This window comes from Helianthus annuus, chromosome 17 (genome assembly GCF_002127325.2).
Source record: "Helianthus annuus cultivar XRQ/B chromosome 17, HanXRQr2.0-SUNRISE, whole genome shotgun sequence".
Classification (NCBI taxonomy): Eukaryota; Viridiplantae; Streptophyta; class Magnoliopsida; order Asterales; family Asteraceae; genus Helianthus; species Helianthus annuus.
In genome coordinates this window covers 177,137,883-177,209,971 of record NC_035449.2, presented here as the reverse complement: position 1 = coordinate 177,209,971, position 72,089 = coordinate 177,137,883, and the positions used below count along the sequence as shown (strand labels likewise).

At 37.7% G+C, this 72,089-nt stretch overlaps 2 protein-coding genes, 3 long non-coding RNA genes, 1 other non-coding gene and 1 pseudogene across 6 annotated transcripts in view; 4 read left to right on the top strand and 3 right to left on the bottom strand.

The window, feature by feature from the left end:
- Positions 1-1,231, bottom strand: part of LOC110920643 — a 2,086-nt gene extending 855 nt beyond the window's left edge. Inside the window, exons 1-2 of the long non-coding RNA XR_002581812.2 lie at positions 1,100-1,231; positions 519-585 (exon numbers count right to left, since the gene is read on the bottom strand). This is a non-coding gene — a long non-coding RNA (uncharacterized LOC110920643). The remainder of the gene's footprint in view (positions 1-518; positions 586-1,099) is intronic.
- A 1,114-nt stretch (positions 1,232-2,345) lies between these two features.
- Positions 2,346-5,066, top strand: LOC110926065. The gene is made up of 3 exons (XR_002584959.1): positions 2,346-2,417; positions 3,423-3,511; positions 4,890-5,066. It is a non-coding gene; the product is annotated as an uncharacterized LOC110926065 (long non-coding RNA).
- Positions 5,067-37,518: 32,452 nt separating this feature from the next.
- On the top strand, positions 37,519-38,742 carry LOC110923211. Its single transcript, XR_002583838.1, has 2 exons — positions 37,519-37,603; positions 38,448-38,742. It is a non-coding gene; the product is annotated as an uncharacterized LOC110923211 (long non-coding RNA).
- LOC118489596 lies at positions 37,655-37,742 on the top strand. Its single transcript, XR_004887614.1, has one exon. It is a non-coding gene; the product is annotated as a small nucleolar RNA Z159/U59 (small nucleolar RNA).
- LOC118489595 lies at positions 37,799-37,888 on the top strand (annotated as a pseudogene).
- Positions 38,743-41,933: 3,191 nt separating the features above from the next.
- LOC110925272 (anthranilate N-benzoyltransferase protein 1) lies at positions 41,934-48,775 on the bottom strand. The gene is made up of 2 exons (XM_022169232.1): positions 48,353-48,775; positions 41,934-42,413 (listed from the first exon to the last, which is right to left on the bottom strand). The coding sequence occupies exons 1-2, from the start codon at positions 48,773-48,775 to the stop codon at positions 41,934-41,936; spliced, it is 903 nt and encodes a 300-aa protein (XP_022024924.1).
- A 2,451-nt stretch (positions 48,776-51,226) lies between these two features.
- Positions 51,227-67,435, bottom strand: LOC110925271 (proline-rich receptor-like protein kinase PERK8). Its single transcript, XM_022169231.1, has 2 exons — positions 67,331-67,435; positions 51,227-51,652 (listed from the first exon to the last, which is right to left on the bottom strand). The coding sequence occupies exons 1-2, from the start codon at positions 67,433-67,435 to the stop codon at positions 51,227-51,229; spliced, it is 531 nt and encodes a 176-aa protein (XP_022024923.1).
- Positions 67,436-72,089: the final 4,654 nt, after the last annotated feature.

The window sequence follows — 72,089 nt, the reverse complement described above, 5'->3', positions numbered from 1 at the left end:
AATGTAACCGGTCAAGTTACATACCTTCGTAATTCGTCGATATTGCTTTCTAACCATAATTACCCCATCCCGGGCTTGCCAATTTTAGCGTATCCCTTCTAATCCATTGTTTCTGCTTTTATAACTCAATCTAACGAGTGGCGTTCGAGTCACTCCAACGCTACCATTTTGACCATTAGTTTAACCCGTTCTTTGTCTAGTGAATTACATCACTTTACTTACATCCCATTATGACTATTAAACAATATTTTTGATAAACATATCTAACCAACTATTTACTTTGACCCGCTTGGTTTGTCGAGTGATTTCCATCACTTCTTAGATTTACCAAAGGATTACGATTTCACTTTCTCAACATCATACCTATTTCAACTATTTCTTTTGACCCGTTTGGTTTGTCGAGTGAGTTCCATCACTTCATAGACTCACCAAATGCAACCATTTACGCTATAACAACATTAAACATATTTACAACTAAGCTTATCTACATAAATGTAACGAGACGACAAGTCGCGTACCTTCAAAGCTTTCCTTTCAAGCGCGTATCACCCCCGGCTTGTCCGCTTGAAGACTCGGTTTCTTTGCCTATAGAGTTCAACCACAACCGTTTAGAACTCTTTTTTTATCATACGCAACGCATATTTTTCCATATCAATCAAACATGCGTTTTTGTCCGAAATTTCAACATTTTGCTTTCTCTTAGGCATTTTATCAAACACCTAATAAGCACGATTTTTATCAAATTAGAAAATCTAGTTTCATGACTAGTTATTTTACCAAGTTTAACATCCTTTTTCCAAATTTGATGTCTAATTAACACTTCAATATCAAAACTAACTTCATAGAATTCTAATAGCATTAGTTTGCTACTCATGATTCTAATGTTCATCATGTTTCTACAAAACCCATTAAACACACAAAATGGATGATCATGAATTTCATAGTTTAAGCATTAATTCAACAAACCAATGACTAGGGTTTACTCCTAGACATGATTTCATTACAATTTCATCCAAACTACAATCATGCAAGCTCAATTTCGAATCTCATATGTTCATCTAGAATTCAAGATGGAATCAAATCATGAAATTTTACATACCTTATGATCCCTTTACTGAGGTGATCACTATTTTATGTTTGGATTTCGATTTGGAACAGATTAAAGCCCTCAATTTGATCAAATGGTTGAAACTAGGGTTTGAGGGTGAGTTGGTCGCCCCCTGTGTTCTTGATCGTTCCAGACACACTCAAATGTGTGTTTGGATTTTTTTTTTGTTTTTATTAAAACTAGTTCATCTTTAACATCTTTGGCCCCTCATCTATTAGTTCTTCTCTATTTTAGATGTTTTTATTCAAACTCCATGTTACTACAAGATAGTTAACTAACTAGGTTATTTTTTATTCCTAGTTAGTTTATTTCGTTTATTGCCATTTTAAAATATAAAATCATAATTTTATATTTTCGGGGTGTTACAATGTGTTATTCATTGAATCCATCTATTTTTATAGATAATTATACAGTTAAATTTAATATAAATTTAAACAATTCATAGGAGATAATATATATAATATTTTAAAATAGAGTAAATTGCAAAAATCATCCTTTATTTATGTCACTTATTGCAAATTGTGTCCTTTGTCTTCAATAATTACAGAAAACATACTCGATGTTTGCAAACCCTTGCAAGTTGTGTCCTTTAGCCCTAACTCGGTTAATTTAAATGATTTATTTATTTTATTAAACTAAAATAGTTAAGGGTAGAACTTATTTCAAAAATATTTAAAAGGTGTTTACTGGTTTTATACTTATATTTTCATGTTCAATTCTCAACTCAAATACGGTAATCACTATGTTTACGTGACATTTATAAGAATAATCACCGCAATAACCCAATCCATCGTATATCGAGTATATCCGTTATTTGTTTTTAAGATATAATTTTTTATTAGATTTATTCAACCCGTGTAATAAACGAGGGTTTTTAAAGATATAACATTTTTATTTTTTACTATACAAAATTACATTTATGCAACTCGTGTAGTACTCGGGTGTAACACCCCAAAAGTCGAATAATGAAATTCGTTAGCAGGTTACCATGTGTAATTAAATAAAATACAACAAGTAAGTAAATAAACCTAGTTAAATGCCTAATAATAGGTTAGGGAATGAATCTTGTGGCAACTAAGAAAGTATGGTAAACTTGAGGGGCTAAGATGGCCAAAAAGGAAACTTAATATATTAAAACAAAAATCACACACACACAAGGTTGTGTGTGTGCGTACGGTCGCACAAGAGAAAAGGGGAAGAAGGGGTATGAACCCTAACCACAAGAAAATCCAGCAACTGAAGGTGTTATGGAGCAAGAATCGAACGCATGAACTCGTTTTCTTGATGATCTAGCCCTAGCAAACATGTGGTAAGTTGTATTTTATGATTTGATGATCTTGCTATGAAGTGGGTTATGGACAATCCATGAAATTGTATGAAATTGATCATGTAGATGTGTTAGAATCACAATATAGAACATGAACTATGCAAGATTCTAAGTAATTTGATGATTTTGGATGAAACCCACTTGTAGTAGTGAAGATGATGATATGGATAATCATGCATGTTCATTAGTTGTGTAAGATTGATGTATGATGTTGTATCTAACGAGTAATTGTCAGTTAATATGGGTATAGTATGAAAATTACATGATTCTAGTGGAATTTGATGATCTTGATATCAGTTAGTAAGAATATGCAAAGAATGCTTGTACATAATGCTTTGTTAGCAATACACCCGCCAAGTGTTCGATAAAATGCCTAAGAGAGCAAAATTGTGAAATTTTATAAAGGTTATGGGTAATTATGTATAGAAGGTGCTTATGGTGTAGCCGTTAGCAAAATAATAAGTTAAGTACGCTTAAGGTGGAGTCCATATGAGAATTCGGATTTGAATGTATGGTTTGGTAAAAATTATGCATTGGGAACTTGTACCTTATGCTCCAATGATGTGATGCTCGCCATGTAATTGATGCGCTTGATTTATGGTGATTAAGAGTGAATGTGTACGAATGTGAAATGCGTAGTTTATTGATAAGTGATAATGTTGGAGTTATGTCGTGTACTTATGTAAGATGATAATTTTGAGTGTGTGAATGTTGAACAATGCGATTGTCGAATGTAGAGTTATGAAAGCATAAGTATGTGTAAATTGGTTGTGTATATTGTGTATGTGACTAGGTGATCATGTAGTTGTATGTGTTATACAACATTATGTATGAAATTAATATGATGTCGTTAATATGGTCTAAGTGGTTGACAAATCATGTCGTATGCGTGCTAGTGAAAGTCAATGTAGATAAGAGTTGGAAAAACGAATATTAGTATGAATGAGCAAATATGCTAATCATAATGTGATTGTGATGACATGAAAGGATAGGAATCACATTAGCATGGACTCAAGAACGGAAGGTTAACGGGTCAAGCGGAGGCGAGGAATCAAGCATGAACACTAACGCTTAAGGTAAGTGACTTCTGACTCACTTCTTAGTATACATAAGGACTTTCTGGTCTATAAATGAAGGGAAGCTATGTATGGTATGAAATGATTGAAAGTATTAAGAGAAGTATTGATATAGATAGTCAAAGGTAGTTTGTGGACCAAACGGGTCGAATAAATAAGAATAAGTAAGGTAACGGTAATAAAACTAGTAATGATTAAGGACCCGGGATGAGGATTCTTAGTCTAATACGTAAGGACTTGTTTTACGGATGTTTAGGAACAGGTTTCAAGTGAAACGGATGCAAAACGAACGAGTTATGCGAGTTTTAGTATTTAAAATGGGGGCTGAACTGGGCATCACCGTAGCTTATGGTGCCCACCGTAAGCTACGGTGGGTGCTGGGAATTCTGTTTCTGTCGTAAGGCAGTTTGAAGCTACCGTAGGCTATTGGGGGCCACCGTAAGCTACGGTAGCCACCGTAGCTTACGGTGGAGGTCAGAAACATATGTAAAGTTTGTAAATTTCTTTGTTTTTCCTTCGAATTCGGACCCCGTGGACCCATTCTAAGCCTTGTTAAGTCTTCATAATGTTCCTCAACCCTACCGAAAGGCTTGGTAAGTCACTGATGAGTTTGGAACTCATTCTTAAGATCCGAATCATACCCGAAGGGCATTTAAAAAGTGTTTATGATGTGTGGGTAAGACCGGGTTATGGGAGCGAGTATGCGAGGTAATGAACTAAGTATGTGGGTATGTATGTATTGATTTAACTTCTTCCAAATACGCTTAAGCTAATAAGTAATCATGAATACGAGTCAGTATGTATGTACGAATGTGTTATTGTAATTATGTAAATACATGTACGTGTGATTGAAGGTATGCACGTGTGTAATTATGATCTGTTTTATGAAGGTATGTTTGTATGTAGTCATGTATGCATGTATGTATGTATGTGAGATGGTATGTTTGTATGTAGTCATCTATGTATGTATGTGAGAAGGTATGTTTGTATGTAGTTAAGTATGTATGTATGTATGTGAGTATGTATGTTGTGGGTAGTTATGTGTGTACGTATGTATGTGAGAAGGTATGTTTATATGTAGTTATGTATGTAAGTTTTTATGTGAGTAGGGATGTATGTACACAATTATGTATGTAATGCATACGTGGTTTCAATACACTTAAGTATTGATGTTATTAACAATATGCCTCGAGAATGAATGTAGTGCAGGTGCTATATTGAAGTTCGTCAAAGATTAGACACTCGGATGGAATGAATAGTTCTAGAAGGATGATGTGATGGAAAGTAGATGTGGATAGAACGTTACGAGGTTACATGATTAAGAATCTTGCTCGTATATAACGTATACTAACGTTGTGAATATATGTGGTGGGTGCAGGTTGTACAAATCGCAGATTATCACCATGAGGCGTAGCGATTAAAGACCGAGTCACGAGATAGATTGTACGGGAATGTTGATTATGTAAAATGATAGTTATAAGTTATGCTTTTATTATGTAAATGAGTACAAAAGATGCATATAATGTAAGAAAGTGTTTCATAATGAACTTGCTAGTAGGTCAAAACGCTTTTAATGAAAGAAAATTTTATGCTACGAATTTCCGCTGCGTCTTTTCAGTTAAAGCGTGTTAGGGTGTTTCAAGTTGGTATCAGAGCCCTGGTTTCAGAGAATCAAGTAGAAGGAGGTAACTACTTGAACTCAAACCAGTGTGCTCTCGTGACCAAGGACCCGTATAATCCGAGACTCGATCAAGATCTAAGGGTAGGTGCCAAGGTAAGTATGTGCTTAAGTATGTATGTGAAGATAACTAACAGTATGTTATGTGTAAGGTCGGCATGATTGCTTGGAAAGGATGATCTGTAAATGCGGTCTAACGCTGGCACCAAGGTATGTAATATGACATATTGACCGAGGTACGTAGATTTAGCTTATTGGTGCATGAAATGGTATGATTAAGCAGGTAAAAGAAAATTTTAAATGAAATATAATGACAGAGTAAGGAAGTTTTGAAAATGTTACACGTGCCGAAACTTAATTCTGCGGACATAAGGTGGTGATTACGCGAAGGCACGAAACTAGTATGTGGATTGTGTACCTGGCCAGTACACAAGAAACGTATGACATTCGTGAGACCGTGATAATTGTTACAGATATGTCCGTTAGAATTAGGTAGTAGGTGGACATGGGGGTGAAAAGAAATGTAAGACTTTCAGGAACGAAAGTATGAATGATATGTTGGAATCCGCGAGACGGATTCGATGCATGAAAGGAATGAAGTATGAATGATCTGTTGAATCCGTGAGACGGATTCAACACGTGTAAGGAATGAAAGATATGAATGGAATGTTTGAGTCCGCGAGACGGATTCAAGGAATGAAAGGCTCGAAGGGAATGTATGAATCCGCAAGACGGATTCAAGGAATGAAATGCATAAATGATATACTTGAATCTGCGAGACGGATTCAAATCGTAGAAGGAAGAAAATGTATGAATGGTAGGTTAGAAACCGCTAGAGGGATTCAAAATATAGAAGTAGTAAAAGGTATGGATGTTACATTTGAATCCGCAAGATGGGTTTAAAACATATAAAATATAAAATTTACCCACATCAGAATTGTGTCAATAATTGACCGCAGTTATGTCAAACGAGTTCTATGAGTAAATGCAAAGTAAATGAACAAGAGAATGATCGTAATGGACACACACAAACCTAAGTTTTAAAATGAAAGAAAGAAGTTTTACAACCTGTTATGTGTAAATGTGTTAGTAATCGATCCGTAGGAGTCATAATGTAAGGCGGGCTACTACCCGGACAATGATTTAAGTATGAATGAGAAGGGTAAGCTTGGTCATGAGTACCAAAATAACGTAATGAATGATTTTGCAAGTAAGCATGAATGGAAAGAAGTACGAACGTATATCTCTATCCATATACGATAAATAAGAAATGTTAGTTGGCCTTGAAAGATCAAATTATGAAGGTTGGCGAACTAAGTAACTAGAATGAAAAAGTTTCGTGTGAGAAATGAAAAGTACTAACTGTTAAATTTCTTGATGATAATGTTAGAATCTTTGATGTAATGAAACCAACAGAATTGGTGGAAGGATGCGTTCGAGTGGAGGCACATTACATGGATGAATGGAATCTAGCCTGGTATGGCTAGTACTCGTGAAGAATGTGGACAGATCTGATTTACGGATCGTTGTAGTATGGAATGAAATCGAGGTAAGTAAAGTGTTTTAATTTATGACGGATAAGTATGAATTAGTAAATTGAAATCGCCCTGCAAATTGAGTGGTGAAAGGAGTATGGTATAGTATGGAATGGTTAATTCCTTATAAATAACATAAGGAGAGAACCATGTCATTAAGAATTACGTTTTATAAGTTATGAGCGAAACCTTCGGGTATGGGTTAGACTCTCGTATGAAGAACCTGTATGATGCGCTTGTTTAGGCAACTTTAATGAATAATCATGAATTGAGAATGGATAGTTATTTAGCACTACGACGTATCTATCAAAATTAAACGTAGATGTGCATGTATAAATTACGAATTTAGATCGTATAGTCAACGAAGATAATATGAGATTTGAAATAAACAGGAAGGAATGCTATTATTAGGAAGTTGGAATCGTTTCGAGCAAACAATTGGTATATTGCACAGGATATACAAATAATAGAATGATGAATGAACCATAAGCTAAGAAATGTGTTGGAAGCTATCGCTATTAGTGAAAGCGACACTAATAAAAACTCCGAGATGGGTTCTTGAAAATAGAAGGTTGTTACTAAGATGGGCCAGTGGTCGTGTTGATAGGGTAAGGGAAAGGATATTAGTGTCTAATGGAAATGAGAAAGGTTTCGGGGACGAAACCTTCTTTAAGGGGGGTAGATTTGTAACACCCCAAAAGTCGAATAATGAAATTCGTTAGCAGGTTACCATGTGTAATTAAATAAAATACAACAAGTAAGTAAATAAACCTAGTTAAATGCCTAATAATAGGTTAGGGAATGAATCTTGTGGCAACTAAGAAAGTATGGTAAACTTGAGGGGCTAAGATGGCCAAAAAGGAAACTTAATATATTAAAACAAAAATCACACACACACAAGGTTGTGTGTATGCGTACGGTCGCACAAGAGAAAAGGGGAAGAAGGGGTATGAACCCTAACCACAAGAAAATCCAGCAACTGAAGGTGTTATGGAGCAAGAATCGAACGCATGAACTCGTTTTCTTGATGATCTAGCCCTAGCAAACATGTGGTAAGTTGTATTTTATGATTTGATGATCTTGCTATGAAGTGGGTTATGGACAATCCATGAAATTGTATGAAATTGATTATGTAGATGTGTTAGAATCACAATATAGAACATGAACTATGCAAGATTCTAAGTAATTTGATGATTTTGGATGAAACCCACTTGTAGTAGTGAAGATGATGATATGGATAATCATGCATGTTCATTAGTTATGTAAGATTGATGTATGATGTTGTATGTAACGAGTAATTGTCAGTTAATATGGGTATAGTATGAAAATTACATGATCCTAGTGGAATTTGATGATCTTGATGTGAGTTAGTAAGAATATGCAAAGAATGCTTGTACATAATGCTTTGTTAGCAATACACCCGCCAAGTGTTCGATAAAATGCCTAAGAGAGCAAAATTGTGAAATTTTATGAAGGTTGTGGGCAATTATGTATAGAAGGTGCTTATGGTGTAGCCGTTAGCAAAATAATAAGTTAAGTACACTTAAGGTGGAGTCCATATGAGAATTCGGATTTGAATGTATGGTTTGGTAAAAATTATGCATTGGGAACTTGTACCTTATGCTCCAATGATGTGATGCTCACCATGTAATTGATGCGCTTGATTTATGGTGATTAAGAGTGAATGTGTACGAATGTGAAATGCGTAGTTTATTGATAAGTGATAATGTTGGAGTTATGTCGTGTACTTATGTAAGATGATAATTTTGAGTGTGTGAATGTTGAACAATGCGATTGTCGAATGTAGAGTTATGAAAGCATAAGTATGTGTAAATTGGTTGTGTATATTGTGTATGTGACTAGGTGATCATGTAGTTGTATGTGTTATACAACATTATGTATGAAATTAATATGATGTCGTTAATATGGTCTAAGTGGTTGACAAATCATGTCGTATGCGTGCTAGTGAAAGTCAATGTAGATAAGAGTTGGAAAAACGAATATTAGTATGAATGAGCAAATATGCTAATCATAATGTGATTGTGATGACATGAAAGGATAGGAATCACATTAGCATGGACTCAAGAACGGGAGGTTAACGGGTCAAGCGGAGGCGAGGAATCAAGCATGAACACTAACGCTTAAGGTAAGTGACTTCTGACTCACTTCTTAGTATACATAAGGACTTTCTGGTCTATAAATGAAGGGAAGCTATGTATGGTATGAAATGATTGAAAGTATTAAGATAAGTATTGATATAGATAGTCAAAGGTAGTTTGTGGACCAAACGGGTCGAATAAATAAGAATAAGTAAGGTAACGGTAATAAAACTAGTAATGATTAAGGACCCGGGATGAGGATTCTTAGTCTAATACGTAAGGACTTGTTTTACGGATGTTTAGGAACAGGTTTCAAGTGAAACGGATGCAAAACGAACAAGTTATGCGAGTTTTAGTATTTAAAATGGGGGCTGAACTGGGCATCACCGTAGCTTACGGTGCCCACCGTAAGCTACGGTGGGTGCTGGGAATTCTGTTTCTGCCGTAAGGCAGTTTGAAGCTACCGTAGGCTTTTGGGGGCCACCGTAAGCTACGGTAGCCACCGTAGCTTACGGTGGAGGTCAGAAACAAATGTAAAGTTTGTAAATTTCTTTGTTTTTCCTTCGAATTCGGACCCCGTGGACCCATTCTAAGCCTTGTTAAGTCTTCATAATGTTCCTCAACCCTACCGAAAGGCTTGGTAAGTCACTGATGAGTTTGGAACTCATTCTTAAGATCCGAATCATACCCGAAGGGCATTTAAAAAGTGTTTATGATGTGTGGGTAAGACCGGGTTGTGGGGGCGAGTATGCGAGGTAATGAACTAAGTATGTGGGTATGTATGTATTGATTTAACTTCTTCCAAATACGCTTAAGCTAATAAGTAATCATGAATACGAGTCAGTACGTATGTACGCATGTGTTATTGTAATTATGTAAATACATGTACGTGTGATTGAAGGTATGTACGTGTGTAATTATGATCCGTTTTATGAAGGTATGTTTGTATGTAGTCATGTATGCATGTATGTATGTATGTGAGAAGGTATGTTTGTATGTAGTTAAGTATGTATGTATGTATGTATGTGAGTATGTATGTTGTGGGTAGTTATGTGTGTACGTATGTATGTGAGAAGGTATGTTTATATGTAGTTATGTATGTAAGTTTGTATGTGAGTAGGGATGTATGTACACAATTATGTATGTAATGCATACGTGGTTTCAATACACTTAAGTATTGATGTTATTAACAATATGCCTCGAGAATGAATGTAGTGCAGGTGCTATATTGAAGGTCGTCAAAGATTAGACACTCGGATGGAATGAATAGTTCTAGAAGGATGATGTGATGGAAAGTAGATGTGGATAGAACGTTACGAGGTTACATGATTAAGAATCTTGCTCGTATATAACGTATACTAACGTTGTGAATATATGTGGTGGGTGCAGGTTGTACAAATCGCAGATTATCACCATGAGGCCTAGCGATTAAAGACCGAGTCACGAGATAGATTGTACGGGAATGTTGATTATGTAAAATGATAGTTATAAGTTATGCTTTTATTATGTAAATGAGTACAAAAGATGCATATAATGTAAGAAAGTGTTTCATAATGAACTTGCTAGTAGGTCAAAACGTTTTTAATGAAAGAAAATTTTATGCTACGAATTTCCGCTGCGTCTTTTCAGTTAAAGCGTGTTAGGGTGTTTCAAGTTGGTATCAGAGCCCTGGTTTCAGAGAATCAAGTAGAAGGAGGTAACTACTTGAACTCAAACCGGTGTGCTCTCGTGACCAAGGACCCGTACAATCCGAGACTCGATCAAGATCTAAGGGTAGGTGCCAAGGTAAGTATGTGCTTAAGTATGTATGTGAAGATAACTAACAGTATGTTATGTGTAAGGTCGGCATGATTGCTTGGAAAGGATGATCTGTAAATGCGGTCTAACGCTGGCACCAAGGTATGTAATATGACATATTGACCGAGATACGTAGATTTAGCTTATTGGTGCATGAAATGGTATGATTAAGCAGGTAAAAGAAAATTTTAAATGAAATATAATGACAGAGTAAGGAAGTTTTGAAAATGTTACACGTGCCGAAACTTAATTCTGCGGACATAAGGTGGCGATTACGCGAAGGCACGAAACTAGTATGTGGATTGTTGGGTCTAAATTGTGTAGTCTAATGTTATCAACGAACCAAGTCAACAAATTCAACGCCATCAAGTCAAAGTCAACGCGCAAGTCGACACGGGAAGATCGAAGAAAGATATGGCGTGTGGAAGTTCGAGATTCGATAGTTATAATGCTTTGGATAATTAAATATATTTTGAGTAGTCAAAATATATTATTATCTTGTTCAATGAGTTTTCATGTTTAGTGCTATTTTTAGTAAGTTATTATCTCTAGGGACTTAATTGTAATTAGCCTAAAATGGTAAAGGCTATAAATAGAATGAGATGATTAGGGTTTTAGGGAACACACATTTAGAGAAAGATTTGGGGGCTACTTTGTATTATCATTTGCAAATCATTTCAAGGGTTTTAATTGCTACATTTTTAGTGTGTTCATCTTTATTTCATTATCAAAATCAGATTTTGGCTCGATTTGATCCTACAATTTGGTATTAGAGCTTGGTACTCGAATTTGGGATTCAACAATCTTCAAATTCATCCTAAAAAAAAATCTGATTTTGATTTGAAAAGTTTTGAAACTTTTAGGGTTTTTGATTTTATTCACTTTTTCTTCAAAAATCTTGTTTTTAAAAGGTTTAAATTATGTGTTTGCTGATTGTGAGTTGAGACTAGTATTATTTGAAAGACTCATAGTGATTTTATATCATTTAAAGAGGTTTCGGCTCAAATCAGAAGGTTTTAGATGAGTTTTTGATATTTTTGGGCGATTTTTTATGAATACAGCGATTTTATTTTGAATACAGCGATTTATTTTGAATATAGCGATTTTATTGAAAGTTCCGGCGAATTTGGGTTTTCCGGCAACTTTCCGGCGAAATTAACTTTTCCGGCGAATTTAAATCTTGAACGCGAGTTCAAGTTCTCCGGCGTATTTGGTAAATACGCCGGTAAGTCAACATTTTCCGGCATCGTTTCCGCAATTTTTATTCCAACCGGCGTTTTGATTTATTTAAAGAAAGGGGGTAGAGAAAGATCTCTCTGCGTATTTATATTTCAGAGAAGAAAAGAGTAAAATAAAAGAACATTTTTTATAGTTCTGTTGTCTTCCCGACAAGAATCATCATAAACACCGTCAGTTTTCCATCCGATGTTTTTTCATAAAGAATACAAAAACAAAGGTTTTTACTTGATCTTCATACGAGGCCGTTGTCTTCTTGAAATCCCCGTAGTGTTGAACCCCCTAACAACCTTCTGCAATCATCTTTCTTATCATCCAAACACACATATTTACAAAAATCCTTCAATATCACAACCTCCTCCATCTTAACCTTCATCCCACAAATTCCTCCACCGTTGCACCGTACCCCTTCTCCACTACAACCCCCTCCGCCACACCAGAAGTTCACCACCACACTCGGCCGTCGTTCACCGTCACTGTTCAAAATCATCATCTTCTTCATCTGCAAATAACAAGTTTTGATCAACAAATAGTAACCACTTTCTTCAGCCGAAACTGTCGCTCTCACTCACAACCCCCACCTCTAACATCCACCGGAACACCGACAACCACCAGTCAACCAAACCCTCATCCCGAAAATCAACATCCACAACAACCACCACTGCCGCCGTCACCGCCACCGCCTGTCACCGCCACCGCCTGTCACTGTCGTCCCCTCTCTCCGGTCATCACCACCGACCGCCGCAACTCAACACCACGAACCACCACCTCCTTCATTACCGTAAAATATCTAGAAAAGAGTAGAAGAGAAAGATTAAGGCGATAGCTGTGTTGTTACTTGCTCAGAGAAAAGCGAGTAGAGGTAGCGGCTGAAGTGATTTGAATTTTAGGTTTGGTGCTTTGTTGGATCTTAGAGAGAGAGAGACAGATATTAGATAGCGGCTGATATGTGTTTGAAACATTAGGGTTTCATCTTCTTTTACTCCTCTTTAATTTGGATCAAGATCAACGAAGTGGGCTGCAATTTGTATATGGGCTACAACAGTGGACAAAGTAAATTGGTCATATTTAAATAGTGGGCTACAACAATTGACAGAGTAAATTGGTTATAATTAAATTGGTTAATTTGGAGTTGGACCGTTCATATTTTTTTGTGGGCCCTAGAGTCTTTAGTTTTGTGTTAAAAAAAAACAACAACAACAACAACAACAAAATCGGGAGTTTTAAGTAAAGTTTTGGGCCTTTTCGAGTTGATACTTTGGGTTGATACGGGGTTTATTTCTAAAGTAATTCGAACTGGGTTTTGAGTTCAAACAAATATTTTTTTAGATTAAAAAAAATGTTTCAAAATCAGTTAACTCGCATTACACAAGTTGAACATGAAACAGGAACCGCACCCCAACCTCCAAAGTTGAAAGGATCAGCCAATTTCAGCAGTTGGAAAAACCAAATCAAGTCCTTTTTCGAGTACACAGACTATAACCAATGGATCTCAATCACCGTTGGAGCTCACGTCCCCATGACCGTTCGTGATGACATGCATGTAGTCAACAACGATCCCTCGACTTACACAGATAAAGACAAGGCATTGATTCAACGTGACCGTCGGGCTCATGCTGCTTTAACAATGGCCATATCAACGAAAGACTACAACATGTTTGAAGAATACACGACATCAAATGAACTATGGTTGGCGTTGATTGATTTCTATGAAGGAGACAAGGAATTGATTCGGAACAAAAGGAACATGGTCCAAAAGGAATATGACATGTTCTGCGGTGTTCGCGGGGAAAGCTTATCAGGTTACATCAGCCGATTTTTAAACATGAAGGCAAAAACGAAAAAGGCTGGTAATCCCATCACTAACCGCGCTGCAATCAGTAAACTTTTGAACTCACTTCCAAAAGAGTGGAGCTTAAAATGTATGAAAATTAAACAAAGCTTCTTAAGCAACTGGAATCCAATCACGTTATCAGATGTGATCGATGCTCTAGAATCTTTCGAAAGAGATCAAGTCGAACATCCTTATAAATCTGTCCCATCTGCTGATGCGCACAAGAACATGACATCTGTACCCCCAACAACCTCCAACGACTCTAGCTCACAAGCTGTAAACGCGTCAAACTTCAACAATGCTTCCGCAAACTCTGAAAAGGCTCCACAATGTGATGAAAAGACTACAGTGGTCGATGATGCTCAAGCTGTGAAGGAGGAAGAAGGGAGCAGTGCAGCAAGTGAAAAGATAGAAGAAAAGATTCCTGATGAGGCGACGAAAATGGAATCCAACAAAGAAAGGGATGAGGAAGACTTGGCAAACAACATTCCTTACGAGTTTAAAGTCAAATTATGTTCCCAACCATGTGTGAACGTCGTGGCACATTACAAATCCCTCAACCGTGACCTAATTAGAGACAAAGAAAAAGTTTTGCAATTTAACAAAGAATTGAAAGAAAATGAAGCTGCATATCAGAGAAAGTTGAATTCGACTTTAGCTGAAATGCAGACTTTAAAGGAATTTGTTTTCAGAAAAGATTTTGTCATAAACGACTTAACTGAAAGATTAGAAAAATCTCAAAATGAAAACAATAGATTGCAAATCATAATTGATAAATGGAACGTCAGTAAAAAGGCACTGGTTGACATTAAAAATTGCCAACGACCGACATATGTGAAGGATGGGATTGGGTACAAGGACAAGCTCGGAAACGAAAGAAAACTCTTCTTTCCGCCACATAGCAAAAACTATGTACCCATGCCATCTCCTCATCCTGATAATGATTTGATTGATGAAAATGATCTTATTGCTCAAAATGTTTCTTATGAAAATGAAAAGGTTACTAACCTTTCTGATAACAATGCAGATGTGAGTGAGCGTGAAGAAGATGGATGCGATAATGACTGTGGTGGAACAAAAATAGGGATAGGTTATTCAGGCGACAGTTATTCCACTGTTAACTGGTTCGCCTGGAATTGTGATAAAGCAAACAAAACTTCCATTGTTAACTGTAATGGACATGTGCTTAAACCTAAGACCCACAACCACGATAATGTAGTGGTTGAATGTCCTGATTTGAACTCTACCTTTTGTGATGAAAAAGTTGTGTGTGAATCTCCTGTGTTTGTTCCAGAATTGAAACAAAACAGATTCGGAAAATTCCTCACGGAGGAAATTCCAGAATTTGTTCCATCTCACACTAGTACGTCAGAGTCAGAAAAAGAGCTAAATGAAGAAAGCAGCAGCAAAGACACAAACACCACAACTTCAGACGGTAGCGAAGGAAGCTCAAGTGATGACCACGATTCAGACTTTCAGTCATTCCAAGAATGGGAAAGCTCAAATGACTTGGAAACTTCAGTAACGGATGCTTGTAAAACGGTTGAAGACCTTGAACCATCGGGTGTTCAAGAACCAACAACCTCAAATGACACTGCAAGTCCAGTCAATCAAGATCCACTAGAAGAGCAGTTAGTTATTGAAGACTGCACAAGCTCAGATGATGAATCAGTGTTGAATGAAAGTCTTGGGGAGTCAAAGGTTAAAAGATCATCTGAAGGTGTTGAACCTCACGTTTGTCAACATGCTGAGTCAAGCTCAAAGCAATCCCCGCCCCTAGTTGCATCACACGGAACTGCAAAGTCTCAAAAGCCATTCAAAGCTTGTTTTAGGTGTGGAAAAGAAGGTCATGTGCTCAAACAATGCCCAGAACGACACGATCTAGACGGTAAAGGCAACCAATATTTCTTCTCTGGATCAAAAGGTAAAAATCACACATCTTTGAAAGATCAAATGAAAAACTTTTCATCCAGGTCTCCACATGTGAAGCCGATTTCACATGATTCAAAGATGAAAAGGACCAACACATCAAAACCTCAATCTTTCCCTCCAGGTCTTAAACATAAAATTATTTCAAATTTTAAATCTTTTACAAACAAAATTTTTAAACCAACACAGGTTTGGCGAGTCAAACAAGTGGTTGTAAAAGAAATCAACGAGGGAAAAGATTTGGCATATCGAGAGGTTTATTATTTTGATGAAAGGGGACAACCCAAGACTACGATGGCTTGGGTTTCACTCTCTAACTGAATTGCTTATGAGTGTAGGAACATCCAAGGAGGACTGTTAGTAACACCGGTTATTATCAGTGGTTGTTCTAGATACAAGTTGGGGAAAATCACAGGTTTGGTTATGGTATCTAACCCGGTTGCACACTCAACTGCACTGTAACACACTCATTTTCTTGCTGACATATGCTTGTGTGTGCATAGTGTGGAAGACTTTAGTTTGTAAATACAGTTTTTTTTAGTAAATGGTCGTACATAAATAAAATTTTAGGGGGAGTATTAAAATACTTTCTAGACCATGAGATGTGATTATTGCAAAATAATCATGATCTTATATGAGAAATGATAGGAACTAACTTGATTATGTCTTCGCATGAATAAGATCTGATGGAGGATATGGCTCCAAGTTAACGATATGTCGGTAGATTCAGCATTTCAGACAAGTAAACTGCATCTTGGTGATAAAGATAAAGTCTACACAAGGATTCTGGCTTCTCTCAGGCATTACGCATCATAGTGGGTAACACGATGCGGCATATGGCTTAATGGTCTTAAATCTTGCGTTGACAGATTGCCAAAGTCTGAGATCTCGGGTCTTTATATTGGTATTTCATTCGGGGATATCATAGTTGTTCTTCTGCTGCATCCAGATACATGCTGACCTAGACGCTATGATATCCTTTTAATAATAAGTGCCTTAAAAAAAAAAAAAAAAAAAACAGGCCAAGCCCCTCTCATAATAAGTGCCATATTTGGCCAAAACCCTTCTCATAATAAGTGCCAAAATTGTCCAAAACTTTAGATGGATTAGTTTGGTCTCTCTGCTGTACGGAAGTACTGACCTGTTCATCAAGCTATCTGTCTCAGCCCTCGATAGTTATTGGGATCTATGTTGTACGAAAGTACATACCTGATCTCCACCCTATCGTTGAAAAGAATGAAACCAATATACTCACCTGTTATGAGGAATCTTTGCGCATACCTTGATCGCGGGGGTATGTCCTGATGTGGGACCCACGGGCGTAATGATTCTATTCTCAATAGCTTGTGTGGGGGCCATAGAAGTCTTGTAAATATACCCAAAACATGATAATTAATCACCTGATGTATGTCGAAAGAATGGTGCATGGATTTAAGCGGACTAACATACCAGCAATCATTCTTGAGTCGTAGCTATCCTAAAGAAAGTTGAAGTGTGGCTAGACTTTTAAAGTTGGTATGATCTCGTATTTGATCAGATCTATATCTCAAAGGTTGAAAGTTAAAAAAAAAATCTAAAATCCAAAAATATTTTTGATTTGTGTACAGTTGTTTTTTTCTAAGTCTTCCATATCACATCAATCGTGTCTCAAACCGCTTGAGATACTCTTTCCATTGCACACTACAGATGAATACGGTTTTGTCTGTACTTTGAATCAATCTAAAAGAAAATGTGGAGTCGTGTTTATGTCTGTGAACAGGTTACTTCGACTATTTGCTGCAATGATGGCCGATCATCAATTGAGCAAGATACCAGACCAAAGCACCTGTTTCCCGAAGATTGAAGAAGATACCGAGCTAGGAATCCTCCTCCTACATCTTCTGATTCACTCAAGCAAAAGAGAGTTGGAAAAAGTTGTTCCTGATTGTCAAAGATGATGCATGCAAAAAGGGGGAGCTTGTCAGTTTAAAGTTTTACAGAGCAAAGTGTCAAAAGAAGATCTTCAGTGAAGAATATTTGGAAAGCATCAGTCTAGGGGGAGATTGTTGGGTTTAAAATTGAGACTGAAGCTTCCCAAATTGAAGATTACATCATGCATAATGTTGACGGTTCTAAAGAAGATGCAAGAGTTTGATAACATTAGCCTAAGGGGGAGATTGTTGGGTCTAAATTGTGTAGTCTAATGTTATCAACGAATCAAGTCAACAATTTCAACGCCATCAAGTCAAAGTCAACGCGTAAGTCGACACGGGAAGATCGAAGAAAGATATGGCGTGTGGAAGTTCGAGATTCGATAGTTATAATGCTTTGGATAATTAAATATATTTTGAGTAGGCAAAATATATTTATTATCTTGTTTAATGAGTTTTCATGTTTAGTGCTATTTTTAGTAAGTTATTATCTCTAGGGACTTAATTGTAATTAGCCTAAAATGGTAAAGGCTATAAATAGAATGAGATGATTAGGGTTTTAGGGAACACACATTTAGAGAAAGATTTGGGGGCTACTTTGTATTATCATTTGCAAATCATTTCAAGGGTTTTAATTGCTACATTTTTAGTGTGTTCATCTTTATTTCATTATCAAAATCAGATTTTGGCTCGATTTGATCCTACATGGATTGTGTACCTGGCCAGTACACAAGAAACGTATGACGTTCGTGAGACCGTGATAATTGTTACAGGTATGTCCGTTAGAATTAGGTAGTAGGTGGACGTGGGGGTGAAAAGAAATGTAAGACTTTCAGGAACGAAAGTATGAATGATATGTTGGAATCCGCGAGACGGATTCGATGCATGAAAGGAATGAAGTATGAATGATCTGTTGAATCCGCGAGACGGATTCAACACGTGTAAGGAATGAAAGATATGAATGGAATGTTTGAGTCCGCGAGACGGATTCAAGGAATGAAAGGCTCGAAGGGAATGTATGAATCCGCAAGACGGATTCAAGGAATGAAATGCAGAAATGATATACTTGAATCTGCGAGACGGATTCAAATCGTAGAAGGAAGAAAATGTATGAATGGTAGGTTAGAAACCGCTAGAGGGATTCAAAATATAGAAGTAGTAAAAGGTATGGATGTTACATTTGAATCCGCAAGATGGGTTTAAAACATATAAAATATAAAATTTACCCACATCAGAATTGTGTCAATAATTGACCGCAGTTATGTCAAACGAGTTCTATGAGTAAATGCAAAGTAAATGAACAAGAGAATGATCATAATGGACACACACAAACCTAAGTTTTAAAATGAAAGAAAGAAGTTTTACAACCTGTTATGTGTAAAATGTGTTAGTAATCGATCCGTAGGAGTCAAAATGTAAGGCGGGCTACTACCCGGACAATGATTTAAGTATGAATGAGAAGGGTAAGCTTGGTCATGAGTACCAAAATAACGTAATGAATGATTTTGCAAGTAAGCATGAATGGAAAGAAGTACGAACGTATATCTCGATCCATATACGATAAATAAGAAATGTTAGTTGGCCTTGAAAGATCAAATTATGAAGGTTGGCGAACTAAGTAACTAGAATGAAAAAGTTTCGTGTGAGAAATGAAAAGTACTAACTGTTAAATTTCTTGATGATAATGTTAGAATCTTTGATGTAATGAAACCAACAGAATTGTTGGAAGGATGCGTTCGAGTGGAGGCACATTACATGGATGAATGGAATCTAGCCTGGTATGGCTAGTACTCGTGAAGAATGTGGACAGATCTGATTTACGGATCATTGTAGTATGGAATGAAATCGAGGTAAGTAAAGTGTTTTAATTTATGACGGATAAGTATGAATTAGTAAATTGAAATCGCCCTGCAAATTGAGTGGTGAAAGGAGTATGGTATAGTATGGAATGGTTAATTCCTTATAATTAACATAAGGAGAGAACCATGTCATTGAGAATTACGTTTTATAAGTTATGAGCGAAACCTTCGGGTATGGGTTAGACTCTCGTATGAAGAACCTGTATGATGCGCTTGTTTAGGCAACTTTAATGAATAATCATGAATTGAGAATGGATAGTTATTTAGCACTACGACGTATCTATCAAAATTAAACGTAGATGTGCATGTATAAATTACGAATTTAGATCGTATAGTCAACGAAGATAATATGAGATTTGAAATAAACAGGAAGGAATGCTATTATTAAGAAGTTGGAATCGTTTCGAGCAAACAATTGGTATATTGCACAGGATATACAAATAATAGAATGATGAATGAACCATAAGCTAAGAAATGTGTTGGAAGCTATCGCTATTAGTGAAAGCGACACTAATAAAAACTCCGAGATGGGTTCTTGAAAATAGAAGGTTGTTACTAAGATGGGCCAGTGGTCGTGTTGATAGGGTAAGGGAAAGGATATTAGTGTCTAATGGAAATGAGAAAGGTTTCGGGGACGAAACCTTCTTTAAGGGGGGTAGATTTGTAACACCCCAAAAGTCGAATAATGAAATTCATTAGCAGGTTACCATGTGTAATTAAATAAAATACAACAAGTAAGTAAATAAACCTAGTTAAATGCCTAATAATAGGTTAGGGAATGAATCTTGTGGCAACTAAGAAAGTATGGTAAACTTGAGGGGCTAAGATGGCCAAAAAGGAAACTTAATATATTAAAACAAAAATCACACACACACAAGGTTGTGTGTGTGCGTACGGTCGCACAAGAGAAAAGGGGAAGAAGGGGTATGAACCCTAACCACAAGAAAATCCAGCAACTGAAGGTGTTATGGAGCAAGAATCGAACGCATGAACTCGTTTTCTTGATGATCTAGCCCTAGCAAACATGTGGTAAGTTGTATTTTATGATTTGATGATCTTGCTATGAAGTGGGTTATGTACAATCCATGAAATTGTATGAAATTGATCATGTAGATGTGTTAGAATCACAATATAGAACATGAACAATGCAAGATTCTAAGTAATTTGAAGATTTTGGATGAAACCACTTGTAGTAGTGAAGATGATGATATGGATAATCATGCATGTTCATTAGTTGTGTAAGATTGATGTATGATGTTGTATGTAACGAGTAATTGTCAGTTAATATGGGTATATGAAGAAACACTAGATAAATGGTCGGAACCGAGATATCTAGGGGGTTTGATTCCGCATAAAAGGGTTAGCTCTCTCTCGGTTGACTCAGTTGCTGCCGAACTTCTTCTCCGGTGATTCTGCAAAACAGAGCACCGTTAGCCTCGCCAAGGGGAGAAGAGGGTTCTCTCCTTGACCCGACTCCGGTGTGAGAATAAGTATTGGTAATGGAGAAGATAAAGTATTTGAGAGGTGAATGTGATCTGAGTTTATACCTGAACAGTTCTCCAATTTATAACCGGGAGTTTGGGAGGGGAAACCTGTTATTGAAAAGATGACGGAAGATGCTAACGCCGTAGCGGTTATATTTCCTTCCGTTAAGTTCTTTAATTCCACGTTAAGTAACCTCGATCCGATGTGAATGCACACGGATCGTGGTTTGATCTATGGCTGTCACACCCCAACCGATGGCGGAAACATCGGGATGAGACGTACAAATTGCTCAAAACAACATAACACTAATTGTGACAATATAGATTAAACCATTTTATTAAAACTAAAGAGTGATACATCGTTTCAAATAGTAAACATAAATTCAAGCATTGTTTAATTGCTGAAATGGGTTTCTAAAGCCATCCTAGCTTGTTTTCTTGATAACTTCGTCTAACAACCTGCAACATGTATTAAAATAAATCAACAAAAATATGTTGGCGAGTATACAAGTTTGATACATAGTATAGTAGAATAAAGTGTTTAAATGTGCTCATATCCAACATGAATACAATGATACAAGTTACTACTTTGCCATTCAATATCGTTCAACATCGTTCAATCTCGTTCAACATCGTTCAACATCGTTCAACATCGTTCAACATCGTTCACATATCGTTCACATATCGTTCAACATCGTTCAACATCGTTCACATATCGTTCACATATCGTTCAACATCGCAATACCCCAAGACTCAAGGGCATTGCGATTAACACGTTCAACTTGCATAGCATAAGAGAATAACAAGCATCAAATTGTTTCATGTTTAAATGTGGATAGAGTGTGATTAAAACAAGACTCAAGTGTTGTGTAATTTGAATAGAGAATACATGTTGCACCCAAATGTGTTTAAAACGAAAATGGGATCGAGTATACTCACATTGATTGCGTTGCGCTTCTTGTAAGGACGAGTAAAGATAGAGAATCCAAGAGAATGAGAACGTACGAGAGCGTTTATCCTAGATAGGATAAATAACACATGACGATCTAGTTAATATAAAAAGAACATAATTCCTATTATTTAGGTTTCACAACCTGATTATTTGTATAGTTAATCTCATAATAACCTACTAATATTATATAGGTATAATAAATTGTTAATTATTAGTTAAATTATTATTAAGTTTCATGATTTTATTAATAACAAATTAGAAAAAAATAAAGTAAAAACTGTGTTATATGGATTAAAGATTAAAAGAATAAAAAAAATGAATTCATTAGTTATTGATTAATTCATATACATGCTGTTAACTGAAAGGTTCGGGTATTGGTTTTAATATAATAAAACATATATATATTAATTTGCAGTGACAAAGTACGAGGTGAGGATCGAACACGCGAACACTAAGTAACATATCCAGATTGGGTAAGTTTTATACTTTTATTTCATAATAACGCTAACTCTAACTCGTGCAGTCATCTTCTTCATATAAAGACGACCGAACATACTGTTTATATATATATAAATTCCTTTTTGTTTCCGATTAGTTTATCATAACAGTTAATTTGAGTGTTTAAACGAAAGTAACGGAATATAGAACGAGGTATACCGAATGAAATGAGATGAACTCGTTTTCTCCGGCTGGTTCCCGTGGACGTGCTCGGTGCTCTGGCGAACTCCGACTACGGCGTATATATCGAAACGCAATGTGAACACAAAACGAATGGAACAAAATGTGTCAATAGAAGGTTTACACAAAACCAAATGGAACGAAACAAACGAAATGTTTACCGAAAATGAAGCGTTCCCCCGTCATGTTCTCCGTTCGGTTCCGGCAACAACTGACGCTGCTGGCTTCTCTCCGGCAACAATAAGTGTTTCAGCTTGTGCTCCGGTGACGTCCTCGTACCTCCGAATCTTCAGCGATCTTCGAAATAATGAGAGGTAGAGGATGGCGTGTGATGGTGTTTAAAATAGGTTGCGAAAGGTGTTGTGAGGGTGGTGTCAAAAGTGGTTATGAGGGTCTCGGTTTTATAGTGTTCGTGAGAGCGTATCGAGTTGAAATCGCGACCATGTTCTTGATTGCTAATCAAAATGGAAACATGGAATGATTGAGCTATAACTTTGGAAACGCGGAAATCATTCCATTAGTCCTCAACAAATCAGAAATGTGAAAAAGGAAATAGTTGTCTGCGTAGCAGTCTTGGGCGGCAAACATTTAAAAAAAGAAAGTCAACCGTAAATTTCGGTTTAAAATCTAAGAACTTGTTAATTGAACGATCAGAAGACAATGGTGGAGTGGTTTGGTTGTTGCTTGTCCTTCCGGGTGACCCGGGTTCGAGTCTGGGCAGCGCCCATTCTTGATTTTTTTTTTTTCGTTTCAAAAAGTTGCAAAATCAGTCCCTGTTGTTTAATCTTTAATAATGGTAGTTTAACCCTTAACTTTAATGACTAACTATATAACTTAACTTGGTTAGGTTATGCAACCTTAAAAACTCATTTTTAAAATCTAATAAACTAACTAGTTTATATAAAAATAAACTTTTAAATTAGATTAATTAATTAAATAATTATATTGATTTTTTTATATATAACTATCTAAATAAAAATCTCGCATCAGTTATTTTAAATTCGCGAAAAAATTCTAAGGTTTCAAAGGTTAGGATTCAGATTTTCAAAACGGGTCGGATTTTGGATACCCAATTTGACGGATGTTACAGTCTCCCCTACTTTAGGAGATTTCGTCCTCGAAATCTAAGAAGAAGACCTCTAAAGATTCGAAAGAAAGAATATGTGAGAGACTAGATCGTAACGTTTTGTTTTAAGAAAAATTGTTTTTATGAGTGCATCACATAGCATATAGATTCACATTGCATACAAAAGGTTCAATTTGTTTCACATAGCATATAAAATGTTCAATTAGTTTCATATAGCATAATCATGAGTTTCACGTTGTAACATAGATAATGAAAGCATCGTAAATTTAGTTTGATCTCAAGAGATTATTATTATTTGTTTTAGATTGCGAAGATAGTGTGTAACGTGTCTCCAAACTTGAAATGAAAGTAACGTTCAAATATAAAGTTTCATTGATAACGAAAAAGAGTTGGCAACTACCTCTGAGGTAAGGAAATCACCCCTAGCTCATTGGTGAAGTTGAATATTGAGCGAAGCTAATCGTCAAGGTAAGGAAATCACTCCTATCTTGATTTTAAGCTTCCATTTTTGGGAAATATGAGTATTAGAATAAAATTTAGAACAATCCACATCACATACTTAGTTAACAAGATTAACGTATCACTGGCATGTGAATAAACAGGTCAACCCATCGTGTACCGCAAAGTTGACTACCCAACATCGTCACAACGAAGATGGTGTAATGTTGTTAATTTAACATGACCACTAGAATACGGGCGGGCGCTACTCCTATAGCACTACGCATAGTGCTATACATGTTAAGGTGTGGGTTAAAAGACAAGTTCATCACATAAGAATAACCCACTAATCACGAATCCAGTATAACATACTAGCATGCATGTATTAGATTGAAATGATATATCGTACAAATGTAAAACACATGAAAATTGAGATAGCATAAAAAGAGATTTAACGTAAAACATGGATTGTCACGGAACGTAACATAAGACTATTCCAAAGTGAATCGAAGTCCTTTTCGAATTAAGGAAACGTGCTTTGGCCTAATAGACAAATACTCTCATCGAGGAGCGACTAACGATATTTGTCCTTCCAGTTACTACACGTCCTTAATCGATTGGGAAAATCGGAACTTTGGCGAGAGCGAAAATCGAGGAGTGGGACTAGTTAACAAGATGCGAGTATCACCTCTAACTTGATAACATCGTACCCTAATGTGGTTGGTACTTATCGAAAGATAAGGGTCCAATAGAATATGAAATGGAAAACTCCCTTCAAGGTTTGGACATCACTCCTAACTTGAGGGTAGATTTCGTGCAAAAATCAAAGTATAGCTGAGTGAAAGTCATCACCAAGTGTGGGAATCACCCCTATCTTGATGAATCGTTTCGATTGTGTTACATGAGTGTATTCCAAGCCTCCAAGTGCATTGTGTTAGCCTTAGGAAAGGCATGTATATTAAGAGTCCAAGAAAGTAGATGGAAGCAAAGAAGATAGAAAGGAAGTTGTTTTAAGCAACACATAATGAATAAGCTCTTAAACTATAGACTAGGCAAGACATTCCTAATTCCCTATAGTTATGGCTCTGATACTAATCTGGTATCAGAGTACTCCTACTATAGACTAGGGAAAAGTATGGTCATCTTCCTAATTCCCTATAGTTATGGCTCTGATACCAATCTGTCACACCCCAACCGATGGTGGAAACATCGGGATGAGACGTACAAATTGCTCAAAACAACATAACACTAATTGTGACAATATAGATTAAACCATTTTATTAAAACTAAAGAGTGATACATCGTTTCAAATAGTAAACATAAATTCAAGCATTGTTTAATTGCTGAAATGGGTTTCTAAAGCCATCCTAGCTTGTTTTCTTGATAATTTCGTCTAACAACCTGCAACATGTATTAAAATAAATCAACAAAAATATGTTGGCGAGTATACAAGTTTGATACATAGTATAGTAGAATAAAGTGTTTAAATGTGCTCATATCCAACATGAATACAATGATACAAGTTACTACTTTGCCATTCAATATCGTTCAACATCGTTCAATCTCGTTCAACATCGTTCAACATCGTTCAACATCGTTCAACATCGTTCACATATCGTTCACATATCGTTCAACATCGTTCAACATCGTTCACATATCGTTCACATATCGTTCAACATCGCAATACCCCAAGACTCAAGGGCATTGCGATTAACACGTTCAACTTGCATAGCATAAGAGAATAACAAGAATCAAATTGTTTCATGTTTAAATGTGGATAGAGTGTGATTAAAACAAGACTCAAGTGTTGTGTAATTTGAATAGAGAATACATGTTGCACCCAAATGTGTTTAAAACGAAAATGGGATCGAGTATACTCACATTGATTGCGTTGCGCTTCTTGTAAGGACGAGTAAAGATAGAGAATCCAAGAGAATGAGAACGTACAAGAGCGTTTATCCTAGATAGGATAAATAACACATGACGATCTAGTTAATATAAAAAGAACATAATTCCTATTATTTAGGTTTCACAACCTGATTATTTGTATAGTTAATCTCATAATAACCTACTAATATTATATAGGTATAATAAATTGTTAATTATTAGTTAAATTATTATTAAGTTTCATGATTTTATTAATAACAAATTAGAAAAAAATAAAGTAAAAACTGTGTTATATGGATTAAAGATTAAAAGAATAAAAAAATGAATTCATTAGTTATTGATTAATTCATATACATGCTGTTAACTGAAAGGTTCGGGTATTGGTTTTAATATAATAAAACATATATATATTAATTTGCAGTGACAAAGTACGAGGTGAGGATCGAACACGCGACCACTAAGCAACATATCCAGATTGGGTAAGTTTTATACTTTTATTTCATAATAACGCTAACTCTAACTCGTGCAGTCATCTTCTTCATATAAAGACGACCGAACATACTGTTTATATATATATAAATTCCTTTTTGTTTCCGATTAGTTTATCATAACAGTTAATTTGAGTGTTTAAACGAAAGTAACGGAATATAGAACGAGGTATACCGAATGAAATGAGATGAACTCGTTTTCTCCGGCTGGTTCCCGTGGACGTGCTCGGTGCTCTGGCGAACTCCGACTACGGCGTATATATCGAAACGCAATGTGAACACAAAACGAATGGAACAAAATGTGTCAATAGAAGGTTTACACAAAACCAAATGGAACGAAACAAACGAAATGTTTACCGAAAATGAAGCGTTCCCCCGTCATGTTCTCCGTTCGGTTCCGGCAACAACTGACGCTGCTGGCTTCTCTCCGGCAACAATAAGTGTTTCAGCTTGTGCTCCGGTGACGTCCTCGTACCTCCGAATCTTCAGCGATCTTCGAAATAATGAGAGGTAGAGGATGGCGTGTGATGGTGTTTAAAATAGGTTGCGAAAGGTGTTGTGAGGGTGGTGTCAAAAGTGGTTATGAGGGTCTCGGTTTTATAGTGTTCGTGAGAGCGTATCGAGTTGAAATCGCGACCATGTTCTTGATTGCTAATCAAAATGGAAACATGGAATGATTGAGCTATAACTTTGGAAACGCGGAAATCATTCCATTAGTCCTCAACAAATCAGAAATGTGAAAAAGGAAATAGTTGTCTGCGTAGCAGTCTTGGGCGGCAAACATTTAAAAAAAGAAAGTCAACCGTAAATTTCGGTTTAAAATCTAAGAACTTGTTAATTGAACGATCAGAAGACAATGGTGGAGTGGTTTGGTTGTTGCTTGTCCTTCCGGGTGACCCGGGTTCGAGTCTGGGCAGCGCCCATTCTTGATTTTTTTTTTTTTAGTTTCAAAAAGTTGCAAAATCAGTCCCTGTTGTTTAATCTTTAATAATGGTAGTTTAACCCTTAACTTTAATGACTAACTATATAACTTAACTTGGTTAGGTTATGCAACCTTAAAAACTCATTTTTAAAATCTAATAAACTAACTAGTTTATATAAAAATAAACTTTTAAATTAGATTAATTAATTAAATAATTATATTGATTTTTTATATATAACTATCTAAATAAAAATCTCGCATCAGTTATTTTAAATTCGCGAAAAAATTCTAAGGTTTCAAAGGTTAGGATTCGGATTTTCAAAACGGGTCGGATTTTGGATACCCAATTTGACGGATGTTACAATGGCTGGGAGATTGCCACGTGGAAAGTGATTTAAGTGGAGATCATTCTCCAATTGCATGCTTTTGTTGTGATTTCAGGGATGCTTGTGGTAATGACACGTGTCCAGACGGTTATAACCGTCTGGGTGGAGCACGATCATATTCTTTCTAGAAGATTACTGTTGTAATCTAGTGTGACACCTTACTATGTGGACACAGATGAATAAATCCCAAGTCTGAGTAAAATGATATCCAAGTTTGGATATTTGGGCGGAAGTATTGATCTTTAGGATTTTAATCCTTTGCTAATGGAAGAAGGCGCAAGGATTTTATGCTTTCCTTTGGGCGCGCGACCATAGCTTGTTGATTACTTTCTCCCTTTTGTGAGACCAATGCACGGCCGCGCAAGGTTAAAAGGTTGAAAGGCCAGTTTGTGGTATGGTCTCAAATCCTTTTTATGAGGTTTTTGGGACCTTACCCCTTCAAGTCCCCCCAGTCTAGTGGTGTACTTATGCAAATAAGTGGAGCACTGGACTTAAGAGAGAGAAATGCTTTTTGGGCGCGAAAAAATAAGAAATCTTCTCTTGGAAGCTTTATTTTGTTGGAAAAGGAAAAAATGTGACTTTGTAATCATGCTCTGACACGTAATGACGTCACCTGTTAGTAAGAGTGGGTGTTTTTCTCTTTGATCTTGAGATTTGTATTGGCGCTTTGTCAGACTTCATTAATGAGAAAATGACCCTGGTTCCTGTAGCGCCGTTTGGATGTGATGTAATTCTGACAGTTAATGATAGGTTTCTCCTTTCTCGAGGTTGAGTTCTTCTTTATATATATGTATTTTCGAGATACCTTGTCTTCCTAGTTGATTCTTATCAAAAAGGATGAAATGTTCTTACCACACTCGTCTCTTGCTGGATGTTCTCAGGGTGTATGAGGCTGCTGAAGGTCTCGTACTTCTTTCTCGTTCACCACCACTTACTACTATTCCGGTAAAGAAGTTGGTCGAACTTGCTTCTCCGGCGGTTGTTGATTCTGACTGCAAGGTTCTTCAGCATACTGATGTTGCTGCTGGAGCTAATATTGTGTTGGATGTCGATGGGTTGATGGCTCGGTTCCCGATGCTTCAAAAAGGAGAATGCCGGTTAGTGTATCGACGCCAGAAAATTCGTCGGAGTGAGCAGGTGTTTGTTGCTGATGATGATTCCGGTGCTGGTTAGGTGTTTAACCTTAGGACCAGTTTTTGTCTTTTGTTAAATGCTTTTTTGTAAGCTTTTGGAAAAAAAATTTTTTTGAAGATCATTGCTATGATCTTGTTAAGTGTTTATGTTACACTTTTTTGATGATGTATATTGTGATATACTTCTATTCCCGTAGGGTTTAATTCTTGTATGTGTGGATTACAATATGTTGCATGTGTATAATTACTTTTGGATAGGTAAGGCGAATGAGGGATGGTATTGTGCTCATGTGTGAACGTTTGTCTAAAAGGCACAACAGCTTGTTTGTTTTTAGACTGTTCATGCGGTGTACAATGTTTGACCATATCGTTTTCGCGCGACCCAAAGAAATTACATGCAATTTGTAATAAACAGTGATGTAAGTAAAATGATGTTTGTATTGATAAAAGCGCAAGGCTTGTAAGACATAATAAAGAAATACATTGCCTGTATGTTCTTTTCGCTTTTGTAGACTTGGTTCATATGTAACACCTGCGCAACTGTTGTGCGTTCCAGGTGCGGGGAACTAGGGTCCCATCGATCCTCTTTAGGGTATATGCCCCTTGCCTAAGACCTCGTTAATGACGTATGGTCCTTCCCACCTTGGCGCTAATTTGCCGGGCTTTTCGGCGTTTGACGCCTCGTTGTCGCGTAAGACAAAATCGCCGGGGACAAAGGTGCAAACATGCACGCGCGCATTGTAATATTTTTCGAGCTTGGATTTGTACCTTGCTTCCGTTATGGCAGCGTTCTGGCGCCTCTCTTCCAGAAGATCCAAATCCATTCTTCGCTCTTGTTCATTGCTCTGTTTTTCCATGGCTAACATGCGCGGTGATGATAAACCTATCTCAGCTGGAATGACAGCCTCAGACCCATAGACTAGACTGAACGGAGTTTCTCCGGTGCTAGTCTTTGGCATTGTTCGATGCGTCCAAAGGATGCTGGGAAGTTCGTCAACCCACCCTCTGCGCGCTGTCCCAAGTCGCGCTTTTATGCCGTCAATGATTTGTTTGTTTACGCTTTCTACCTGACCGTTCGCTTGAGGATGCGCAACGGAGGCAAAGTTGTGCTCGATCTTCATTTCTTTGAACCATTTTTGAAGATCTTCCGCGGCGAAGTTTGTACCATTGTCGGAAATAATGCGCAATGGTAACCCAAATCTGCAAATGATATGTTCCCATATAAATTTGCGGATTACCATTGCTGTTGTTGAGGCCAAAGCTTTAGCTTCCACCCATTTTGTGAAGTAGTCCACCGCGACGATGATGAATTTTACTGCACCCGGCGCGTCAGGAAATGGGCCAACAAGATCAATGCCCCACTCTTGGAATGGCCAGGCGGAAGTAACGGGAATTAGCGGGTTTTTGGGTCGGAGTGTCTTTGGTGCGTGGCGTTGACATGCCTCGCATCTTCTTAAAAGATCAACTGCGTCCATGTGCATTCCTGGCCAGTAGTATCCGGCGCTCATTATTTTTGCCACGACTATGCGCGATCCCGCGTGTATCCCACATAATCCTTCGTGGATTTCTCTGACTAGGTATTGGGTGTCTGTTTTATCAACACAGCGTAGTAATGGGCCCATTCTCGTAATTTATTGCTTTGTGTTGTATTTTCCGAGCTTCTGCCTTTCCTTCCGGAAGTTTTCCGTGTTGAAGGTACAAAATAATTGGAGACATCCAGGATGGATCTCCCATTTCTATGACGCTTACTTGCTTGAGATGAATGGAAGGGTTGGATAATACCTCTATGCGTACCTCCTTTGCTAAGTGCTTAAAGCTGGTAGCAGCTAACTTGCTTAGCGCGTCAGCGTGCTTGTTCTCGCTTCTGTTTATGTGATTGACTTTGAATGTTTGAAATTGGCTGATTAACATCCGCGCTTGTTCAAGGTATAACGCCATAGCTTCCCCCTTCGCATCATAACGACCGTTAACTTGTTCAGCTACTAGCTTTGAGTCAACGTTGGCTTCAAGGTTTCTTGCCCCCATTTTGAGTGCTAGACGGAGACCTGCTAAAAATGCTTCGTATTCTGCTTCATTGTTGGTACTTTGGAAATCTAATCGTATTGCATATGTAAGTTCGTGATTATCCGGACTGACTAATCGGAGGCCTGCTCCTGCTCCATCATCATTGGAAGCACCATCTGTGTGTAAGGTCCAGACTCTGTCGTCGAAAACAGGTGTTGGGTTCTGGATTGCCTCACATTCTTGTATTTTATCGATGGGAACTTCAGTGGCGAAGTCTGCTAGAACTTACCCTTTGATTGCGGGTCTTGGTCTGTAAAAAATGTTGTAGCCTCCCAGCTCAATGGCCCATTTAGCCAATCTTCCCGCCACGTCAGGCTTTGACAAGATTTGGCCTAAATGATAATTCGTGAGAACTGTGATGACATGGCATGAGAAGTACCTGCGCAAGCGTCTGGATACGTGTATTAACGCTAGAACCAATTTCTCTATCATTGAGTAACGAGTTTCGGGGCCAGTGAGCATTTTGCTGATATAGTAGATTGGAGTCTGGATATTTTCCCGTTCTACCATTAATACTGCGCTTACCGCTACTTCCGCTGCTGACAGATATAAGATTAACAGTTCTTTTTCTTTTGGCGCGGTCAGTGTTGGTAGCTGAATTAAACATTCTTTCATTTGCTTGAATGCTGCTTCTGCTTCAGGCGTCAATTGAAAAGGAGTCTTCTTTCCGCAGTTTCGCAGCGTACTGATAAATGGATAAGATTTTGCCGCATGATTAGCCAAGAATCTGTTCAGAGCTGCTAATCGTCCGGCGAGCCTTTGCATTTCTTTGACTGTTGCAGGTGACGGCATTAGCTGGATGGCCTGCACTTTTTCTGGATTGACCTTGAAGCCGTCTCTTGTAACTATAAAACCCAAAAATTTTCCTTCTTCCATGCCGAAGGAGCATTTTGTTGGGTTAAGTTTTAAGTTCACGCTACGTAAGGACTCGAACGTGCGCTGGATATTGTTGAGCATTGTCTCTTCTTCATGGCTCATGATGACGAGGTCATCCATGTATACTTCGACAGTTTTGCCAATATCCTTGCTAAAGACTGTGTCCATTAGGCGTTGATAAGTTGCGCCTGCGTTGCGCAAACCAAACGGCATTTTCGTGTAGCAGTGGATGCCTTTATCTGTGCGGAACGCGGTTTTGTCTTCGTCTTCTTTTTTCATCTGGACCTGGTGATAACCCTTATAACAGTCGAGAAAGCATTTCCATCTGAATGATGCCAGAGAGTCGACTTTTTTGTCTATCTCTGGGAGTGCGTAGCAATCTTTGGGGCATGCTTTGTTTAGGTCCTTGAAATCGACACACATTCTCCATCCGCCGCTATGTTTTTGTACCATCACTGGGTTGGCAACCCATGTATGGTATTTTACTTCGCGCAAGATTCCCGCATTGAGTAACTCTGTCACTTGCTCATCCATCGCTTTTGCTTTTTCTTCACTGAAGTTGCGCCTCCCCTGAGCAACAGGTTCTACTGATGGTTTGATGTTTAGACAATGTTGCGCGATGTCGCGTGGAACTCCAGTCATGTCTGCTGGGCACCAGGCAAATATATCTTTGTTGTTAAACAATAACTCTTTCAGTTGTATGCGTGTTGCTGGTGAAATGGCTTGTCCTAGCAGAATGGTTTGCTCTGGGTATTCGTTGTTCAGAACCCATTTCTCTGGTTCGTTTGGTGCCGAAGGTTTGACTACCTTTGCTGGTGGTTCGTCGTCCACGGACATGACTTCTTTGCTTGAATAGAGAATTGCAACGCCGGTTTCTGTCCGAAATCCACAAGCAGCATGTGGAATGGAAGTGATCATGCTGAATTCTCTTTGTGACCTTCTCCCGAGCAAAACATCATGTCGTGATGTTGCTGGCATGACCATGAAATTGACTGTAACTGTTCGTGAATGTTTGCCATCTGATAAAGTCACCGGGAAAGCAATTTGCCCTAATGGGAATACAGCTTCATTACAAAATCCGGTGAGGGGAAAATCGATCGGTTCCAAACGTGCTTCATCTTCTGAATCGAGCTGTTTAAAGCACTGTTCGTATATGATGTCCATCGAGCTACCTGGATCTATAAACATATAGTCCGTTCGGTAATGACCAAAAATACCAGTGATAATCACTGGTCGTTCTTCCTGAGGGCCCCCATGAACAACAGGGAACACGACTTGCTGTTCTCTCCAATGTTGATCATAGTTTCGTTTATTTGGTCTTCGTGACGGACCTCCTTGAACCATGTATATTTGTTTCTGATAACTGCTATCTCTGCACTGGCTGGATTGGACGTCCCCCAAACGTGGGGTTCATGGGTCCAATTCTGTAATGTTGATTTCTTCTCCAGATCTGACATTTGGGAAATCAGATCTGGCAATTTGCGTAACGATTGTGTTTAAAGCAGCTTGGCATCTGGTAACCCAATGTTCTGGGGATCCTTCTATTTGGAAATTGTTTCCGATGTTTGGTCGAGGACCAGTTTGTCGGTGAGAAGATGAATTTTCTGCCATGTGCAAAAACAGAAAAATGGAATGAACTGAATCGAAACGAGGTAGAAACTAGAAAAACTGAGAAAACGGTGGGCGCCAATGAAGAAACACTAGATAAATGGTCGGAACCGAGATATCTAGGGGGTTTGATTCCGCATAAAAGGGTTGGCTCTCTCTCGGTTGATTCAGTTGCTGCCGAACTTCTTCTCCGGTGATTCTGCAAAACAGAGCACCGTTAGCCTCGCCAAGGGGAGAAGAGGGTTCTCTCCTTGACCCGACTCCGGTGTGAGAATAAGTATTGGTAATGGAGAAGATAAAGTATTTGAGAGGTGAATGTGATCTGAGTTTATACCTGAACAGTTCTCCAATTTATAACCGGGAGTTTGGGAGGGGAAACTTGTTATTGAAAAGATGACGGAAGATGCTAACGCCGTAGCGGTTATATTTCCTTCCGTTAAGTTCTTTAATTCCACGTTAAGTAACCTCGATCCGATGTGAATGCACACGGATCGTGGTTTGATCTATGGCTGGGGGATTGCCACGTGGAAAGTGATTTAAGTGGAGATCATTCTCCAATTGCATGCTTTTATTGTGATTTCAGGGATGCTTGTGGTAATGACACGTGTCCAGACGGTTATAACCGTCTGGGTGGAGCACGATCATATTCTTTCTAGAAGATTACTGCTGTAATCTAGTGTGACACCTTACTGTGTGGACACAGATGAATAAATCCCAAGTCTGGGTAAAATGATATCCAAGTTATGATATTTGGGCGGAAGTATTGATCTTTAGGATTTTAATCCTTTGCTAATGGAAGAAGGCGCAAGGATTTTATGCTTTCCTTTGGGCGCGCGACCATAGCTTGTTGATTACTTTCTCCCTTTTGTGAGACCAATGCGCGGCCGCGCAAGGTTAAAAGGTTGAAAGGCCAGTTTGTGGTATGGTCTCAAATCCTTTTTATGAGGTTTTTGGGACCTTACCCCTTCAGTATAGTATGAAAATTACATGATCCTAGTGGAATTAGATGATCTTGATATGAGTTATTAAGAATATGCAAAGAATGCTTGTACATAATGCTTTGTTAGCAATACACCCGCCAAGTGTTCGATAAAATGCCTAAGAGAGCAAAATTGTGAAATTTTATGAAGGTTGTGGGTAATTATGTATAGAAGGTGCTTATGGTGTAGCCGTTAGCAAAATAATAAGTTAAGTACGCTTAAGGTGGAGTCTATATGAGAATTCGGATTTGAATGTATGGTTTGGTAAAAATTATGCATTGGGAACTTGTACCTTATGCTCCAATGATGTGATGCTCGCCATGTAATTGATGCGCTTGATTTATGGTGATTAAGAGTGAATGTGTACGAATGTGAAATGCGTAGTTTATTGATAAGTGATAATGTTGGAGTTATGTCGTGTACTTATGTAAGATGATAATTTTGAGTGTGTGAATGTTGAACAATGCGATTGTCGAATGTAGAGTTACGAAAGCATAAGTATGTGTAAATTGGTTGTGTATATTGTGTATGTGACTATGTGATCATGTAGTTGTATGTGTTATACAACATTATGTATGAAATTAATATGATGTCGTTAATATGGTCTAAGTGGTTGACAAATCATGTCGTATGCGTGCTAGTGAAAGTCAATGTAGATAAGAGTTGGAAAAACGAATATTAGTATGAATGAGCAAATATGCTAATCATAATGTGATTGTGATGACATGAAAGGATAGGAATCACATTAGCATGGACTCAAGAACGGAAGGTTAACGGGTCAAGCGGAGGCGAGGAATCAAGCATGAACACTAACGCTTAAGGTAAGTGACTTCTGACTCACTTCTTAGTATACATAAGGACTTTCTGGTCTATAAATGAAGGGAAGCTATGTATGGTATGAAATGATTGAAAGTATTAAGATAAGTATTGATATAGATAGTCAAAGGTAGTTTGTGGACCAAACGGGTCGAATAAATAAGAATAAGTAAGGTAACGGTAATAAAACTAGTAATGATTAAGGACCCGGGATGAGGATTCTTAGTCTAATACGTAAGGACTTGTTTTACGGATGTTTAGGAACAGGTTTCAAGTGAAACGGATGCAAAACGAACGAGTTATGCAAGTTTTAGTATTTAAAATGGGGGCTGAACTGGGCATCACCGTAGCTTACGGTGCCCACCGTAAGCTACGGTGGGTGCTGGGAATTCTGTTTCTGCCGTAAGGCAGTTTGAAGCTACCGTAGTCTTTTGGGGGCCACCGTAAGCTGCGGTAGCCACCACCGTAGCTTACGGTGGAGGTCAGAAACAAATGTAAAGTTTGTAAATTTCTTTGTTTTTCCTTCGAATTCGGACCCCGTGGACCCATTCTAAGCCTTGTTAAGTCTTCATAATGTTCCTCAACCCTACCGAAAGGCTTGGTAAGTCACTGATGAGTTTGGAACTCATTCTTAAGATCCGAATCATACCCGAAGGGCATTTAAAAAGTGTTTATGATGTGTGGGTAAGACCGGGTTGTGGGAGCGAGTATGCGAGGTAATGAACTAAGTATGTGGGTATGTATGTATTGATTTAACTTCTTCCAAATACGCTTAAGCTAATAAGTAATCATGAATACGAGTCAGTACGTATGTACGAATGTGTTATTGTAATTATGTAAATACATGTACATGTGATTGAAGGTATGCACGTGTGTAATTATGATCCGTTTTATGAAGGTATGTTTGTATGTAGTCATGATGCATGTATGTATGTATGTGAGATGGTATGTTTGTATGTAGTCATCTATGTATGTATGTATGTATGTATGTGAGAAGGTATGTTTGTATGTAGTTAAGTATGTATGTATGTATGTATGTATGTATGTATGTGAGTATGTATGTTGTGGGTAGTTATGTGTGTACGTATGTATGTGAGAAGGTATGTTTATATGTAGTTATGTATGTAAGTTTGTATGTGAGTAGGGATGTATGTACACAATTATGTATGTAATGCATACGTGGTTTCAATACACTTAAGTATTGATGTTATTAACAATATGCCTCGAGAATGAATGTAGTGCAGGTGCTATATTGAAGTTCGTCAAAGATTAGACACTCGGATGGAATGAATAGTTCTAGAAGGATAATGTGATGGAAAGTAGATGTGGAGAGAACGTTACGAGGTTACATGATTAAGAATCTTGCTCGTATATAACGTATACTAACGTTGTGAATATATGTGGTGGGTGCAGGTTGTACAAATCGCAGATTGTCACCATGAGGCGTAGCGATTAAAGACCGAGTCACGAGATAGATTGTACGGGAATGTTGATTATGTAAAATGATAGTTATAAGTTATGCTTTTATTATGTAAATGAGTACAAAAGATGCATATAATGTAAGAAAGTGTTTCATAATGAACTTGCTAGTAGGTCAAAACGTTTTTAATGAAAGAAAATTTTATGGTACGAATTTCCGCTACGTCTTTTCAGTTAAAGCGTGTTAGGGTGTTTCATCGGGGTTTTAAAAATAAAACTTTTTTTTTGTTATGTAGTATATAAAATTAGATTTATTCAATACATATAATATATAAGATTTATAAAGATATAACTTTTTGTTGTTTGGTATATAAAATTACATGTGTTCAACCCGTATAACACAGCCTCCTGCTTTAGTATCCCTAATGGTCGAACTTAGTCTCGCTCCTCAGCTTGACAAGGTTCTTAAAAATGTAACTTTTTATTATTTAATATATAAAATTAAATTTACTCAACTCGTACAATACACGCGGTTATTAAAGATATAACTTTTTTTATTATTTAATATATAAAATTAATATATATTGTTTTATTATTTGGTATATAAAATTCCATTTATTCAACTCGTGTAATAAACGAAATTTTTTAAGATTTTTTTTATTATTTGGTATATAAAATTGTATTTATTCAACTTGTGTAATATACGGGGTTCTAACCTAGTAAGCATAATATAATAAAGTTTTATAACTTTTATGAAGTCGAATAGATCCAAGATGTTGGCAAAATTCGTAAAAAGAGATCCATCTTACTACAGGCCCAGGCCTCACAACCCAGCCCAGCCCAACTCAACCCAACCAAAGCCTATTCTGAAACCCTAAAACCCTAAAAAAACACATTAATTTAGGGTTTTGCTTATAAAACCCTCCTCACGTCTTCCCCAAAATCACATCCTTCCATTGTTCTACCAGAGCTTTCAAATCTCCATCCAGTTCTTCAGGTTAATTGTCTTCAATTTTGTTTCTACATTTTTTTTGGTATTTTCTCTAACATCTCTTATGATGATTCAAAATTAATAACTTTCGTTCTTCTGAGATTTTTCGTGCTGAAAGTTTTTTGGAGACCTGAACTGAAGAGATTTACTTAAATTGTTTATCATATAGTATTCTGTTTAAATCAATTCCTGTTTTTGAATGCTTCTGATGATGATTCAAATAATACTTTCGTTCTTCCGAGGATCTTAATCCATGCGGAAACAATTATTGGAGACCTGAACTGAAGAAGCTAATATCTTTTTTTTTTTATTTTAATTGATTTTGTGTTTATTATGTTTTTTTTTTAATTTGTATCGACGGTTTTAATACATTGAGGCGAATTTTTATCAAGTATTCGCAAAACTCAAATAGAATAAATCGTCGAAAAAAAATCCCTTGATGTTTTGAACGGTTGAGATTTTAGTTCGTGAGAGGTGAAATTTCCTGTTGAAGATGTCTAGGGGCTTGTCATATCCTATCGCCTTGAGGGAGCGGAAATTCTGCGATTACCTTGTGGGACTGGCCATGAGAATAACATTTTATTTTTTTTAGTTTTTTAACCTTTTTAGTTTCAATTTTATTTTATTTTTTGACTAAAATTCCCGGATGGTCGTGGTTTTGTATAGCAACAGTCCCCAACATTTAGAAATTACAGTGGTTACTAGGGTTTACTTTTTTTATTTCCAAAAGTTGGGGTCTGTAGATGTTACTTTACAAAACCGCTAGGACTATCCGAATATTGTAGCGTTTATTTTTTAGTTGTTTTCAATTTATTTATATGTTATAATAATTCACGGGTTATTTGCACAGTCCTGTGGATTTTTACAACGTGTGCAGAAACAGGCGTTAAAGGGATTTGAATAGATTCAGCAACGGGATGGCTTTTTTGATCTAAAAGAGCAAACTAAGGGAGGGTTGATTTAGCAGTTTTGTTTTGTTTGGAAAATGGGTTAGTTTAGCTTTTTGGATATCTTTCAGAAATGCTAATTATGGGTTGTAAAACGAGAATGTTTGTTTTCTGTTTTTGCTTTTATTAACTACTTAATTAATTAATTGTTAAAGATGTTTATACGTTTGACCACTATCAATAAACATTTTTTTTACATACTTTGGAGCACGATTTGATATAACATGTTTCGATAACTTGATTGGCACATCACATAACCCCACTCAACTGTGTTGCTTGCTTAACATCATAACATATAAAAATCACAGAAGATTGGGTTCGAAACGGATTAATACTTGGTTGTTAAATTGTGTTTCAAAACGGTAACAAAATTAGACCATATCGTGTAAGCGTGGAATCCACGCCGGAAATACCACCCTGCATATGGTGTGGAAGTGACGTTGTCGGTTTGGTAGTCCTATAGTTCTCGGATTAGTGGTGGTGAGGTAGCCATTTTAAAAAAGGTTTCACATAACTGTGCCATTCTGTAATAAGTCAACGTATCATACCTTGACCGTCTCACCAAGGGCGAGAGGGGCGGCAGACATCTGAACTTTTCGCTCAGTAGGAGAGAGTATGTAGTTTTTGTATAGAAATTTTTGGGTGTGTATACATTTTCGACCCCCTGATTTTATAGAAATTTTTTGGTATATACGTTTTTGACCCCCCTGTTTGTCTGAAATCTCAAGCTTTGTCACTGCGTCTCACATTTTATTAAACGTAGTATGCGACAGGGTGCTCCAAGTGTACGCATTAAATGATAACTAGCTTTGAGTTGGAGGAGAATAGGGCTGTCCAAAAAGCTCGCAGCTCGGAGCTCGCTCGGATTTAGCTCGGAAAAAGCTCGCTCGATATGGCTCGGTTTGAAAGTGAGCCGAGCCAGCTCGGCTCGGTTAGAAAGTGAGCCAGCTCGGCTCAGCTCGTAGCGAACCGAGTAGGCTCGGTTTGGCTCGCTTGGTAGCTCAACTCGGCTTATATCGGATTATTTTCTTCATAATATATACATTATATATTACAAAAAAACTTGTTATTATTTATATATATTCAGGCTTGTAATTTGATATCCATGACATATTTGAATCTTAATTACCTTGCTAAAGAACTAATATTGTTTCACTGAAATTGTAAAACTTATTTTCCGTTGTTAAACATGATTTTAACTTGTAATGTATTAGGATAAAGTTATTTTGAATATGTTTTTTGAAGTATTGAATAATATTTTAGGCTATTGAATTTTGAGAGTTATATATTATATTTTTCTCTATAAAATCGAGCCAAACCAAGCCGAGCCGAGCCAGCTCGGTTTAAAACCAAGCCGAGCCCGAGCCTAGATTTTCAGCTCGGTTTAAAATCCGAGCCGAGCCGAGCCAGCTCGGTTTATAATCGAGCCGAGCCCGAGCTTACCCTGGCTAGGCTCGGCTCGGCTCATGAACAGCCCTAGAGGAGAATCTCCCTTTGGGGGATGAAGCCAAACGTTCTAATCTTTTGCACTACCTGTATAGATTATAGAATACCACAATTATTTTTGCGTTGAAGATTGATCATGCAACCTGGCCCTCATAACACTACTCTTAAATTAAACCAAATTTTATCTCATGCCAGGAATTGAACCATGGTCTCTCCCTGACTGTTGAGATTGAGTTCGAAATCAAACACACTTAATACTCCAGTGGATCCTTTCCATAATGCTAGGCTGTTACAAAACTATGGACTAAAGTAATTTACTTAAGTGAAGTCATGAGATCGTCAGTAAGGATCTTGAATTTGAATAATGCTAGGTTTTGAGTTTCCAAAATAGTTTGACCCGACCCAAACTGAAAAATATGTAATCAAGTTAATTGATATTCGAGCACCTAAAATTAGTGACAACCGTGAAGATAACTCTTGTGTTCACCACTCACTCTTTGGGTAGATCGCTTAATGAACGTCGCTCTACTAACGACTATTGCTTGTTCCTTGGATACCCAACCTCATCAGTTGGAGTTTCAAGAAACAACACACTTTTCGTGATACCGTACTGAGTCTGAGTATTTTACCTTTGCTCATACGACACTGATCACCATTGAATTATGTCGTTTCTCCACGAGTTACGCCTGTCTTTTCCTGCTCCATCTACTCTATGGTGTGACAATATTAGTGCAACCAACTTGGCCATCAAAATAAATACATGCACTTTGATTAGTATATTAAACTAGAATTGTTATAAAATTGTGAAATTTGTAACTTTTTTTTAAACATCTGTGTGGTTTAAGAACCCCCTTGTTCCATAAAATTACAAGTGATTAACAAGCACCCATTTATCATAAAAAACAAAAGCTTAAGTAGCATCTTTATCATAAAACATAATACGGTAAACTTTATACATTCATTAAAAGACAATTTGAAATATCACACGATACAAGCCAAGCAAAGATAACACAAATTGTAAACGGAAACAATGTTCTTTGTAACAAAGAACCACACACTTATTTAGTAACACGACGAACATAGTTATTCAAATGCAAACACCCAATTACACTTCTATGTAATCAGTATCCAAGGGCTTGAACATATAACTAGCATGTGCCTCGATGAAGCTCATGTGCATCAGCGGCATATGCATGTAAACAACCCAATCCTCGTCGTTTGTTGGACTACCCATTGTCATCACAAAACAATCCTTCCTTGATTTTGGGACATGACATGATCCGAATGTCACCTTGCCCCATCCGAAATCTATCTTGTCCATGGTCTCAAATTTTTGTCCTGCTGACACTGTGAATGACATCCTTCCATCGACCAAAGCCTTTAATATTAGCGGTCGTGGCTTTTGTTCTTCCACCCAATCTATTATGTCCAAGAAATGTTCTTTCGTAGTGGCAGGCTGCAAGAACTCTTGAACCGTTGTAGCGACATTGCTTAGTGACATCTCCTTTAACTCCTAATCATGTTACCCAAGTGAATAATCATGGTTTTATCATTTCAAGAATTTAGTTACTAAATTTCACGTTTTGAAAATAAAAGAACAAGTGGTATATATGTTTTGAACAATATGTAAAGTTGAATAAAGTTTATAGGAACAACACCAATAGGGTTTATTTTAACTCTATAGGGACGACTTTTGGTCTCTAAAAGTTGGTCTATTGTAACAACACCAATAGGGACCACCTTAACAACCTGTAGGGACAGGCCTATAGGAACAATAGATGTGGATACCATATGTCGTCCCTAAAAGTTAAAAAAAGTTGGTTTCAACAAATGTTTTTCCTTGTAGTGAAATTTATTACCTGTGGTTTTTTTGACCCGAATGGCATGGATAGGAGATTGCCAAAGTGTGACATCATCAATTTTTCTTTCTCTTCTCCTTCTTTCTAGCTCAACCTTCTTCTTCCATCTACAGCAACAATCACATTACATGCTTCATTTTGTTTTCCTGAGTTTTCCATGCTCAAAGCCACTAGCTTCCACAAGAAAGAGGTGAATGCCACTAGCTTAGACCTCCTGGCCCCGTTTTCGTTCACCAACTGTTGTAACATTTTAAGTTGCTCACCCTCGATGTAGTATACGCGATTAACATGTGGATACTTGTCACCGTCTTCTTTACCTAGGTCATTTGTATCAGGGTTGGATGGTGGTAAAAATGGAGCAAACACATTGTCTATTAATGGTGAATAAACTTTTGGGGACCTTGGTTTTAGGTATGACCTCTCAAAGGAGGGGATCATTGATGGAGTTTTAGATCGAGTTATGTCTGCCCATGATGAAATAAACATGTTAGCTGAGTAACCATCTACTATACGATGATCAACCATGATCCCTATCACCATGCCATCACATTTTAACTTTGTAACCTGCATTTTAATAAAGTAAATCATATTGCAATAAGTTCATTAATAATAATAGCCAAATGGTAAAGAGCTATAGAGTATATATAGACACAAAGAATGGAAAATCATGAAAATAGGCGTGTTGACCATCATTTCATCTTTAGCCGGCGAATCAAGGGCTTAAAGGGCCTCGACTTTTACACTTAAAATCTTTTTATTAGTGTACCCCTCTCTTTTTCTGTGTCGGCAAAAATGGTGTCTGCTCCTTTAGCCGCTGGCAAAAATAGTGTCTGCACTTTTACACTTGTAATTTTTAGATTGGTGCACCTCCCTCTTTTTCAGGGCCGACAAAAATAGTGCCTCCTCTCTGAGTCCGTAGGCAAAAAAAAAATGCCGACACTTTACACCTAATATTTTGATTAGTAATTTTGTGAGATGTGGACCCAAGTGTCAAATGGTCCTTTTTACCAAACATGTCTCGTATAGGTATATATGGGGCGTGTTGTTTTTATAAAATATTAATCATTTTAGCAAAGTTTTATAAGAATATGTACTTTTTTTAATAAATAAAAACATTGTTAAGTAATGTATGGTATAGTGTTGTATAGGTCTCGTATATGCCTCGTATAGACCTATAGGTGTAGTATCGTATAGTATCTTATCCTATCATATACTATACTATACTATGTATACCTATACGATACGATACGACACCTATAGGTCTATACGAACCTATACTACACTTATAGGCTTATACGAGGCCAATACGGGACCTATACTATACCTATACGATATGATACTACACCTATAGACCTATGCGAGACCTATATGATACAATACTACACTTATAGGTTTACACGAGGCCAATTCGAGACCTATACTACACCTGGGTGGGGTTCCTCTACAAAGTGTGTTTTTCCTACAAAGTGTAGGAAGTGATCTTGACCATTAGATGGGTGTGCTTGATGGTTGAGATTATCTTGATGTCATTTTGGTAATATATTTGTCTTAAAAATAGGCTAATTTAATTGATTGAGGACAAATGTGTCATTTAATTTATTTTAAATAAGGAAATAACTATCATACCATAACTTCCCCATCATTTTCGTAAGTTTCTCTCTCCCTCTCTCTCTCTCTCTCTCTCTCTCTCTCTCTCTTTCTATCTTCTCTCCTCGGAAACTGCTGTGTTTTAAACCTCCACAGCTCCGAACCTGGTGTGTTTTATATTATGTATTTAAGACACTGATGTGTTTTATATTGTGTATTTAAGACACTAGTATGTCTACATTGAATCAAACATTTGTGTGTTTTATATTGTGTATTTCAGACATTGGTGTGTTTTATATCAAGACGCCGGTGTGTTTTATGTGTAACAGGTGTGTTTAATTATGAAAACTGATATAACACAATGTGAAGAGCCCAGAAACAGATAAAAGACAACGTCTAGAAAATTATAGATGTGTTTTATGTTTCAAAATTAACGAGGGGATGTGAAAACTGATATAACACAGTGTGAAGAACAAGAAACTGATAAAACACACCTTAAAGAAATAATGGAATGTGAATATGAATTTGCGATAATCATGATATAAAATATTATAGTCGATTTTGAAATCAATGGAGATATACAGTTTCCTTAAGTAACTCGTTAATTTGTTTAGGATAATAAATCTTCCATAATTAAAATAATTATCCAATTACCATTATACCCTTTTGTATAAAATAACTAAATGCCACATGTATAAAGGAAATTGCTTCCTACACTTTGTAGGAAAAGTAAGCTTTGTAGCCAACTCCTACCCTACTACACCTATACCATACATACAATCGGTGTAATATCGAATAAAAATAAAAATGATTACTATTGTATAAAAATGTTCATAGAATACGTTCCACTTACGGTGTGCACATATAATTATATATGTGTGGGCCCTTGGGGGGGGGGGAAGTGAAATTGCACTAATTTTAACATTATTCTACTATTTTGTGAAAATAACGTTAAAAGCAGCGAACGGTAAATCATGCATCATGTGGTGGCGTTGACATCCGAAAGACAAAATGGTACATGCACTAATAGGCCTTTGTCCCGATTGTTGAGTGTGATGTGCTTTATGTCCAAGACTTGATGCAAAACTACTATCGAGCCGGGAGTCTCACTTGAAGTAAACTCTATATTCCTACGAGGTAAGGGTAAGGTTGTTTGCATCTTACCCTCCTCAGACCCTACCTTAGCTTTGATATTGGTGGGATTTACTGAGTATGATGATGATGAAAATTAAAATGTTTGTAAAAATACTTATCTTTTATAAAAACTTAAGTATGTCAATATGATGTACTCATTTTTATCTACGTCTCCATGTAGCCTTTTTCTTAAACCGAGTTGTGAGTGTTAATGTGCAGCTAATTGAAACACCACATTTATGTTATCAAAACTAACGAAAATATTGTATTTGTTTTTCTCTTATAACTTTTAAAATACGATGTTTTATGTAATTCCGGGTACTCTATTACAATGTGCTTATTTTTGTCTACCTCTCAACAGAAGTTTTGCTCAAAACTGAGTGGGGAAAGGTAAGATACAAGTAATTGAAGCATGCATAAATGTACATGTTATCCAAGCTGCCTCATTGCTTAATTTTCTTATATATAAAGTGCCGCTGCTTACCCTTTTTCTTTATCATAACAATTTGATGCGACATGCTTATATTATCTACGTTTCAATAAAAGTTATATTTAAAAACAAACGGGTACTATTTTTTTGTCCTTTACTGTGACGAACCAAACAAATATTGTCCGAAAAACATCCATACTAGGGTTGTAAACGAACCAAACAGCGAATAGTTCGTGAACCGTTCGGCGGGAAGTTCGTTTATGTTCGTTCGTTTAGGTAAATGAACGAACACAAACAAGAAATTTCGTTCGTTAAATTATTAAACGAACGAACATGAACAAATGTTGTGTTCGTTCGTTTATGTTCGTGAACGTTCGATAATGTGTTCGTTTATGTTCGTGAGCGTTCAGTAAGGAGTTCATTTATGTTTGCTCATTAATATTTATTTGTGTTAGTTCGTTTAAAGGTTTTTATACGTTGTATTTTGTTTTATTATTTCTAGTTTTTAAAACTTTGAACCCTAGTTATCTTGTATGCCTCTCACAACATCCTTCATTTCAATATTCCAATTTTAGTTTGTGTTAAAGCTTGACAAACTCTTAATTTTGTGTTTATCATGTTTTTGATAATCACGCCAACTGTGTTTGAATAATTATGTTAAATGTTTATTTATTTTTTGTGGATTCTTCGTAATGTTTGTGATGAAAATGCAGATTTTATTCTAAAATGAATATTGTGTTCATAAACGTCGTTTGTGCTTATTTATGTTCATGAACATTTGTTAGAGTTCATTAGCATATGGTAAGTGTTCGTGAACAGTTCACGAACATGTTCGTTTCCTTAATGAACGAACACGAACAAGAAATCTCGTTCGGCAAGCGTTCGTGAACAGTTCATGAACAGTTCATGAACAAGCTTGTTCCTTAACGAACGAACACGAACAATGCCATGTTTGTGTCCGTTCAGTTCGTTTACAGCCCTAATCCATACCTCTACCAGTACTCGTTCTAATTACAGCCCTAATCCATACCTCTACCAGTACTTGTTTTAATGTTTTTTTTTTTTACATTTCTACTGGTGTCATGATGAAACGAACCGGTTCCATCTGAATAACATCTGTACCGGGATCAATATTATCCAAACCAGCACCGATTTTCGTTTTATTATTTTCAATTTACGTATCTCTTTCGGTTTCAATACCAAATACTAGTAGCGTACCGGTGCTGCAAGGAACCATGCTTTTCACTACATTTAATTTCTCACTAGTGAATTTAGTTATTCCCGTTACATGCATTTGAATTCACTATTTAAAAAAAAAAATCAGTGTGGGCATACTGTTAATTTACTTTTATTAATTTGCTATATTATAACTAAATTTAAACATATTTTATTTTTCTCTTATTACTTTTAAGATATCATATTTAATAAAAATCTAAGTATGTATACTCATTTTTATCTATGTCTCTATGTAGCCTTTTTGTTAAACCGAGTTATAAGTGCTAATGTACATCTAACTGAAACACCATGTTACCAAAAGTACCGAAAATATTGTATTTGTTTTTCTCTTATGACTTTTAAAATATGTTGTTTTATATAATTCCAAGTACTCTATTACGATGTGCTTATTTTTGTCTACCTCTCGACACAAGTTTTGCTAAAACCGAGTTGGGAAAAGTAAGATACAAGTAATTGAAGCATGCATAAATGTACATGTTATCCATTATAATAATTGATATGACCTGCTTATTTTATGTACTTTTCAATAAAAGTTACATTAAAAAACAAACGGGTACTATTTTTTTGTCATTTACTGTGACGAACCAAACAAATATTGTTCGAAAACATCTATACCTCTACTCGTACTCGTTTTAATGTTTTTTTTTTACATTTCAACCGGTGTCATGACGAAACGAAACGAACCGGTTCCGTCCGAATAACATCGGTACCGGTATCGATATTATCCAAACGGGAACCGATATTCGTTTTTATAATTTTCGATCTATGTATCTCTTTAGGTTGCTATACCGAATGCTAGTATCATACCGGTACCATAAGGAACCGGACCGATATAGATCGAACACCCGCTGTCACAATGACCGATATAGTATCATTATTATCGGAACCGATACCAACATTCGTTTTTATGATGAATATCCTTTTCGGCATATCCCGCAGCAACGTGCATACGAATTCTGGTAGCTATCACCAACTTCCTTTTATAATCTAAGTTCAACTGATTTCTTAGATATTTTTTTTCCTTTATCAGATTTAGGGGTGTTCAAAAAACCCGTGGCTCGTAGCTCGCTCGAAAAAAGTTCGAAAAAAGCTTGGTTCGAAATTGGCTCGGTTGTAAACGAGCCAGCTCGGCTTGGCTCGGTTTGTAAACGAGCCGAGCTCGAGCTTGGCCTGGCTCGCCTCGTGAGCCGGCTCGATAAGGTTTACATCTTTCATTTTTTTGTCCCACTTCGCTCAAAAGACAAAAATCAGCGGAGTATCTCACCTATAAAAGAAGGGGTTATTGGATTTTATCATCCCTTAATTATTGGCTATTGGCCGCTGCCACTCTCAACTATCACTTTGACGTCCGCCACCTCCAACTTAACGCTTAGTGTGTTCTGTCACCGTGTCGTTACTGATCACTAACTTTTGATCCTGTTACTATACTTTTGGAGGGGTCCTAAGATCCCTAAAACCTTCCTAAGATCCCTATGACACTCCCAAAAGTATAGTAACATGATCAAAAGTAAGTAATCAGTTAACGACGTGGTGACAGAACACACTAAGTGTTAAGCTGGGGGTGACGGACGTCAAAGTGATAATTGGGGGTGACAGCGGGCAATAGCCAATAGTTAGGGGTGATAAAATCCAATAACCCTAAAAGAAGGTAAAGACAATGTACAATGTGAAGTAACTATTTATATTTATACTTGCATAATTAGCCATTTGGTTAAATTAAATTGCAATTGTGGTCCTAAGTCTATAAAAAGATTCATTTTTGGGGCTTTTTAAGTAGTAAATTTTGCGGTTCTTTATAAGTTTGAGCTAGATCGAGCCGAGCCGAGCCAACTCGAATTTTAATCGAGTTGAGCTCGAGCCTCAAATCTCAGCTTGATTTGAAATTCGAGTTCTAGCCGAGCCAGCTCGAATTGAGTTCTAGCCGAGCTCGAGCTGGGTCGAGCTCGGCTCTACTCGGCTCGTTTACAGCCCTAATCAGATTTATCATGCATGCATTATTAAGTTTAATTAAACTTCTAATTCACACGAAAAAAGATAAATGAAAAAAATAAATACATGTACTACGTTAATATATGTATTGAGATTTTTGAATCCAGGGTTAATAGTTATTGATTACCTGGATAGCAAGAACCCCATGTAGTAGTTTCTTGGGCATTAGTTTACCCTCTATGCACTCATCAGGATTGTACAAATTCAGTTCCTTGAGAACCACGTCAGCAACAGCTTCAATGAAGTAAACCCCTCGGTTGTTGCAGTGAATTTGATTCTCTCCAGCAGCTCCATTCCACGCTATCTCGCCTGCGAGGGGAGGGTAGAGTGCGAGAGCTTGAGATAGAGAAGCTTTAAGCGTGTTTACAATGGTGAAGAAACTCGTCGCATGGGCGGGTTTCTTGTAAAAGAAGATTGAGCCAACCTCCAAAGGTGGCACAAGCAAATCAAAGTTTGTAAAGGGTAACCAGTGCTCATTACATGCTTCTTCAGCATGAACCACTTCCTTTTGAGTCACCTTCACCGAGAAACTGTCACTCCTAATGTCCATATCTGCAAGAGCAATTTAGAGCTAGCGAGGCTTTGAACTCGTGTAGGTTGGACGATGCTAGCAATTTATCAGTGATATTTATAGAACAAGATTGGGAAAATCACTAGAATAAACGTTTTACCAACCTTTTTACTAAAATAGCGACTTTTAGCCCTTTTTTTAAATAGACATTCCTCGCTTTTTAACGCCATCTAATATTAATTAGCCTATGCTTTACATGTGTATTATTTTAATTTACTATTTTTATGGACACATGCATACCTTTCAAGGTTTTTTTATTTTTATTTATTTTTATTTTTTTTTGTGCCGGCTAAATTCTAGCCACCCTAGCCCGCAATGCTAATTTTTCGAATCGTGATTGGATGGTTTTAGATGTCTATTGCACAGGCTAGAAGTCAGTGACTACTTTAATAAAAAGGTTACTCAAAATGTTTATTTTAGTAATTTTCCAAAAACAATTTTCATTTTAACCATAGTCATTTTAATAAGCAACAATAAATGCGCTGTGATATAACCTGATGGTACATGGTCATTTAGGATTACTTATTCTCAACTCAAACTTCCTAAACTGATAACATGAATAGCATGTAAACAATAAAATTTCATTTACACAATATCATTTTATAAGCAACATTAAATGCAATGTGATATAACCTCACGGTACATAGCTCTTGGTATGATTTAATTCATTCAGGAACATTATCATCATACTCAGTAAATTCCATCAATTAATAGCGGACCCAAGATTTTTTTTAATGGGATCCATTTTTTCGGTGTTCAAAATTTTCCTAACAAAACGTTAATATTTTTGGGTTGGTCCTCGTTCGGGTCGGGTCATAGCGAGGTTTGAACTAGATTTTTAAAAAAAGGAGGAAAAACAAGCTATATAAGGATTGAACCCATGACCTCTTGTTGATAAAGAGATGGATTTACCACTACACCAGGTTTCCTTTTCTTTCTATGTTGTTCACCTAATTATATTTATGGGGTTATTGTACAATTTAATATACCGAATCTACTAATTTTTTTAAAAACATTGGGGTTCGGGGACCCCTACCTACTCTATGTGGGTCCACTCATGCCACCAATAGCAAAGCAAATGTAGGGTTGAGGAGAGTAAGATGTAGACAGCCTTACCTCTACCCTATAGGAATAGAGAAACTACTTCGAATGAGACCCCCGACTCGTGATTCAGGAGCATTACTCATTCTCAAATCAAACTTCCTAAACTCATAAAAAAAAGTAAATTTTGTGATTGGTCTCGATCAATGCTTTAAACGTCCGGCTACTTCTCACGCTTGAAAGCAAATCTAGAGTTAAATGGTCCCTATGGTTTGCCATTTTTGCATACTTGGTCCCAATGGTTCAATAATTACAGAGTTGGTGCTAACAGCTGTAATTTTTAAACACGGTTGATCCTTATACTATCTCTACTGCTACAGGCGCCCTTAAGCATCCTTAGCTGCTACGTCATCTGCCACATCATATCCTTACAAATCCTTAAAACCTTTACTTTATCTCCAACCCTACAAATATCCTTAGGGTGAACGGAGTGGGCGGTAAACACTAGCGGTAAAGGTGTTTACCGAGCGGTAACACCGCCGCCAATGGTGTTTACTGCTCGGGGTGGTTGTGTGATCGGTGAACCTTTACCGATGAGGAAAGATGAAGGCTTGGTGATGATTGGATGGTTTCTTTTATTATCTTTTTTTTAAATAATAGTTTACCTAATCCAAGATAGGTAAACCGCCGCCAATGTTTTTGAGCAATAGGTAAATAAAATAGGTAAAATGACGTGACACTGTTTGATTGGGTGATTTGAGAGTTTACCTACTCCAAATATTTAACCACTCCATTCATCCTTACTCTTCTAAATTTTCACCTCATCACTACCCATTACACACAATATTTAAATAAAAGATTTTTTCTTATAGTTTGGGCCCACCTTATCAACAAAACCAATATAAACATACATCCATAATTAAGGGCTCCATTGTTAAGGGCCTTAAAGTGCACTCTTACTCCAATTGTAAGGGCTTGTAAGAGCATCCCAATAACCATCCATTTTTTGATGTTTTTGGGTTGCCATGTTGGCATTGCCCAACCAATAACAAAGTTTCTCCCGCTTACCCCTCTCACAACCTATAAAAACACATTTCCTCTCTCTCCTCTCTCCTCCTTCCCCCTCTCACAAACTCATTTTTTCTCATATTTCATCACAAACTAATCAATATCTTCTCTCCTCCACCTCACCACTCTCTCTCCTACATGGCTTCTAAAAATGAGAAAAAATCCCTTATTGTGGATGCTCTAAGGAGGGCAAGGATATTAAGGATGCATTGGGGATAGTCTTATCACTAACCTAAATTAAATATCTCACTTAAATATGTGTGAAATTTAAAAAAATAAAAATCAAAACATAACACAGATCCCACCCCTCTTTCTTTCTCTTTACCTCAAAAACCCTAACACACACCACCAAACCATATCCTTTCCCCCATTCCTCTCATCTTTCTCTGTCTCTCTAAGAAACGGCACAACAGGTTCCGCGGTGGTGGCTGGTTTTGATGAATGCTGTTGAGGTGGTCGCAGCAAGAGCAGTGGTGGTGGAGGGGAGACGTTGGTTTGGGTGTACGGTGGTGGAGCAGGGGTATACGGTGGAGGGGAGACGGTGGTGACGGTGGTGGAAGAGAAATGGTGGTGTGGGTGTACGGTGGTGGAGGGGAGATGGTGGTGTGGGTGTACGGTGTTGGTGGGTGTATGGTGGTGGTGGTTGTGGGTGTATGATGGTGGAGGGGAGACGGTGGTATGGGTGTATGGTGGTGGGTGTAAGATGGTGGAGGAGGGTGGTGGAGTGGGTGTACAGAAATCACATAACTGTAATCGCGGAAGATGAATTGTTACAATAGAAAACAACAATTGGACTTTGCAAATCTGTGTGAGTAAGTTCTTTACTGTTGTATCTGTAATCTGTCCTGAAATGAGTTTTACTAAAAATATTTTATATATTTATAGCCACTTGTATTAGTTGCCAGTGTAAATATTCAAGCAAAGATCGCAATTGTATGGTGGGTGTTTGATGTGTGTAAAATGCAACATATAAATCACATCAATTAAGGCATAAAACTAACCCTTTTTGAGTACTAATGTTGGAAAAATAGTGTTTTTGTCTTCCTTTTGTATTTTCAGGATTAAATGAGCTCAAAATCACAAAAGAAGCAAAAAGACAACTAATTCTACCATAAATACAAGAAAAGGAACAAAAGTAGACTGCCCGGACCCTCAACGGCACCTCCCAAAGCAAAGGAGAAGAAACAGAGTCTGAACACGCCCCGTGTCTAGCGAACACGGGGGCGTGCCCAGGAAGCAGCAGAAAAGACAAACCAGTAGAAGCTTCCATTGCCCACCACGGGGCCGTGTCCAGCGGGCACGGGGGCGTGGTGAAAGTACAGCAGGCGCATTAATTGTAATTCGCAATTACAATTAATGAAGAGAGAGAATGTCAGACGGGCACGGGGCCATGTCCAGCGGACACGGGGCCGTGTCCAGCCTTCTGTTCAGCCTATAAATAGAGGAGCTTGGTTTCATTCTCTCTCATCCCTTGGCACACCACCTCTCTCACACTTCATCCACCACCCACCACCACCATAACACCATCATCCACCACCATCATCCATTGTCCATCGTAGAGTGTGTGAGTCGTCTCGGGATCCAAGATTGATCGTAAGAGTTCTTGACAATCAAGGCCATGTTTGCCTAAGTCTCTTACATCACTTGGTGAAGACAAGTGTTTAGTATAATACTTTTTATTTTTAATCTTTTGCACTTTTTATTTGGTTTTGTATTAATGACTTTAATAACTAGTTACTTATGTTGAAGGTGATCTTTCCTTATCGTTTGTCCGTGGTGTCTTGGCATTATTTTACTGTCTATATAAAATAAAAGATTTTCACCATTCATATCTCCACGGTCTATATGGAGGTATGTTGGCTACCTGGTCGGGGGTTAAGGGAACGGTTTGGTAAGGGTCTTGCCCTTGTTCAGCGTTTAGAGGTCCTGCTTGGGACCTGGGTCAAATTTAGTAGGATCTCCTTCAATACCCATAGGTATTGGATGGCGGGGATCCAAACTCTTTGACCCCCCCATAAGTTAACTACTATTAATACTATAACCCGGCTATTTAGGACTGTATCCCTGCTGACTCAGACTACTTAGCCGAGGGTAACGTCACCGCCAAAAGCGGGGCCTACCACAATTTGCATTAATAACTTAATTCATTATCTTTCAATAATCCGACCCTTTAGGATTGTATCCTTGCTGACTCAAACTACTGGGTTGAGGGTAACGTCGCCTTCAAAAGAGGGGCCTACTACAATAACTAAGATAATCTCTTAAACAAGTGCAAAAGTGCAAAAATAATCAAAGGTTATACTAATACACGTGTCGGATCCAAGTGATTCATCTTGTCTATCTGTTTTTATTTTATTTTCAGCATTTAGTTAGTTTTTATTTTTCTTAGTTTAAAAGATTTTTCTAACTTTTTGATTTGATTAGACGTTGAGGATAAACCGGTATTAAAAGCTCTTGTGTCCTTGGACGACCTCGGTATCTTACCAACACTATACTACGTCCACGATGGGTGCACTTGCCCATATGTGTGTTTAGTGTTAGTAAATATCGTGTTTTATAAATTTAAAACTTGGCTAAAAGTGTAAAGGGGCTTAAATACTCATTAAAAAATATATACACACCGACACACATCAAGTTTTTGGCGCCGTTGCCGGGGACACAAGGATTTTAAGAAAGCTTAAAATCGACGGCCTAATCTATTTTTCAAAACCTTTTTAAAACGCGCGCGCATTTTTCTGCATTTTAGTTTAGTTTTGCATTTACAGTAGCCTGAACACGGGGCCGTGCTCACTGAACACGCCCCCGTGCTGCATATTTTTACTTAAATACCCAGATACAGAGTCTGACCACGGGGCCGTGTTCACTCAATACGCCCCCGTGTTCAACGTGACCAGTAAATTTAATTAAAACGCCCAGATACAGACCCTGAACACGGGGCCGTGTTCACTCAACACGGGGCCGTGTCCAACTTCTGTTTCCGTCTTATTTTTGTTTTCTGGTCCCGAGACTCAGTTGTGATCTGTTGAGTGATTCTTATGGATCAATACTCAAGAGGTTACAACTACACCTATGATGAGGATGATTATAGGGGTAATTATTGCACTAATTGTCGTAACGCACGCTCGGTTCAATATAATAACTCATATCAACCATCCAATTCATACAACCATTATGAGGAGCCCAGGTACGAGCCATCAACTTCATACACATCCTATGAAGACCAAAGGTATGAACCTACTCCCTCATACTCATATTTTGATGAACCAAGGTATGAGCCTTCATACTCATACTTTGAAGATTCAAGATATGAGCCACCACCTTCATACTCTTATTATGAGGAACCATGGCGTGAACAACCCACCTCATATGAGTACTATGAAGAACAAAGTTTCGACCCTTATCCATCATATACTTACAATGAAGAACAATGGTGTGAACCATCTACTTCATATGAGTATTATGAGGAACCAAGGATCGAACAACCAGATTCAAGCTTTGAGGATCCAAATTCTTTTTCTCTCACCGAAGTAACTAATAGGATATTGGAACAACTTAAAACTATCGAACGTTATATAAAAGAATCTCGCGCAAGGGAAGAGGAATCCCGCGCAAGAGAAGAGCTAAAAAATGATAATAACGTAGAGGTAGTTGAAAGTGTAGAAATGGAAGAACAAGAAAGTGAAAAACCAACACATGAGTTAAACAACGAAAGAGGTGAGTCCAATAATGTCAAAATTCAAGAAGAGTCTAATTTTGAGGAAATTACTCTCTTGTCACCTACTTTCGAAAATCATTGTTTAATAACCCCTCATGCTAAGTTTTTAAAAGAGTTAAACACTAGTGCTAAAATCAAAGACTTAGTAAGTGTTAAGTTAACTAATGATCAAACCTCGCTAATAAAAGAAGATCCTTTTGAAATTAACATTACACCGGTTCCATGTTTCTTTCAAAATTCATTTATTAGTAATATCACCATCGATAAAGATCTTTGTGTTAACATAATGCCTAATTACATTTTTGAAAAATTAAGTATTAGTGATTTTACTCCACTTCAAATACCCATTTTTCTATCCGATTGAAAAGTAATGAAATCAATCGGTGTAGTTGAAGATGTTTTGGTTCAAACAAATCAAATGGTAATCCCAACCGACTTCGTCATCCTAGATGACGCCCCCTTAGTCTTGGGAAAACCTTTTGTACAAACTCATAAAGCTTTGAAAAACCGGAAATTCAACAATCTACCTCTTCAATTAGGGGCATTCAAAAGGAGCATAGATCTTGAGCGCTCAATGAAATATCCTTTTGGCAACAATGACCCCCTAATTGAAGATGAAGCTGAACCACCCGATACGACCAACGAAGAAGACCACTTTGTCGAAGAAGAGATAGCCATAGAACAAACCTTTAAGATTCTTAATCTAGATGAGCCACAAAATAAGGTGTCTTCTAATGACCCACCCATTGAGCTCAAAGAACTTCCTAAAGGTTTGGAATATGCTTTTCTAGGCAAAGAAGGTAGTTTACCCGTAATTATTTCATCTAACTTAAGTAATGTAGAAAAAGAGAAATTAGTTAACCTACTTAAAAAACACAAAAACGCGATCGTTTGGAAGCTTGTAGATATTAAAGGAATAAGCCCTTCCATGTGCACGCACAAAATTCTAATGAACGATGACTACAAAACGGTAATTCAACCACAACGAAGAGTGAACCCCAATGTTCAAGAAGTGGTTAAGAATGAAGTCATCAAACTACTCGACGCCGGACTAATCTACCCTATCTCCGATAGCCCGTGGGTAAGTCCCGTTCAAGTAGTCCCAAAGAAAGGAGGTATGACGGTAATAACTAACGAGAAAAATGAATTAATACCAACGAGAACCGTCACAGGATGGAGAGTTTGTATAGATTATAGGCGATTAAATGAAGCGACAAGGAAAGACCACTTTCCTTTACCCTTCATTGATCAAATGTTAGAAAGATTATCAGGTCATAAATTTTATTGTTTCTTAGATGGTTTTTCAGGTTACTTTCAAATACCGATAGCACCAGAAGACCAAGAGAAAACAACTTTCACATGTCCCTACGGAACTTTTGCATATCGACGCATGCCATTCGGTCTATGTAATGCGCCTGCAACATTTCAACGTTGTATGGTCGCCATTTTCCATGATATGATCGAAAAGACAATGGAAGTCTTCATGGACGACTTTTCCATCTTTGGAGACTCATATGACCAATGCCTCGATAATCTTGAACGAATGCTATCCCGATGTGAGGAAACTAACCTCGCCCTTAACTGGGAAAAATGCCATTTCATGGTGACAGAGGGAATAGTACTCGGTCATAAAATCTCAAGCGAAGGAATGGAAGTTGATCGAGCAAAAATAGAAACTATTTCTCGATTACCTCCTCCATCCTCCGTACGAGCAATCAGAAGTTTCCTAGGACATGCCGGATTTTATAGAAGGTTTATCAAAGACTTTTCAAAAATTTCAAGACCTCTAACAAAATTACTTGAAAAAGATGCACCCTTCATCTTTGACAAGGAATGCAATCAAGCATTTCTAACCCTCAAGGAAATGCTAGTCAATGCACCCATCATGATAGCGCCAGATTGGAAATTTCCTTTCGAAATCATGTGTGATGCAAGTGACTTTGCTGTTGGGGCAGTCTTGGGACAAAGAAAAGAAAAGCATTTCCACCCAATTTATTATGCTAGTAAAACTCTTAATGACGCACAAGAAAATTATACAACTACAGAAAAAGAATTACTAGCAGTGGTATTTGCTTTTGATAAATTTCGTTCTTATCTTGTTCTTTCTAAAACAGTAGTCTATACAGACCATGCAGCCATCAGGTACCTCTTCAAGAAGCAAGACGCAAAACCCCGTTTGATCAGATGGATTCTACTCCTCCAAGAATTCGACATTGAAATCAAGGACAAAAGAGGAGCAGAAAACACTGCTGCAGATCATCTCTCGCGCTTAGAAGACCCAGCTTTGGAAACAACCAGAGACGAGCAAATCAACGAGAAATTTCCCACGGAATCCTTGGAAATGATGGAAAGTAGACAAGAACCATGGTATGCCGACTACGCTAATTTCTTAGCTAGCGGTATAGTCACCAAAGGATGGCCACATCATCAAAGAAAGAAATTCTTTGCTGATGTAAAGCATTACTTTTGGGAAGACCCCTATCTTTTCAAAATGTGTGCCGACCAGCTCATCCGAAGGTGTGTCCATGGTAATGAAGCACGAAGAATTCTCCGTCATTGTCATGAAGGTCCATACGGAGGACATCATGGTGCCGCAAGTACCGCACGAAAGGTATTTGATTCGGGATTTTACTGGCCAACCATTTACAAGGATGCACAAAACCTTGTAAAGACATGTGATGCCTGCTAGAGATCAGGTAATATTTCTTCCAAAAACAAAATGCCTCAAAACGGCATTCTCGTCTGTGAAATCTTTGATGTGTGGGGACTCGATTTCATGGGACCTTTCCCACCTTCAAAGGGAAACAAATATATACTTGTGGCAGTCGATTACTTGTCTAAATGGGCAGAGGCCGAGGCTCTTCCAACAAATGATGGGAGAGTAGTGGTAAAATTTCTGAAAAAACTGTTTTCTCGCTTCGGGACACCAAAGGCTTTAATAAGTGATAGAGGTACCCATTTTTGCAATCATCAACTCGAAAAAATATTAACAAGGTATGGGGTCTATCACCGGGTCTCAACAGCATATCACCCTCAAACAAATGGGCAAGCCGAAGTGACTAATCGAGGTTTAAAACGAATACTTGAAAAAACCGTAGGAATAAATAAAAAAGAATGGGCCGACAAATTAGACGATGCTTTATGGGCTTTTCGAACTGCTTATAAAACCACTATAGGCACAACCCATATAAACTCGTCTATGGAAAAAGTTGTCACTTGCCAGTAGAAATAGCTCACAAAGCCTACTGGGCAATAAAAAACGTAAACTTAGATTTGGAAATTGCCGGTAAAAATCGATTTTGTCAAATAAACGAATTAGACGAGCTAAGGAATTATGCATATTCTAACTCCGAAATTTATAAGGAAAGAATAAAAAAAATATACACGATAAATATATTAAATCCAATGAATTTCGGGTAGGAGATCAAGTTCTATTGTTTAATTCACGACTTCGATTATTTCCTGGTAAGCTAAAATCTAGGTGGTCAGGACCTTTTTCTGTCACCCATGTTTTTCCACACGGTGCAGTAGAAATTAAAACTCGAAATGGGACGCCATTTAAAGTCAATGGCCAACGGCTGAAACTCTACCGAGGATCCATTGAGGATGAGGAAGAGGAGATCTCACTTCAAACGGTTAACGAATAAACTCATACCCGACATGTTACAGGTAAGTGTACGTTTAAAAACCGGTAAATCGTCTAACCATTTTTCGGAAATAAGGGGCATACACACGAGCACAAAAAAAAAAAAAAAAACTTTGCTCGGCACGGGGCCGTGTCGAGGCGACTGTCGGGATAAAACCCTCTTTTCCTATCAGTTACACCATTCCACACGCCCCGTTTAGCCGAAAACGCTCTGGTTTGAGGCGATTTTCTGCAGTTTTTCAACGTCACCACCGAATCTAACAACGTCAAGGTATGATTCTATCCTCCTTAGTAGTTAGATTAGTTACTTGCATGTAGTTAAAACATAAAAAATTGGGGAAAAATCTAGGGTTCTTCATGTTCATCCGGATCGAACTCAAAATTTTTGATGAAATTTGTTAGCAGTAGTTTAGATTAGAGTAGTAGAAAGTAAATAAGCATGTATTGTTGATAGATTTGTCCGATTTCCAACTAAAACACCAAACCCTTGTTCTTGAACCGAAAAACACGAAATTGAAAGGGTAAACGGTTTGTTTTGGGAAAAATGACACTTAGGGTTTCATTTTCGGGGGAAACCGCTACTATTGGGCTAAAAATTTTCAGGTTTTCGAAACCGGGACGAAAAATGAAATTTTTGGGTTACAGACGCCTGGACACGGGGCCGTGTCCGCCGAACACGGGGCCGTGTCCAGCCCACTGTTTGCAGTATCACTCTGATTTTCCTTGTTTCGTACTAACTTTTTATGTATTCTTTTCAGATGGCTAAATTCACAAGGTTTAACGCAAGTGAACTGGACGCTAGGGCACGATACGAGGTTCTACAAACAAGACCGGAAGAATACCCAAGGCGGGCGTGTACTGACTTGCTAACCATGATGAATCAACTTGACCGCTTCAACAACATTGTGAGGGGTCCACTGCATGTCGCGTTGACCACCCGACTACGGTCGGTGCATCAATGCACGATGGAGTTCTACAGCACCTTCCTTTTCAACTCGAGATGTGACCCGTTTGACCATGATGCAGTCACATTCCGATGTGGAGGGACCACGTTCACAACCTCCATGGCACAGTTTGGAGCCATCATTGGGCTATATAGTGAAGAGGAAGCGGGGAATGAAGAGAATACTGGGGGATTACGAGACTTGGATGCAACTGAACGCCAAGCCGCATGGGCTCAAATAGGTGAAGGAATCTACAACCCGAGCAGCACCAAAAGCACCAAACTGAGGGACCCGCTATACCGATACATCCACAGGCTCCTATCGTACTCGCTGAACCAACGCCACAACAGTAGTGGCGTTGTTGGGTTGAAAGATTTGGTCGTCCTTCACTGCATCCACAACCAGAAGCCTCTCGATGTTCCGTACCTCCTACTGTGAAACATGCACCTAAACCGCCTTGCTCATGCTCCTACACCGATCTTCTTCGGAGGATGGGTGTACCGTCTTTTCAAGCACTTCACGAATATCCCAAGGTCCTTCGAAAGGAGTCCATGGTCGGGACGGGTCGATTATCACATTTGCCGATCCATGAACTTGCTTTATGAAGCGGAGGACGGGACGGTGAGCTTTCAGAGGACGCAAGGCTATGCATGGAACCCGCAGGAGGCTCTAGTTCTTCATGCACCACATCCCCATTTTCAGTACCCACCCCAAGGCGATCCGGGCCAATCCTCCTCTCAAGGAGGTGGTTTTCCTAACTTTCAAAGTTTACATGATCTTTTGCAGGAAAACCTCATGTGCACAAGGAACACCTACAATCTCGGCAACAACACACACCACCGGGTTGGAGCTATCGAATGCAACATTAACGATATACAAGATGATATCGGTAGCATCCGGGAGTACATGGCGAGGCACGAGGGCGGAGGTGATGGTAGTGATGAAGACATGGAGTAGGAGGCTTGGAGGAACAAGGGGCTGGTTGGTGATGAGCCCACAGGTTTAAGTGCCCTTCTATCTATCAAACAATTCATGGCCTGCGTGCCATTTGTCGAACAATTTACTTTCTCTAACTACTTTTTATCTTTGTTTTATTTTTACTTTATGTTTGGATGACGCTTGACGATGGTAAATTAGGATGGTTTGTGCTTGTTTGGTTTGGTATTGAGTGATTAAACAGGTGCAATGCAAGGGGTAGAGTGCTAAACATTAGCACTTGCAGCCCCGAGATGGAGAAAACGGGAGAAAAAACCTATTTTTCAGGCTAACAGACTGTCCACATGGGGACGTGTCCAGCCGACACGCCCTGGTGTTCATCTCCCAGATCTGCTGTTTGGCTACTGACCTGCAATTTTTTGCCAGACACGAGGCCGTGTCCAGCCAACACGCCCCCGTGTTCACCTTCTGTAAGTTTTCGTTACTGGCAGTTCACCACGGGGCCGTGTCCAATGGACACGGGGCCGTGTCCAGACTGCCAGTATCATAAACCTTTGCTTTTAAACCCACTTTTACACATTCTAATCAACCAAAAACATTATTTTTGGACACATTGAGGACAATGTGTAATTTAAGTGTGGGGGGGGGGGGGGATGCTAAAACCATGAAATTTTGCAAAATCCTAAACACAAGCCTTACACAAAACTCTATTGGAACCGCTAAACACCCCAAATTTTTTCAAAAACTTTTTCAATTTTTTTATTTACTTGTCTTAGTTTAAGTTGGGAATAACAAGTTCTAAAAAGGTTATATTTTTACAAGTTTACAACCGATAGCGTCGTGATAAAAAAAAAAAAGAACCAAAATAAGAAAATTATGAAAGAGCATAACAAGTCTAGTTAAAAATTCGATTATATATACTTGATCACATTAAAAACCCATTCCCACAAAAGTGAGTTTTGAGCCTTTATTGAGCACAAAAATATACATATTTAGATTAAATGCTCATTTTTCATTTCTTGTGTGAATAGCCGCTCGGTTCTTACAAATCTAGAACTTGCCACGACGATACATTCCCGGTCCTTACCAACTTAAACCCAAGTAAGTAAATGATGGAGGCATTAGGACTAACCATTTTCTTTCAAAACCATTATTTTTCATTTTTTTTATTACCTACCCAAAATCCCTCTAGATAGCCCCTTTGAGCCTAAACCTTTCATTTCATTACCCCAAAACCCTTTTTACCCACCAAAAACCTTTTTATTTTTCACCCTTTATTTTAGTAACAAGCTCGCTTTTTCGTAAACTCACCTTTTTATGTGACGATCAAAAAAAAAAAATGATGATGATGAAGTCAAAAACAAACAAAAGCTATAAAAAAGCTTGTTTGGAGAAATACTTCAAAATAAAAAGTCACTAAAAACAAGGTATTTTACGAAAACCGACGCTTTTTACGATTTTCGCCCTTTTTACTAACCACTAACCAACCACCCACCTTTAACCCAAGCCTAACCCTTCACCCAAAAGTCCTCTTGATATTTACAAAGGTAAAAAGTTAAAAAGGAGGAGGATTGATTGCTTGGCAAGCTTATGGAAGGCGTAAGTTCCGTGCCGCTCTCGAGTGATTCACTAAAATATACACCTTCGGCCGAGTGTTGAGTGATCTCCCGTGAGGTATGTGAACTTGTATATAAATAGAATTTTAATAAGGCATGCTATGCCCAAATAAGTAATTTATCTTATGAAACGTTCAAAATAAATCATAACGAATAGGATTGTAAATAAATAAAAATAAAACTTACAAAGACCTTGGATTCCCGACACTCTAGGACAAGCTAAAAACTTCTCTTCTACCTATTCCATTTGGGAGTGTAAGCCACATTTAAAGAGTTTTGCTTGAGGACAAGCAAAAGTTCAAGTGTGGGGGTATTTGATGTGTGTAAAATGCAACATATAAATCACATCAATTAAGGCATAAAACTAACCCTTTTTGAGTACTAATGTTGGAAAAATAGTGTTTTTGTCTTCCTTTTGTATTTTCAGGATTAAATGAGCTCAAAATCACAAAAGAAGCAAAAAGACAACTTATTCTACCATAAATACAAGAAAAGGAACAAAAGTAGACTGCCCGGACCCTCAACGGCACCTCCCAAAGCAAAGGAGAAGAAACAGAGTCTGAACACGCCCCGTGTCCAGCGAACACGGGGGCGTGCCCAGGAAGCAGCAGAAAAGACAAACCAGTAGAAGCTTCCATTGCCCACCACGGGGCCGTGTCCAGCGGGCACGGGGGCGTGGTGAAAGTACAGCAGGCGCATTAATTGTAATTCGCAATTACAATTAATGAAGAGAGAGAATGTCAGACGGGCACGAGGCCGTGTCCAGCGGACACGGGGCCGTGTCCAGCCTTCTGTTCAGCCTATAAATAGAGGAGCTTGGTTTCATTCTCTCTCATCCCTTGGCACACCACCTCTCTCACACTTCATCCACCACCCACCACCACCATAACACCATCATCCACCACCATCATCCATTGTCCATCGTAGAGTGTGTGAGTCGTCTCGGGATCCAAGATTGATCGTAAGAGTTCTTGACAATCAAGGCCATGTTTGCCTAAGTCTCTTACATCACTTGGTGAAGACAAATGTTTAGTATAATACTTTTTATTTTTAATCTTTTGCACTTTTTATTTGGTTTTGTATTAATGACTTTAATAACTAGATACTTATGTTGAAGGTGATCTTTCCTTATCGTTTGTCCGTGGTGTCTTGGCATTATTTTACTGTCTATATAAAATAAAAGATTTTCACCATTCATATCTCCACGGTCTATATGGAGGTATGTTGGCTACCTGGTCGGGGGTTAAGGGAACGGTTTGGTAAGAGTCTTGCCCTTGTTCAGCGTTTAGAGGTCCTGCTTGGGACCTGGGTCAAATTTAGTAGGATCTCCTTCAATTCCCATAGGTATTGGATGGCGAGGATCCAAACTCTTTGACCCCCTCATAAGTTAACTACTATTAATACTATAACCCGGCTATTTAGGACTGTATCCCTGCTGACTCAGACTACTTAGCCGAGGGTAACGTCACCGCCAAAAGCGGGGCCTACCACAATTTGCATTAATAACTTAATTCATTATCTTTCAATAATCCGACCCTTTAGGATTGTATCCTTGCTGACTCAAACTACTGGGTTGAGGGTAACGTCGCCTTCAAAAGAGGGGCCTACTACAATAACTAAGATAATCTCTTAAACAAGTGCAAAAGTGCAAAAATAATCAAAGGTTATACTAATACACGTGTCGGATCCAAGTGATTCATCTTGTCTATCTGTTTTTATTTTATTTTCAGCATTTAGTTAGTTTTTATTTTTCTTAGTTTAAAACATTTTTCTAACTTTTTGATTTGATTAGACGTTGAGGATAAACCGGTACTAAAAGCTCTTGTGTCCTTGGACGACCTCGGTATCTTACCAACACTATACTACGTCCACGATGGGTGCACTTGCCCATATGTGTGTTTAGTGTTAGTAAATATCGTGTTTTATAAATTTAAAACTTGGCTAAAAGTGTAAAGGGGCTTAAATACTCATTAAAAAATATATACACACCGACACACATCAGTGTTCAGTGGTGGTTTGTGGTAGAAGAAGTGGTGGTGGAATGCTTAAGAAGAAGAAAAGGGTGGGGATGAGACTACTTATTTTTATTTGTTTTTTTTAAACTTAGGGGTAAACTAGACATTTCACATACACTTAAGTGAGATATTTAACTTAGGTTAGTGATAAGGATCAATCGTGTTTAAAAACTGCAACTACTAGGAGCAACTCTGTAATTATTGAACTCTCGGGACCAAGTCTGCAAAATGGTAAACCACAAAGACCAACCAGACATTATCTAACCATACAAAAACTAACTTCGGCCACCACCAGCTTACGTACAGTCGTGCCTATACTCATCACGCCGTTCAGATATAGGCTGTTGAATTAATTAAATTAATACTCATCACGCCGTTCAGTTATAGGATGTTGAATTAATTAAATTAATACCATTATGTAATAAACTTAGATTGTGTTGTTTCCCAATTACTTTTAATTTTTAAATAAAATGATAACCGTCTCAAACTCAAAACTCAATCGTTGTCCTCCAAACGTCATCGTCGTTTACCCCTTGTGTCACACACCCCGACCGCGTAAAACAACAAACCGCGACGGAAACATCGGAGAGTGGAGCGACAGAATTATTGTTTCACAACACATGGTACATAATGTTTGGTTTTATTAGAATAATTGTTTACATTGTCTTGGAATTTTAGGAAACATAACATAAACTAAACAGTTCTTGCTTCATTTTAAGTCACTAAGGCTCGAGTCCGCCTAAGTGTAGCACAATCATCATCAAACATTAGCTCCTGAAACACATGTGAAAATAAGTACGCCAGCATAAAAATGCCTGTGAGATACATAGGTTTTGTTGATGAAGGATTATGACTTGTAGTTAAAAGAATTATTTAACAAAAGTAGTCATGAACCTTATAAAAATGTTTTCTTTTTATAAAATCATATGAAAATCGAAGTGAAAATCAGATGATAATAAAAGAAAAATGCATGGTTAAATAATAACCAAGTAGAAATGAATTTGTGTAAAAATGTCATTTGTAAAACAATGTCTTGTAAAAATATGTTATTTGTATAAAAATGTATCATGTCTTTGTCGAAGTGGTTTAGATAACGCTGCGATATGTAATATCATAAAAGCACTTATATATAGGAAGTACCAGCGGCGTATCCACCATGCTTTTATCATATTACACACGCCTCGTTATGTAAATCACTTATCAATAACCATCCAAAATGTCTTGTTTAAACTAATGTCAAAATGTTTATGTATAAACAATGTCCAGTGTCAAGTGTAAACCATGTCATGTATAATCAAATGTAATGTATGGCAAGTAAAAAGTATTTACTCAAACCATATATATAATGTCAATGTGTAACCAAATGTCATGTATGGTGAATAAAAAGTATTTAATCAATCCCATATGTAAAACGTACAAAACAATGTCTTTGAATAAACCTAGGTTTAAATCAAAAGTTATGTTTTGCAGAAACCAATGCTTTATGATTACAAACATTTACACAGTAGTGTTTATCGCATACATTTAAGCCTTGCGACTGTCGGACAAACCCTTAACAAGTTAAAGGTTTATCAAATATGTTTTCGGATTCTGTCATTCCCTACTTCTAAACAAACCTAGGAATCCGGGAACGGGATTTGTCAAGTCCTATGGTACCATTACATACTACCGAGCGGCGTGATCAATTTTAATGAATGTATTATTGTCCCGTTAAACATACCAAATGTTATAACCAATGTAAGCATGTCATCTGAAAACCATGTACTAAGTATGATAAGTAAACATATATAGTAGAAATATTCATGAAATCAATGTGCCCATATGCTGAGTAAACATATGCAGCAGAAATGTTATGTAAATCAATGTGTCCATATGCTGAGTAAACATATGCAACAAAAGAGTCTATGAAATCAATGTGCTAGCATGCTCAGTCAACAAACATAGCAAAAGATAATTGAAATCATGTACTATATGTGTACTAGATGAACATAGCAAACATATGTCATAAAAGCATGAAAAGCATGAAAGTAACAATGTAAGCACAAGTGTTTCTCCCCAAAATATTTGAAAGCGGTAAAAGAGGGGACTATGTACTCACTTGGGATTGTGAAGGGGTAAGGTCCCAAAAACCTTGCGCAGGTGCTCGGGACCATACCACAAATTCACCACCAAATAAACCTCTTTCAAAGAACCTTGTGCGACAGTGCACTGGTTCTAAAAAAGAGAACTTAAAAGAAAGCGGTCTCCAACATCCGCGCACCAAGATAGAGCCAGTAGCATATTCTTGCGCAAGCTCTCATGCAGCAGAACAGTTAGGATAAGGTCCTAACAACATCTCCGCGCGAATGTCATCCAGACTTGGATAAAAAATAACTTTTCTGTTACAACAGAATTTGCCTGAAGCAGAGCCACATGGGATTACAGCTGTAAACCTTCTAGAAGGCTTTATCGTACATCACCATTCGGTTATAACCGAATGGCCACATGGCATCATCTTGGGCACTCCTCTAAGTGACGATGATGGCACCAAATTGAAGAAAGATCCACACTTGCCCACTTTCCACGTGGCATCTCCCCAGCTGTTGATCATGACCACGATCCGTGTGCACACACATTCGTTAGTGATTAACGGTGGAGAAAATAACCGCCCACGGAAATTACTTTCCGTTACATCCTCCGTCAACAAACTTTCCCGCCCAAACTTCGGTTATAAACAAGGATAATTCAGGTACAATTTCTCAAGTTACTCTCACTTCACTTTACTATTACTTCTTCTTCTTCCTTAAAACCTGTACTGATTCTCATGCTGGAGGGTGGTCACGGGGAGAACCCCCATTCTCCCCGTGGCGAGTCCAAGGACTGTTCATTTTGCAGTTATCGTTCGAAGAAGGAGATCAGTCACCCCCAAAATCAAACCAGAAGAGCTAACCATTTTATGCAGATCGAAACCCCATAGTCCAATTGATTCCGGTTATTTGAACCAGTGTTTCTTCATTGGCGCCCACCGATTTCTCATTTTTTATTCACATCTTCTCGTTTTGATTCATTTCTCTTTGATCTCTGTTTTCCATGACAGAGAATTCATCAATTCACCCATCAAGTCCTCGATCCGGAAACAAGGGTAATCCAACCCAGGTTATTCAGATCGATGGAGTCATGGGAAAAACAGATAACAACAACAATTGTCACCAGGTAACAATCTCTGTTACCTCAGAAATGAAATCTGGAACTCGGAGTCACCCAGATCTCCTTCCAGAGGAAACTCCAGAGTACTAGTTCACCAGATTCCAGAACACCATGAACCAAATTTTTGCACCAAATTCTAGATCTGAAAATTTCCACCACAGATCTGGTCATCAGGAATCCCAAGGGGAAGATACACTAAAGAAGAAATCCGAGAACGCAGTGTTGGACCTAAAACCAACACATCAGCGGAACATCCAACTTAGTAACCAAAGATATCTGGAGCCACTCAAATATATACTACAAAATCCAGAAGATAACGACCACTAAGAAACCAAGGTGAAACATATAAGTATGGTACAAGGAGGACCTTCACGAAGACCGCAAAAACGGAACCAAAAGCAGCACTAGCGAGAGCAACAAGTAGTTTTCCCTGGCGTTCCAGGAGGTCCTCAAGAAAATGTCCAGTAATCATCACTGGTATCTTCGACCACTATCGCACTGATTATATGTTTATAGATCCAGGAAATTCCATGGATATAATTTACGAGCAATGCTTTAAGCAACTAAACGCAGAGGATAAGGCGCGCTTAAAACCAGTGAATTTTCCTCTCATTGGTTTCTGCAATGAAGCTGTCTTTCCGTTGGGTCAAATCGCATTCCCTGTAACTCTCTCAGATGGAGAGCACTCGCGCACGGTCACAGTCAATTTTATGGTTATGCCAGCAACATCGCGCCATGATGTATTACTAGGGAGACGATCTCAGAGGGAGTTCAGCATGATTACCTCCATACCACACGCCGCTTGTGGTTTTCCGATGGAAACCGGGGTAGCAATTTTGTATTCCATCAAAGAAGTGATGTATGTGGACGATGAGCCAGCAAGTTGCCAAACCTTCACCGTCAAACGAACCAGAAAAATGGGTCCTCAACAAGGAATATCCTGAACAAACCATTTTGTTAGGACATGCCTCTCGCTGACAATTTGCATAAAGTTAAAAGAACTCTTATTGAACAACATGGATATCTTCGCTTGGTCTCCGGCGGACATGACTGGAGGACTAAGAGAAATAACACAATACTGCTTAAATATCCGACCTTCCGCGGAACTAGTCGCACAAGGGAAGCGCAGTCTTAGCGCAGAAAAAGCAGAGGCAATGAACGAACAAGTAGCCAAATTACTTCAAGCTGGGATCCTACGCGAAGTACAATATCAAACCTGGGTAGCCAACCTGTGACACCAGGCTTTTCAGGCCGTCGTACTGTACAACTTTAACACGTGTTGTGAATAGATAAAAGGCTGTATTTGACTGATTTTGATTTTTATATATGAAATTTAATGAGTTGGTAAATCCAAACATTGATAAAAATTATGTTGGCAACGATAAAATTAACGCTTATCGCGTAACAATTAAAATGCGAAACGAACGTCGGTGACCACCCGATCAGTGTTAAAAATCCTAAAAATAGTCTGTTATGATTAGAATAGTAATTTTATTCATGTTCGTGAGGAAAATTAAATTAAAACGCTAAGAAACTCTACTTTTCGAGTTTAAGCGCGTACCGCGCGATACAACGCGTATCTGACAAACTACTGTCAACACAGCCAGTCAAGACAACTGGTAATTGTTTCAGTAATATTTTAGTGGGATTATTTTTATAGAATGATAAAAATAATTTAAAACGCACTAAAACGGGATTAAAACGCTAGATAAAATACCCGGTATCCGGTTAAATACCTGTTTAAACCCTATATGTATATATATGTATGTGTCATCATGTATGTATGAGAGAGAAAGAGACAAGGTGGCGGCTTGCATGCTCACCTCTCTCTTCCCTTTTGCCACTTGTAGCTCTTATAGGAATAAAAGATATGATTAAGCTTATTAAATCTCTAAAATCCTTACAATTCCAAGAAAGGAATTACAAACCAAATCATCTTCTCTCTCTCTCTAAAAGCTACGGCCGAAACACCCCCTTCCATCTATCCATCTTCAATTTCAAATCAATTCTTGAAGATTTAAAGGCAATCCAAGGTGTTTTTAAGCTTATATGAAGGTTTAGAGGTGATTCCATGGAGATTTAAGCAAGAACAAGACCTCATATCATCATCTTTTTCAAAAACCCACTAAGAAAACTTGAAGGTATAAACTTATTTTCAAAATCACATTCTTGATTTTTAGTGATGATAGAGATGTTGGAAGGTTTCTCTTGAACTTGGAATTAATCACGAACTTGAAAGTAATAATGAATGAGATTTTAAACAAAGTAAAAATGAGTGTGTGTATGTATGTATGTATGGCCGAAAGTTGTATGAGTATGTGTATTTAGTTGTGTTTTGATTTGGTTGAATGATTCTTGTTTGACTTGGTTCTTGAAAGATGGTTACATGCATGGGTCAAAAAGGTGTCATAAAAGAATGTTCTAAAAAAGGTTTTGTGATTTGAGATGAATATGTTAAAAAGTGAACTTTTGGAAGTTCATATATGTATGCATGTATGTAAGTTTTTGTCACATGTTCATAAATGTAAGAATGTTTGCATTTATGTAAAAATGATTAGATAATAATGGAATGGACATGTTTTGATTTATATGAACATGAAATAAATATGTTCTTTGATGCATTTAAGATCATGTAGGATGATGGTCTTATGATATGGGTGCATTAGATGCACATACTTGGACATGCATGTTGATATGTGATCATAAAAGGATGATTTGCTCTTTGGGTAGATCGCTTAATGAACGTTCCTCTATTAATGACCATTGCTTGTTCCTTCGATACCCAACCTCATCAGTTGGAGTTCCAAGAAACAACACACTTTTCGTGATACAGAGTCTGAGTATTTTACCTTTGCTCATACGACACTGATCACCATTGAATTATGTCATTTCTCCACGAGTTACGCCTATCTTTTCCTACTCCATCTACTCTATTAGTATATTAAACTAGATTTGTTATAAATTTATGAAATTTGTAACGTTTTTTTTAAACATTTGTTTGGTTGAAGAACCCCGTTGTGTTCCATAAAATTACAAGTGATTAAGAAGAACCCATTTATCATAAAAAAACAAAAGCTTAAGTAGCATCTTTATCAAAACATGATACGGTAAACTTTATACATACACTAATAGACAATTTGAAATATCACACGATACAAGCCAAACAAAGATAGCACAAATTTTAAACAACAACAATGTTCTTTGTAACAAAGAACCACACACTTATTTAGTAACACGACGATCATAGTTATTCAAATACAAACACCCAATCACACTTCTATATGACCAAGGAATTGAATAAGAGGACATGTGTTATATCGGGATGTAATCAGTATCCAAGGGCTTGAACACATCCCTAGCATGTGCCTCGATGAAGCTCATGTGCATCAACGACATATGCATGTAAACAACCCAATCCTCGTCGTTTGTTGGACTACCCATTCTCATCACAAAACAATCCTTCCTTGATTTCGGGACTTGACATGATCTGAGTGTCACCTTGCCCCACCCGAAATTTATCTTGTCTATGGACTCAAATTTTTGTCCTGCTGACACTGTGAATGACATCCTTCCATCGACCAAAGGCTTTGATATTAGCGGTCGTGGCTTTTGTTCTTCCACCTAATCTATTATGTCCAAGAAATGTTCTTTCATAGTGGCAGGCTGCAAGAACTCTTGAACCGTTGTAGCGACATTGCTTAGTGACATCTCCTTTAACTCCTAATCATGTTACTCAAGTGAATAATCATGGTTTTATCATTTCAAGACTTTAGTTACTAAATTTCACGTTTTGAAAATAAAAGAACAAGTGGTATATATGTTTTGAACAATATGTAAAGTTGAATAAAGTTTATTGGAACAACACCAATAGGGTTTATTTTAACTCTATAGGGATAACTTTTGGTCTCTAAAAGTTGATTTATTGGAACAACACTGTAACATCTTGTAAAAACGTGTCCAATTATGTGAAGACACGTGTCCTAAACCCTAATCATGTGAAATATTAAGTTTGAAGGACTAAAGTTGACAAACGATGAAAATATGAAACCAAAGGGACTAAATGTGTCAACATGCCAAACTTGTGCCTCTGAATGACCATACACGAAGAATATATTCTCAAATGTGTAATTATTTGAATATAAGAAGCCGTTGGTGAAATTAATTGAAAGATTTTAAACCATAGGGGTTAAACGTGTCAACATATTAATTCTTACCTCTGAGTGACCTTTTAACGAACCCGAGGCTTCGTAATGTTCAAATATACTCCCAAGAATAAATCATATCAGTTTCACGAGGTTTCGAGATCGCTATGTATTATTTCCAAGATTAAGGGTTAAAAGCGTCAATGTTCAGAAACTTGTGATTTCGGTGATAGTTAACGAAACCGGTCCTAACGGAGTTTGGTTATACTCCCATGATCCTTTACAAACTAACTACAAAGGTTAAAAGTACCAAAAATGAAGTTAAATAAAGTTGCAAAGGACCAGGGACTGAATCTGCCAAACAAGAAACAATTTTAACCTGAAATCAAGGTTTTCGCGGCCCGCGTAGGCTCCCCTTAAGTCCTACGCGGCCCATGAGAGATGCCCAGTTCAGAAAAGAGTTGCCAGCTGCAGGTTTCTGCTGTTACACCAACTCAAACACTTCCAAATCGATTCCAGGAGCTTGTTGATGGTATTATAATACCACTAGGACACCTGGGATGATCCTAAACATCCCCATAACACCTGTTATAACCTTGATTCATGGCCTTCAAGTATAAATAGGCAATGTGTTGAACCATTTCACTTGGACAAATCACTTGAATCTATTCTACTCTCATCTCTGGAGGTTCCTGACCAAAAAGGGAGCTCATTCTTGTAGAAAAGATTGCTAGGACCCTTTGTAAGTCTCTTAGCCCCCTCTTTAGTTCAATTTTCTTAATTAAAAACCAAAAAGTCAAAGTTACGTAAATTAGCTTTGACTCTCGGTTTAAACTCAAATGGTCCAGCCATTATTCGAGATGAATGTGGTTATGTGACCATAATTAGGTAGGTGTTAACCCCTTAAAAGGGCACCTCCTAATTATTTCGTTTGCTTAGTTAATCGTCTGGTCAAACTATTTAGTTAAAAAGTCAAACTGGACA

Excerpts from the sequence above, each read along its gene's own strand:
- LOC110925272 (XM_022169232.1), bottom strand. The coding sequence starts at position 48,775 with ATGGACATTAGGAGTGACAGTTTCTCGGTGAAGGTGACTCAAAAGGAA. Across the intron at positions 42,414-48,352 it reads ATGGGGTTCTTGCTATCCAG|GTTACAAAGTTAAAATGTGA; the intron begins GTAATCAATAAC and ends ATTAAAATGCAG.
- LOC110925271 (XM_022169231.1), bottom strand. The coding sequence starts at position 67,435 with ATGATTACTGGACATTTTCTTGAGGACCTCCTGGAACGCCAGGGAAAA. Across the intron at positions 51,653-67,330 it reads TTTTTGCGGTCTTCGTGAAG|TTATGTGATTTCTGTACACC; the intron begins GTCCTCCTTGTA and ends CCGCGATTACAG.